Below are 60948 nucleotides of genomic sequence, written 5' to 3'. Positions count from 1 at the left end.
AGTGAGAGGCCCGGGTAACGCAAAAAAACAAACAAACAAGAAAACAAAAAACTAAGACTCAAGCGGTTCAAACTGTTTCCAAGTCACTTAATAGGATCCCAGAACAAAGCTTAAGAATAAGTTCAGGAATAGAAACACATCCAGCACCCAAGGGAAATCTTATAATGCCTAGCATCCAATCTAAACTTACCGGGCATGCAAAGAAGCAGGAACATCCAAACCGTTATGACAGAAATCAGTTAAAATGCATCGATTGGGAAGGAAGAAGTAAATGTGCCTTTATTTACAGACAAAATGACTGTATATGTAGAAAGGCCCATGGCATTTATAAAAAGAGCTTTTACTATCAACTAGTGAGTTTAGCAAGGTTGCAGAATACAAGCTGTTTTAGAGGGAGCTTATCACCTCACCCCAAACACTTAACCAACTGCCCCAGCACTTTTCTTTGCAGACCTGAAACAAGGTCGGTAAGCCACAAACTCTTACTTAGTATTCTGGCATTATACGTTAATATAAAAATGTAACTATAGAACTAAGAAAATATTCCAAAATTAACACTGAATGGCAGGACACAATTTTCTTTTTGTTCCACTTCTGACATTGTCTTCAATTAGGTGCGCTACTTGAATAGCTGAATCCCAGACCTCCCCTCCAACCTGAGCACAAATGCAAGAATATTAGGAGGTGCAGAAGCTAAAACTAAACTCAGACACAGAACAGCAGGTCAGTTGTATTTTCTGCAGTTAACATTTAATCACCAAACAAAATACGTGGACCCTGAGCGCCCAAGGGCCAGTACAGGCAAAACAGGAGGTCGCAACAAGTGGTGACCACTGAAGAAAGCAATGCTCTAGGGAAGGACGCCAAGGACACGACACATAAGTTAGGGTTAGCGCCCTGGGGCCTGCTGACGCTAAACGAAAAACTGGGTAACAATGTCCTGCAAAACGTGAACCACCGAGGAAAGCTGGTCCACACAGAACATGATGTAACTTCGGAGTTGGCCAAAGTCTTCAGCAGTCAATCGGCTAAAAGGGAGGGAAAAATAAAATTCAAGTTCGGGGGAGAAGCACGTCCCTCCCTGTCCACCCACACCGACAATCCCAGAGCAGCACACTTCTTCTTTAGGCTTAACCCTCCCTTACAGCTCCACCTGGCCTGAGCCTGGCTCTGGCCACCTGCCACCAGCCCCTCCCTAGACCCCTCTAAAACCCACATGACCAGGACGTTGCCCTCCACAATGAGCTCCTTCTGAATGGGCTCTGGGACTACAAAGTATACACTCAGCCACTGGTGGGCGATCTCCGCGTCCATGGGCGATGGGAAATGCACAGTAAGGGTGCTGGAGGAGATATGGTTAAGGCACCACCCACACTACTGATTTCGCCCGTGCCTCAGGCTTCCTCCTCACTGAGACCCGCCTTCACCCCCACACATCCCGGCTTCCCCGCCAGACCACCCCTGAGGCCGCCCACAACCTCCCAACCTATACACTGAGGCCACCCTGGACATCACCACCCCTACCCTCTGGTTTCCCTCAGGTTGGTTTGCCCCACCACCATCCCGTCAGCCCAGACCACCCTTGGCCCATACCCTCCAGCCGCTCAGAGTTCCCTCCTTCTACACTTCAGGCCCCACCGCCTGCAGCCCCTCCCCACAAACCACCTCCAGCCCAGCCCCTGGCCGCCCGGCCCACAGGTGCTCCTGCAAAAGGATACCACTGTAGCGCCTGTGGACCCGGACCTCCGGCCCCGGGTCCTGCGTCTCCACGTGGCCCTGCTGCGTGGGCTGCCCACTGGATCTGCACAAGGCCACCGGATGCGCCACCTGCCTCTCCAACGACGCCAGGGTTGCCAGTGTCTCCAGGGTTGACAGGATCAACCGGGTTACCGCGGTCCCCCTGGCCACCACGTGCTGCTCCCTCTGCAACGGCCGCGGCACCTGCGCCTTCCTCTGCTGCCCTCATGGCTCCTTCACCATCTGCCTCAGACTCCATCTAGAACCGCTTCCACCCTCCCGACGAGCGGGGGAAGAAAAAAACGATCCCTCACAAAACCAACCTTCTAACGGCCACTCAGGTGGGGATTCCTAGAGCGCCTGCGCAAACAGACCCTTGGTAACGCCTCCTGACTCGTGATTGGTTCCCACCGACAGAGCCTGCAGGCTTTCCAGCCAATGGTCGCCCCCTTACGAAGCTCCACACCCCAGAGAGCTGTGTAACCCCAATGAGCCTGCGCAGACAGAAACCCACATCTTCCGGTCCCTCTAACCGGCCTACCTCGGGCCCAGGCTCCCCGTAAGCGGCTTAGCCATGAGGCCTCCGGGTGACGCTCCTCGCCGTGGTGTGGCTGGAGCTTCCCAGGGTGCATGTGCAAACAGATCCCCGCCCCATCTCCTAAGGCCTCTGTGAACGGCGAGCCCCGTGCACTTCGAAGTCTGTGTCAGTGCCAGCCTGGCCAACTTCACGTGTGACCAGCGTGCTGAGCGCAGGTCCCTGTCATCGAGTTCTGGAAGGGAGTCGGGCACCTCTGGGCCAGGCCCAGCCAGCCCTCTGGCCTCCCACACGTAGCTCGTGTCTGCATGTCTGTTCGTGTGCACGCGTGCGTGAGTCGGGGCCCAGCCCTGCGGGGATGAGGCCAGGGATGCAGAGTGGGCGGTGCCTGCCCGCCTGGGGAGGGAAGCGGGGGGCTGCTGCTGGGCCCGCTGGGGACGGCGTGGGGCCGGGCCGCCAGGGGCTCCAAGGCTCCGGGGCCAAAGACTGCAGCGACTTCAGGCTGCAAGCTTGGCCCGGGCTGGCCAGGTGCATGGGGGAGACCGGGTGGCCGGAAGGGCTGCGGCGGTGGGGGGGCGGAGGTGGGAGGGGAGGGGAGGAGGGGCTGGGGGCGCCACCCCAGGACCACCGGCAGTCTCCTGGCCCTTTGCTGGCACAGCCCTCATTGGCATTCCCTCCCCCAGGAACAAAGTCTTGAGGGTCTCCGGGGGCCTAGAGGTTCCGGGGACCCTCAGCTGGGAGGAGACCCTGTGTCTGCTGGCCTGCTGAGTGCTGGTCTACGTCTTTGTCTTGAGAGGAGTCAAGTCATCAGAAAAGGTACAGCCGGGGTGACGGCAAGCCCGGGGACAGCACTGCCTGTGGAGTGTCGGTGTCTGCCAGCGACCACTGCTGCCACGGGAGGAGACGGCACCAGGGCCAGAGCCCGAGGAGGGGCAGGGACTTCAGTCCGGACCACTTGATCCCCACCCCCTGACTGGAGAGTCCTCTCCACCCTGCGCCTCCAGGCCCGGCAGCCTTCCCTCCCGAGTGGAGGTGGAGTGGCCCCGGCAGCGGCTGCCCCTTCCCTGGGGTGGGGGGCATCCGTGGCTCGCCTTCCCTGGCTCGCCTTCCCTCCCTTCCAGTTTCTCTCGGTTCTGGCTCTGCGTCAGCTTTTGACCTTCTCGGTCTGTCTCTCTCACCTGCCTGTCTGCCCTCGGGGACCCAGCGGGGAGCGTGGACCCATCCCTCCCTCAGGGGCTCCCTGTCAGGTTGTGGGGACAACTGTGTCAACAGACACACAATAAGACAGCCTGCCGGTGGTTGCGGGACACGCGGGACACGGCCAGGTCTCTGGAGGGCGGGAGCGTTCCGGCAGGGTCCGCAGAGCAGCCGCTTGGCGCTGCTTGCGTGGGAGGCAGAGGCCTTTGCTGTCGTCTTGATCTTGCCTGTGTCTCTGGCTAGCTGAGTTCTAATCCCCGGCACCAAGGACCCCCGCCTCTCTGCAGACCAGGACCTGGAGTCGGCACGGGAGGCGTGGGACCTGCCTGCGGGCTGCGGCCTTGCTCCCCGCCAGGGGAGGGCCCTGCCTCTCCCTCCCTCTGCAGCTGACCTGTGCTCGCCGTGGCTCCTCACACCTGCTCTCCCCTCGCTCATCTCCAGGTATGGATAGATGCCGGGACCCAGATTTTCTTTTCTTACGCCATTGGCCTGGGGGCCCTCACGGCCCTGGGCGGCTACAATCGCTTCAACAACAACTGCTACAAGTAGGCACTACAGCCCTGCCACCCCTGCCCTGCCTGCCCGTGGCCAGCAGGCAGTCTCACCAGCCCACACGGTCCCCTCTGCCCCCAGGGATGCCATCATCCTCGCACTCATAAACAGCGGGACCAGCTTCTTTGCTGGCTTCGTGGTCTTCTCCATCCTGGGCTTCATGGCCACAGAGCAGGGCGTGCACATCTCCAAGGTGGCGGAATCAGGTAAAGACGCCCCAAGCCCCAGCCCGGCCTCCGGAGCAGCGGTAGCTGCTGTCGTAACGGACCGTGTACGCGAACGCACACAGAATGACGTTCTGAGAAATGAGAACAATTCAAACTCAATTTGTCCCATCACTCTGGGCCAGGAGGCCTGGCTGAGCAGCTGCGAGGCACAGCTGTCCAGCCACCTCAGGCCAGGCCACGTGGAGCCCCGAGCCCCCATCCGTCTGTATCCAGAGGCCTCGGGGTATGTCCTCACACTTGCCTGAGTGTTGTAGAGGGAAAGGTCGGCCTTTTCTGGGTCAGTGGTGATCTGCGACCACAGTAGCTGCCGGAACCCAGGCACAGAAGGCTGAGCCAGACACGCCACTCTTATTGGTACAGGTCTACCAAGGGCTTGCGGGAACCTTCCAGCCCCTGGTATGGCGCGCACACCCACACACACACACACACACGAGGGCTCGAGTGGCCCGGCAGTGTCTTGACAGAAGTCGAAAGGCCCTTGGCCACAGGGTGCCCTGGCATCGTCCACTCCTCTGGTACCGTGGTGCAGGGTGGAGGGGGACAGGATGTGGGTGGGGTGCTCCAGGTGTCCACACCCTGCCCCTTCCCCCTCAGGGCCTGGCCTGGCTTTCATCGCCTATCCCCGGGCCGTCACGCTGATGCCTGTGGCCCCGCTCTGGGCTGCTCTGTTCTTCTTCATGCTGCTGCTGCTTGGCCTTGACAGCCAGGTTTGAGAGGGGGGACGCAAGAGAGGGGGATGGGAGGTGGGGCGGAGGGGGGCTGGCGAGCAGAGGGCACACTGGGCGACGGGAGATGGCAGGTGGGTGGGGAGGGGCACGGCCTGAGTTGCCCGGCCACAGTTTGTAGGTGTGGAAGGCTTCATCACCGGCCTGCTGGACCTCCTCCCGGCCTCCTACTACTTCCGTTTCCAAAGAGAGATCTCCGTGGCCCTCTGCTGCGCCCTCTGCTTTGTCATTGATCTCTCCATGGTGACCGATGTGAGTGGCGGCAGGGTGAGGGATGCCCCTGGCCTCAGGCTGCCGGCTGCCACCTTCCCTGACCTGGCTCCATCCCCAGGGCGGGATGTATGTCTTCCAGCTGTTTGACTACTACTCAGCCAGCGGCACCACCCTGCTCTGGCAGGCCTTCTGGGAGTGCGCGGTGATCGCCTGGGTGTACGGTAGGTCCGGGCCGACAGGCAAGCCGGGGGTGCGGTGCGGTCAGCGGTGGTGCGTCCCTAGCCCTGGCCCTCCGGCCTCACGTGACCCCAGGAGCCGACCGCTTCATGCACGACGTGGCCTGCATGATCGGGTACCGACCTTGCCCCTGGATGAAATGGTGCCGGTCTTTCTTCACCCCGCTGGTGTGCATGTTAAGGGCCGGGAGAGGCTGGGCAGGGCGAGGGACACTGAGGGCTCGCAGTGGTGGCTGCCGGCTGAGCGCGAGGCTTCTCGCCCGCAGGGCGTCTTCATCTTCCACACGGTGTACTACAAGCCGCTGGTCTACAACAACACCTACGTGTACCCGTGGTGGGGCGAGGCCATGGGCTGGGGCTTCGCGCTCTCCTCCATGCTGTGTGTGCCCCTCCACCTCCTGGGCTGCCTCCTCAGGGCCAAGGGGACCGTGGCTGAGGTCAGTTCCCCGCGCCCCGTCTCCCGCACACCATCCCTCCCTCCCGTTGGGTGGAGACGTGATGTCCAGAGCGCCCTGCCCCTTCTCCCACCCGCCGGGAGGGACAGACCGTTGTGCCGGAGCCTCTGGGCCAGCTCGGAGGGGGGTGTACGGGAGGAGAGTTGGCCCTCCAGGGCCTCGCTCAGGTGGTGGCGGCGGAGGAGAGGCCTGTCCCTAGCCTCTGTTCTAGCAGCCACTCGGCCCTCCACTGAACCCCTATTTCCCTAGCGTAGGGAGCGGGGCCTGGTCAGGAGGGGCGCGGCCCCGGGCCCCAAGTTGGTGGCAGGTGGCGGGAAGCGGAGAGAGGCCAGGGACAAGCAGGTGCCCCTCCCCAGGGACCCAACGTGTCCCTCTCTCCCGCAGCGCCGGCAGCACCTGACGCAGCCCGTCTGGGGCCTCCACCACTTGGAGTACAGAGCTCAGGACTCGGATGTCAGGGGCCTGACCACCCTGACCCCGGTGTCTGAGAGCAGCAAGGTGGTGGTGGTGGAGAGCGTCATGTGACAGGTGCCCCGGCTCACATCACCAGCTCACCCTCTCGTAGCCATAGCAGCCCCTGCTCTAGCCCCCCACACGCCCAGGGGGCTTGCCTTTCCCTGACACCTATGGGGGTCTGCCTGGGGGGGGAGGGGAGGAAGCAGCAGAGTGCTTATAACTAAAATAACTTTTTCCATTTTTAATAAAATGCCAAAAATATCACAACCCACCAAAACTAGATGCCTCCCCCACCCCCCTTAACCAAGCTGGTGCCCACGCTGCTTCCCAAGCCCTGCCGCCCGCCCTCCAGTGCCCGCTACCGTCACGTCTCACCTGACCCCACCAGGCCCTGCCTGCCTCTCTCCAGGCTCTGCCCAGCACACCCTTGGGTGGCCCCTCACCCCAGGGGCAGCAGTGGCAGCTCGGGGAACAGGGGGACTGGAGAGCAGAGGGGGCAGGCGAGGGGGGGGCAGCAGAACCAAGGCGAATATTTCAGCTGGGCTAGACCCCTCTCCCCGTCCCTACTCTAGAGGCTTAGAGAGCCAGCCAGCAAGGGAACCTTCAGTTCCTGAGTCAATTGCCACCAATAGCAGTTGTGTGAGCTTGAGTGCATGTGTGCGTGAGTACATAGGGTATAGACATAGATCTCTATTTCTTAGCCAAGGGGGCGTCATCTCTTACCTGACAGACTGCTGTGTGCCTTCTCTCTGGGAACCCCTCCTCCCTGGGCTGGTCAGTGGGTTATCGTCATGTCACCCAGGATCACGCCCCAACCACACAGACCCACGTCCTGTCCCACGGCACCCAGGAGAGGGTCTCCCTCCTCCCTGGGGCCCCCTGTGCCGCCAGACTCCCACCCCACCTCCTGGGAGTGATGGACCCCCCTGTCTCTGCACCCCTGCCCACCCAGGGCCTTGTGTGTGTGCACGTTTGTGTGGGTGCACACGTGCACAGGAACACGTGGGTCGGTGCTGTGCACACACGGCAAGGCCGTGGTGGATGGGAACCCGAGGCTGCTCTCCTGTCAGCAGCATTCCCTTGCCTTAAGTGCGAACTCGACCGAGGCGGTCATTAAAAAGGGGTCGGGGGCTCAGAGGCATCTGAGCTGTGCCTTAAAGGAAGAGCGAAGTTTAGATAAATGGCGAGGGTGGGAGACCGGTCAGTACCTTGACTTTTCTAGCGTCTTTATTGCGGACATTTCACATGTACGCACAAGGAGAGAGGATAATGTTTTTAAAAATCCGCCTACCTTTCACCCGGCTTCAACACTTGTCAACGTTTCACTAGTTTATTTTGAAAATAAGGAAGGGTTTAGGGGTGAGAGTAGTGAAAATAATATCTCTTGAAGAGATAAAAGAAGAGGCACCCCTCGAAGCTTGTCCAAATACAGGGGTGCCCGTGCACCCCTCTCGTAAGGGTATCACATGGCCCTGAAGCACAGGGCCCGCGTAGGGTTGCAACGGGATGTGGTCGGCAACAAGCGGCTACTGGTGTTTCGGCCGCTGTCTCTCTGACTTTCACGTCAGTTCTCTCTCCACATACGCTGAAGCTAGCGATCACCCCACCTTCACTTTGATCAACCTGGAGTCGCCATCTGGGTTCCCTGCAAGGACCTCATGATGGCACCGCCTCCTGCCCCTCCAGGCTCTGCCCCTTCCTAGGTCTGAGGGCGCAGGCCAGAGAGCAAGTAGGGCTGGACACGAGGGAAAATTACCCACATGGTTCCTGCCCTCCAAGATCTGCCACTCCCATTGAGGAGTGCCCCTCTGGTGGCTCTGAGGGCCCCTCTGTGGCAGGAGGTGGGGTCATCGTCTAGGAATGATGAGGGAGGTGGTAGGAGACATGAATTGAGGAGAGTAGGCAAGGTTGGGGTTTGGTGAGGAAGGTTTCGGGGGTTTAAACTATGAGGAAGTGTACTGTTGACCGAACACGAAGGCTAGAGGGAGGTGATGATGGTTGTGGTTGAGTTTTCCAATGAAGGGTCATCAAGGACCCAGACCCTTTCCTTCCTGACCCTTTTAAACAGCATGTGGGTGTTCTAGGCTTGGTGCTGGGTGAATGACTCCTGCCTAGGAAAGAAGAGCTCGTAACCATTGTATATTTTCTAAATAATTCGTTTTATTTTAGTCTTTTAAATAAGGTGCTCAACTCGCCAGCCTCATTTGTGAGCTCTTTTGTGCCTTATGCTTTGTCGTATCCCCAGTGCCATGGGCAGTGCCTGGTACCCACAAGGTGCTCATTCACTCATTCAAGAATTATTTGCTGCTAAGTGCTAGGATGCAGGGATCCAGGGCACCTCGCCCAGCCTGTGGGGTGGACGTGGGGTCAGCAAACACTTCCTTGGGATCATAATGCCGGACCTGAGTCCCTGAATCTCGGAGGCTCAGCAGGATATTGAAGGCTTCCCTTCCATTAGCAGCCAGAGTCTGAAGCTGTTCCTATGCCAGAGCTCACGGGGGGGGGGGGGGGGGAGGCGGGGGGGGGGTCAGCGTCCAATTAGTGCTGATTGAACACCTGTTATGTGCGCGGTGCCGGGGCGGCAGGTTAATCACAGTTCTTGCCTTCAAGGAGCCTCTCGGCCAGTCAGGGAGAGAGCAAAGCACTTCAGCCCTAGGTAATGAGTGAGCGCACGGGCACTCCCCAAGGCCGCCAGGAGTGAGCGGCCCTTGAACCCATGGCACCATGAGGAGGGGCCAGCTGGCCCAGAGGCTGGAAGCGGGGTAGGTCGGGAAACGCGGCGGAGAGGAGGGCGCGCAGGAGGAGGGTGGAGTGGGGTACAGCCCCTGGGCTGGCTCTGCCTTTGCCCCCTTGCCTTTACCTCATTTGGACTTGGGAGCTCGCTCCTTGTACTTCTAGCTCTTTGGCCGGAGAAGTGTCTGACGGTGCTCCAGGGTCTGGGTGTCATCGTCCGTGAAGGGGCCGTGAAACGTTCACTGACCCCCCCAGAGCTGCTCCATCTCGGAAAGCGTCAGGGTTTGTTCCACGTGTGACGGCGGGAAAGGGGGTTACCGGTAAGGTCCAGGCGCCCGCAGAACCACAGCACAGCCCTCAGGAGGAGGCGTGGGGCTGCGAGGGCTGCACGGACATGACCGACTGGGCTCTGGCACGTGGAGCCCCTCTTCCCCCTCCCCTTGCATTGGACCGCCGGCCTCGTCTGCTCGTGGCTCTCCAGGAGTCTCTTGAGGGCCCCCTCGACTTCCTTGCTCCTCAGACTATAGATCATAGGGTGGAGCACGGGAGTGACACTGGTGTAGATTAAGGACACAGTTTTGTCCTGTTCTGGGGCGTAGCATGACTTGGGGCGAATGTAGATGAATATCGTGCAGCCGTAGTGCAGAAGGGAGACCAGCAGGTGCCCAGCACAGGCGGAGAAGGCCTTGCTCCTGCCCTCAGCCACGTGGATTCTGAGGACGGCAGCGATAATGAACCCACAGGAGAGCAGGGTCAGCAGGAAGGGAACCAACAGGATGAGCAGGCAGACGCGGAAGACCGCGACCTCACTGGCCCGCGTGCGTCCGCGCAGGCCAGGAGTAGCACAGCGGGGATGTCACAGAAGAAGTGACTGATCTCATGAGACTGACCAAAGGGGAAGAGGGATATCAGTGTGGGGAGGGTGAAGGAGAGCGCAAGTCCGCTGACTCACGCCAGAGCCAGCATCTGCAGACACAGGGTCCTGGCTATGATGACTGTGTAATGCAGGGGCTTGCAGATGGCCACAAAGCGGTCGTAGGCCATCGCAGCCACGAGGAAACACTCTGCCCTGCCCAGGGCGCTGAAGAGATGCATTTGCAGGGCTCAGCCCAGGAAGGGCATCCGCTGGCTCCCGGACAGGAAACTGGCCAGCATGCTGGGGACGATGGCCCATATATAGCCGATTTCAATGGTGGACAGGTTGCGAAGGAGGAAATACGCGGAGTCAAAGAGGGTGATGAGCGCAAGAGTCGTGTGCCCTGCTAGGGTGACAAGATGCATGATTAGAAACAGTCCAAACATGGAGATTTGTAATTCAGCCAGGTCCCCAAAGCCCAAGACAATGAATTCAGAGCTCAAGGTGTGCTGCTTCTGCAGTGGGGCCATCCTGCGTTCTCCTCTGTCGAGCTCCTGGGCCGGAAAAGGCAGCTTTCTAGCAATTCTCTAAGTCATGGGAGACCCTGGAGCCCTCTCCACAGATGGCCATTGTCCCCATTCTGTGAGCCTTTTGAATTCTGCCTTCTGTTCAGTGAGAGCGGCGGAGTGCTCGCTCTGATGGTGACGTCACTTTAGTTCACCTGTTGAGTTATTACAGAAACGAGCCGAGATGAGTGAAGTTGTCTTTAACAGACCCTAACGAAAGTCCTCCTTCTGACTACGTTTTGAAGAGCGGCCTCAGGGTAGGGGTTGGGTGCTGAGCGTGATGTTACTTAGGTTGGAACAGAGGCCGGGCCGGCGGGGTCATTGACGCCGTGGGGAATTCCCGTGGGATGGAAGGTCCGGCGAGTTGGTCTTAAAGACACTTTGACTCTGTGCGTTGGCTATGTTGTCCCTCCCTCGCCACCGCCCCTCCCCACCAAACTCCCAGGGTTCCTGCAGCCTCCCCTGTTTCAGCTCCGCTGAGTCGCAGGGAGACCCCGGCTTACGTGTCACCCTGCTCTAGACACCTCTTCTGAGCCCTGGGCTGAGTCAGGCGGATTCTCTCTCTGGCTACCCCAAAAGCCTGTGGGCTCCCTGATGGCAAGAATGATTTCTTATTTAGGCTCTCAAACAGTGGCTGGTACATATTAGTATTATTGGTGAAGATCTGTTGACTAAAAGTCTGTTGCTCGTTTCTGCATCCTCTGCAGTTAGGGCAGAGTCAGACGTTGAGTAGGCGCCCAACACGTATGCTTGAGTTAATGGTTAAGTGAAAGCAGGGAACCTTTGACGTATTGGGGATGCTGAGGTCATGATCGTCCAGGGTGGGAGGAAGCAGGACAGAACTAGGACATAGTCGGCACCTTCCCAGACTTTGGGGGACACGTTTGCTTCTCTCTTCCCCGGTAGGACCAAAGATACAAGTAGGAGGCCTTATGCCTAGGCTTCGATTCCTTCCTGTGCATCCCTTTCTCACAGCAGAGGAGAGGAGAAGATTGCTAAAGAGTCTAGAGATCTAACACATCGAGACTCAACAGGAGTGACCTGTTGAGGTCACTGAGATGGGTTCTCTTCATTTTCAGCGCCTCGTGGAAATGGAGTTGTCACCTCAAGGACAGGAGCTCACTTAGGTACCATTTGGACCGGGGCCAAAGTGTGAGACTCGAAGTGTGTTCACTGAAACCTGAAAACCCATTCTGCTGATGGTTTTGCTTGGCCCAGACGGAGTTTGTGCTTCCAGTTTTCCAGCCCCTTGCATGTCACACTGACTATTCTTTGGGTGTTCACTGACCTAATGGGCGCCTAGAGTCTCTGAGCAGCACGGGTCCCTGGAGGGCCGTTTGCCCACTCGTTACCGCAGAGCCGATGGTCACGACGTCTTCCCCGGATGACGCCTTCCCTGCTCCCAGCCCTGCCACCAGCTCCGCCTGGAAATCACACTAAGTGCCCTGCTCTGCCAGCGGTCTGAGTGAGGCCATCCTTTCCGGGTTCTTGTTTCTCTTCCTTGGACTCGGACCCTCGGCTCTGGCTTGGCCACAGCTGATCACTTCCTCTCTTTTTTCCCATGACGGGGCTGCGGACATGTGGGGATTGCTTTGTTTCATTTGGGCCCTAAACCTTGAAAATACTGAAAACACAAAGATGAAAGTCAAAGACTTTCAAAGACACATGATCCAAACGGTTGAAAAGCGAGAAGTGAAAGTCAGTGTGACTTTCTCCCCCTGCTCTCCCAGAGAGCATCGCTCTCAGCCGGGGGGGCTCACTTCCTTCCCTGCTTTGTCCGGTGCGTACAAACGCAAACACTTCACGCACACACTCACACGCATGGGCATACGCACACACACACTCCCACACGTGTACACAGGAACAGGCATGCACACACCTTACACACGCAAGCATAAACACGATCACATGTACGCACACATCTGCACACGTGTATGGACACACACAGTGCACACGTGTATGGACACACACAGTACCCACCTGCGCGCATACATTCACACACACCTGCACGCATATATGCACATATTCCCACACTCACACGTGTATGTATATAAACATTCACCACAGTCACACATTAAAAAAGCTGAAATGGGATCATATTACACATATAAACTGACTGCCCTTAGTGTTTTCACCGCATAATGTGTCCGGGAGAGGTTTTCAGTCAGCACGTAGCTGGTTTACGTCAATCTTTTTTTCTTTTTCTTTTTTTTAACATCTTTATTGGAGTACAGTTGCTTTACAATGGTGTGTTAGTTTCTGCTTTATGACAAAGGGAATCATACTTCAGTCTTTCAACTGCCGCATTCTACAGTATGGATGCACTGTAATGTCATTAAGTATAATGAAATAATACAACAAACACACGATAACAGATAAAACCTATACACAAAAGTAAATAAAACATAATTAAAATAACTGAGACTTGAATCAGTCTTTCATTACTTCGGTGTTGCAGTGGTTTCTATTTGTTTCTTACCACACGCCACGGTCCAAAGCATAGCCCCGAGTGGAGCGCGGAGCAGCGGCCCCGCGTGAGTACGGCTCGTGCATCCTTCCTGCTCTTTTCTCGCGTGCCTGGAACGGCCCCGGAGAAGAGATGTGGTTTTGTTACCTGGGAGGCACAGGTCAGCGCGTGAAGCGGAAAACCGGGGAGAAGCCCGAGGAGGAGGAAAGCCCATCTTCAGGGAAGCAGCGGCAGCGCCGAGTGGCCTGGACCCGGTGGCACAGCTTCCCGCAGCCTGGCCGGTGGCTTTCCCGCCTGTCCGGACCACGGGGACCGAGCCCTCGGAAGCACTGTCTGATGGCTGGAAGGAAGGGAGTGTCCTTAGAGGAGCTGCTACGTTGGCCCTAGAGGAGAGGTGGGGAAGGAGGCCGTCCCTGTGGTCCACCCCACCGAGGGGAGGCCCTTCCCTAGGTCACACAGCTGAACCCAAGCCCAAACTCAATTACTCAGGTTTTCCTTGCCAAAAAAAAAGAAAAAAACAGTCTAGATCTTGACAATGTCGTTTAACTCAGATCTGCTGAAATTGCGGGCCCACTGTGCCGTCACCAGTATGCGAATGGGCCTCAGGCTGATTTTAGAGGCAGGAAATGCACAGGTTTGCTTGGGTTTGAATCAAGCCATCAGGCCTTGCTAGAGAGGAGTGCAGAGTGGGCAGTGGAGCCCGAGATCGGTGAGCTTCTAAGCCCCCCAGCCCCCAAAGCTGAGAGTCTACAAGGGGACTTAATCAGGGCCATCGGGGATTCCATTTTTAATCTGCAAACTCTGAGTCATCAAAGTAGCTTCATTGAACGAAGTGGGGACTGAGGGTTATGGAAGCTTGAGAAAGCTACTACTCAGCTGACCCAGGCTTCTGTCTAATACTTTCATCTCCCCGGTTCTGGTCTAGGTGCAGCCCGATGTCCAACCTGCACCGTGCCCCGCATCCTCGTAAGGCAGGACCCCAACGACGTCTCGCCTACATTCATAAAGCCAGTCTTCCCCCTGCAGCCACTCTGGGCCTTCCTTTGGTTTCACTTCCACGGCCCACAGGCTTGCTCAGAGTAAACCCCCTTTCCACCGCCGTCCTTTGGAGGATAGCCCTGCCCGGGCCAAAGCCTCGGAGGGCTAGCTCGGTGCTGGCCTGCAGGCGGCAGTGGGACAAGGCCTGCCCCGCAGCATTCTGCCACACTCTGCAACCGGAAACAGGACCCCCAAGAGCCCTCTGGGTACTCAGAATTACACACAATTCCCCTTGAATCATTCCAGTCGTCTCTGCCTCTAATCATGACCCCAGAGGGGCTGCCAACAGTCCAAGGTGGGCCTACGGCACTTTTCCACCTTCTTCTCCCTCCTCCCTGGCCTGTTTCTCCTCTTGGCCCCAGTTTCTAATACAAAAGCTCTTCTGCCATCTAATGGAGAGAAGCACCGTGCAACTCTCCAGCGTCGATGAGTGACCTGATGTGGCGGCAGCGCGGGGCTGAGGATATGCTGTCTTCCTCCAGCTAATGCGCATGCCCACCTTAGTGCCAGCATTACCGGCACGTGGGGTCCGAAGGGAGGGACGGCAAGTAAGAGGTTTTAAACATAAATTCAGCACTTTGGAAGAAAGGCACGTCAAAAGGGCCCTAAGTAACTGGGGCTGCCGCCTCTGCAAATTCCTAGATGTTCTAAGGCAGTGTCAGCGCAGCTGCCACACCACTCACAATCACAGACTCTGTGTGTCTCCCCTGGTTTCCTCGAGGAAAGAGATGCCACATGGAGATGCAGTGAAATACACTGTTGGTGAGCAGCGTCCAGAGGTCCACGTTTCCTCACCAGGGGGAGTTTGTCAGAGGTTCTCAGTGTGGAGTATTTGGTCTCTTTCTCCTTCCCTTTCCACTCCCTCCAATGGGTTGTTCTGAGTCTAACTGTGTGGGGTATAGGGAATTAGCTGTATTCACAAACCAGCCCTTACCAGTGTAGAGGCTTTGCTTCCCCATCTGCTGGGACTTTTCTTGTATTTCTCAAGTGGTTCAGAACTCCGGCAGGGAAGAGGTATGCTATTTATTGGCCCTTCTTCACTCCCCCAAATTCTCAACTTAAGTGCTCATATTTGTATTTAAGTTTCTTAGAAATTGTGCTGCCAAGGAGGCAGGCATGCAGTCCTGAGTGGGGAGCCTCAGAATTCCCTTCATTTCTCAGGGAGGGAACTCCGCTCCCGCTTCCTCACCTTACGGGCAGTGGGTCGGGACACTAGGCCTCTTCGTGGAACCACGTGCTTGTATTCGGTTAGGACGTGATGATGAAGCAATCTGGTTGATTGTTTTTCCCTTAACAGTCTCTTCATGGTTGTTTTGATTTACTGAGGTATAGTTGACGTACAGTATTATATAAGTTTCAAGGTGCACAGCATAGTGATTCACAGTTTTTAAAGGTTATAATCCACCTATCGTTATTATAAAATATTGGCTCCATTGCCTGTACTGTACAGTATATCCTTGCAGCTTATTTATTTTGTACATAGTAGTTTGTACCTCTTAATCTTCTTAGTGACAGATTGATGGGTTCTCTTTATTTTCCTGCCTTGTATTTTGGCAACCACAAAGAGTTCCACAGTTGAAATTACCTGTAGGTAGGTAAGCATCGGATTTCTAGGACCACCAGGCACCCCGTGCCCCTGATTTCCCCCCATCTGCTTCCTTCCCTCGGGGGATAAGCGTCCACAGACCTTGGAGCCGGGATGGGTTGGTCTCAGCCAACCCAGATTTTGGAGTTTGTGGGAATACCTTGTCACCTAGTTTTGTTGTGGACGTTACCCTGGGTTTTTGGGTTTGCTATCGTTTCCTGTATCTCTTTCTCTTTCTCTTTCGGGGCTGGGAGAGTAGATGAGGATTTTGTGAAGATTCAAAAATGATGTTACCACCTCTGCTGCCACCTTCCCAGAATCGAGAAACTGTATGGCTTCTGGGTCAGAACGATTAATAAAGATATCTTAACATCGATACAACAAAACACAGAAAAATTAGACGTTCTGGGCAAATCGTGACTTGACATGGATCTAAGTCCTCTGTCCATATTTCTCCTGGAACGACAAATGATGGGGGGCCGAGGGGCGCAGGAGAGCAGAGCTCCTTGGGGAATTGCACCCACTGACTGAGAAGGGTCAGGGCTGGAGGTTCGGCAGCCGGAGGAGGGGGACGCAGCCTTCTGGGGAGAAGTCCACCTGATACTGGTCGCATCTGATGATGTCAGGGCAAGAGCTGGGCACTGCCACGGAGTGGCTTTCTGAGGGGACTGTGCCCAACCGACCGACTGGCTACTGCCCTAGGATAGAAAAAGAACGTCTGTGCTGCAGTCGTCTTGGGCTCCGGCCTCACCACCCTCACTATCACTTGCTCCATGTTGAAGAGGACAAATCTAAAGCTGAGGGAGATGAAGCATCTTAGCTTCCCCGCAGCCACCCAGCCGGGAAGGGGTGGAGTTGAGTTGGGCCTCGGGTGGTCTGCCTGGCCCCAGCTCAGGTCCACCTCACAGTCAGGTCTGGCCTCAGTTTCCACTGTAAGCAGACTAATGCTTGACTCTTGTCTGCTTCACGTGTCTGTGTTTGGTCCCCTATTAGTTTCTAAATTCGTCCATACACCCTGGCACAGAGGAGGTATACAGCAAATGATGGCTCTCAGTCTATTAATGCTGGTGTGTGGTCAAGGATCACAGAGGCTGCTCACGTCAGTAATGTGGTTGGCATACACCTCTAATTGTTTCCCCTGAGGTTCTCTTGCCAAGATCCTTTTGTGTTTCCTAAATCTCTCTCTGCTTAACAAGGGCCAGCACAGGTGGCCCCCAACCCGGACTGCAGATCGGAAAGTTGGGATTCCTTTCCTGAGCCGTACTGTGAGCCATGTGACTCGGGGACGTGCCGCTCTCTCCCTAGAGGGTGGGTCTAGCTGAAGATGTGCCAGGTATGCTTGTCCTTTGTGTGTCCCAAGCAAGAGGACGGGACTTTCTTATGACCTATGCTGACTTCACTGCAGCCCTGAGCCGCTGGGCAATGGGAGGCCGGCCACAGGCTACAAGGGAACTCAGAGGCAGAGGACTCCAGAGTCCCTGGCAAGTTTGTGCCCAGAGGGACGTCCTTTGCCCCTGTCCCAGGTGGACCTCAGAATCTGGGGACCAACTAGTCAGGAAATGTTGACAGCTATGGAAAGAGTGAAAATTTAGACTACACCCCTGGGAAAGAAGGACTCACCTCTGCCCACATGTTCATTCTCTGCTGCGGTCGGTGCCTGCTCTGCAGAAGTGCAAGGGCGTTCCTGATCAAGCGTCCTGTCCCGGAAGGACCTACCATTGACTCCTGATATCTACAGCTCTTAGGTCCTCAAGGCTGTTTTAACGCCTTACTATCAAGCTCCTCAAGGCACAGATGATTGAGCCTACCGGCTTTCGTCTAAAGGAAAGCACGCACAGAACAGAGACTACAGTTCTTTCCATTTCCCAGCTGAACTAGAAATCCAAACTTCAGGTAAGTGAAGACATCGTGGTTGGCCAGAGCACTGTTGAAATCAGGCAAACAGGTTACGATTTGATAAGAGAGGGCTGGTGAAAATCTCACTGTGTTCATCCCAAAGCAGGTTTAATCTCAGGAAAACAAAGTTTGGCTCAAAGGCAGAGCAGGAAGGGGCTCTCCTCCTGATGTTCTCTACTCCCATCACTGAGCTGCTCAGCCCATCTCACAAAGGCAGTTCATGGCAATTCCATCTCATGCCCTGGGGGCTGCAATGCCGTTTTTGGAAATAGATGCCATCTATGGAGTTCTCAGTGAAGAGCATGTTGGGGCCTTTTCCCCGGGGACGATGTTGCCAGTATCTCAATGGTACAGGATACTTTTGCGTGCGTAGAGGCTGCTCTCCTTAGTCCTCCAGACGGCTCAATCTGCTCACACAGCGCCACTCCATGAGGCCAGAGTCAGCCCCGATGGCAGCGAGAAGCCACCACCTTCTGTAAGGACTAGCCCGTTCCACGCCCCAGCACACGGCGCCAGCTTCCTGTGGAACCAGGCCCATCAGTGGCTTCTGAAAAGCTGCGTGGTCTTCATGACTGCCGTTCAAACCCTGGTAGGCAGGCACCCTGCTAGGGGTAAATGAAGGCTTCCCAAGGCACAGGCAGGGAGGGGTAGCTTTAAATTGTGAATATTCACAGTAAGCCAGAAATCACATCTTTGCCACTATTTAAACTTATGAACAATTTCCGATGCTAGCTTAAAAATGTGTGTGCGTGTGTGTGTGTGTGTGTGTGTGTGTGTGTCTGTCATAGTTTCACAAAATTCTTTTGCAGGGAAGTGAGCAAAATTGTCTGGAGTCCACTGATTGGAGTCGATAGGACCTTGGCTGCGGCTTTCAAAGCCCTCGGTGGAGGTGGCCTCAGGCCTCTCGTGTGTCTGCTCTGTGACCGGAGCACAGCAAGCGTATGTCCTCACAGGAGCAGAGGTGGGCGCTGCTTCCAGGACCCCGCACTGTTTTTAGAATCGAACGGCATGAAGGCACGAAAACCCTCATGTGGGAAGTGAAAGTGCGAGTCACACGACAGAGATGTGACTTCAGCCTTGGGGACCAGCAAGGAGGGGGAGGGGAAGGCCTCTTTCCCTAGGACTGGAGTGAATCGCTTTCTCTCTCATTCTCATGTTGGGACCCTACAGTCACGAAGCGTCTGAAAAGCTGTCTGTGTCTGTGTCTGCTGCTTCTCTCATTCCTGCTCTGGGGCAAGAGTTGAAAGCCACTAGGAAATGAAGAGGTCGTACTTGAAGCCAGTGGTTCTCTCAAACAGAGACACCAGAAGGCAGGGGCGGGACTGGTTAAAACATTGCTGGGGGGACTTCCCTGGTGGCGCAGTGGTTAAGAATCCGCCTGCCAGTGCAGGGGACGCGGGTTCGAGCCCTGGTCCGGGAAGATCCCACAGGCCGTGGAGCAGCTGGGCCCACGCGCCACAACTACTGAGCCTGGGCTCTAGAGCCTGCGTGCCACAACTACTGAGCCCACGCGCCACAACTACTGAAGCCTGTGTGCCTAGAGCCCGTGCTCCGCAACAAGAGAAGCCACCACAATGAGAAGCCCGCACACCACAACGAACAGTGGACCCCGACAGGTGCAACTAGAGAAAGCCCACGCACGGCAATGGAGACCCAATGCAGCAAAAAAAAAAAAAAAAAAAAAAAAAAGTCTACAAATAATAAATGCTGGAGAGGGTGTGGAGAAAAAGGAAGCCTCCTACACTGTTGGTGGGCATGTAAATTGGTGCAGCCACTATGGAGAACAGTATGGAGGTTTCTTAAAAAACTAAAAATCAAACTACTATATGATCCAGCAATCCCACTCCTGGGCATATGTCCAGGCAAAAGTATACTTCAATAAGATAAACGCACCCCTATGTTCAGAGCAGCGCTGTTCACAGTAGCCAAGACATGGAAACAACCTAAATGCCCATTGACAGATAAACAGATAAAGAAGATGTGGGAATATATACAATGGAATATTGCTCAGCCATAAAAAATGAAACAGTGCCATTTGCAGCAACATGAAAGGACCTACAGATTAGCATACTAAGTGAAGTAACACAGAGAAAGACAAATATCATATGATATCACTTATATGTGGAGTCTTTAAAAATATGATATAAATGAACTTATTTAGAAAACGGAAATGGACTCACAGCCATAAAAAACAAACTTACGGTTACCAAAGAGGATAGCAGAGGGAGAGGGGGAGAGATAAATTAGGAGTTTGGGATTAACATATACACACTACTATATATAAAACAGATAAACAACAAGGACCTACTCTATAGCACAGGGAACTATATTCAATATCTTGTAATAACCTATAGTGGAAAAGAATCTGAAAAAGACTATATATATATATATATATATATAACACAATATGTGTGTGTGTGTAATGGAATCACTTTGCTATACACCTGAAACTAACACTGTAAACGAACTATACTTCAATTTTTTAAATGGTTAAAAAAAATTTAATAAAATAAATAAAATCATTTATGCTTTACAGAAAGGTGCACTCTTAGAAAGTTAAAATTTCTCATAGGGGGCTTCCCTGGTGACACAGTGGTTGAGAGTCCGCCTGCCAATGCAGGGGACCCCGGTTCGAGTCCTGGTATGGGAAGATCCCACAAGCCGCGGAACAACTAAGCCCGTGTGCCACAACTGCTGAGCCTGCACGCTAGAGCTCATGAGCCACAAGTACTGAGCCCACGCACCTAGAGCCCGTGCTCTGCAACAAGAGAAGCCACCGCAATAAGCCCGTGCACCGCGACGAAGAGTGGTCCCTGCTTGCGCAAAGTGCAGCAACAAAGACCAAAGGCAGCCAAAAATAAATAAATAAATAAATGAATAAATACATTTTTTTCTCATAATGTGTCTGCACTAACCACTATGAGCAGTTTTATGTGTATTCGTCCAGATTTTTTCCTAGGATATGCTAACCTGCATTTACAATATTTTTTTACATTAATAAGATCATATCAAGTACCAATTTGGCTGTTTATAATTCTTATTCCATGAATGCCATGTTCTCGTCATTTGTACAATTCCCTATTGGATTGTTTGTCTTTTATGTACTGATTTCTAAGAGTGTTTTGGTGTTTCTTTTCACATTTTAAAGATATTTTCTTTAGTTTACTATTTGTATCACTGATTTTTTCCTAACTCGTTTGTCTTTTCATCTTATTTATGGTGTTTTGTTCATAACAGAGTTTAACATTTTTGTATAATTAGACATCGATTTTATTTTATTTTTTTGCCTTCTGCACTTTGTATCCTGCATTTAAAAAAAAATTTTTTTAAGATGTTGGGTGTAGGAGTTTATTAATTAATTTTATTTTTTTGCTGTGTTGCGTCTTCGTTTCTGTGCGAGGGCTTTCTCTAGTTGTGGCAAGCCGGGCCCACTCTTCATCGCAGTGCGCGGGCCTCTCGCTATCACGGCCTCTCTTGTTGCGGAGCACAAGCTCCAGACGCACAGGCGCAGTAGTTCTGGCTCACGGGCCTAGTTGCTAGCGGCATGGGGGATCTTCCCGGACCAGGGCTCGAACCTGTGTCCCCTGCATCAGCAGGTGGACTCTCAACCGCTGCACCACCAGGGAAGCCCTCCTGCATTTTTTATTATCTCGTTTATAAAGAATTATCCCAATTGATTCCCAATTTGATGCTTTCACGGTGTTTTCTGCCATAAATACGTTTCACATTTCTTTGTGTTCAGACATTGATTCATATTTACTCATGCATGGCTTCTGGGTTTTGTATCATGCATTAATGACTTCATCAATGTTTTCTCCTTTCATTTTTATGGTTTCATATTTTCTATTTAATTGTATGCTTTCATTTATTCCCATTTCAAGTTTAATTCTTTTGGAAATTAATTTTTCTGTAAAAAGTAAAATCTAGACCAGCTTTCTTCTGACTTGTGTAATCCAAGTAATTTCACCATTGCTCTTAATGTACTCTTTCAATTTCGGTTTCACTCTGACTTCTGACTTAATTTTACATTTTCTCTCCAGTCACATCTCTGGCTTGGTCCCTTAGACACAACTGCTGGCATCCTGGCTGATAAACCCTACCTTCCCGTGAGAATATGGAACTTGTTTTTTATTTTGGACGTCAATTTTGCAGACACATATCTTGGCCTTTCTCCACCTATCCTTCACCCTACTACATGGTAGAGTAATGTTCCTTCATTCCCTAACCAGGCAATATGCTATAATTACAGAGACATGGATAAATATGTCATGTGGGAATGCATAGTTCTTGCAAAATTATGAACTCCACCTGAAAACTCTCTCATCACTAAACCTCGGACTGTGTATATTTGCACATGTGTGTATGCAACCCTTTTAAACAAAATATTCACAACAACATTATTTATAATAGTAAAAAATAGAAAAACTCAAATGTTCAAGTATCCCCAACTCAACAGTCCTCTAATCCATTGATGCTTTAATCTCCTCTCTCTCATCCCCTTCTTGTCCTCACGTTATTCCCTGCATTCTTGGGAAGGCAACTTAAGCTGAACCAATCAAATGTCTGTCTGTCTTTCTCTGTCTCTTCCTTCTCCCTCCCCAATCCCAACTTTCTGTACTGAATCACTCAGGTCACTTCCTCAGAGAGGCCATCCCAGATCACTCAACCCAAATTAGCTAGAAGAACAAATTGCAAGAATAAACAAAGGTGGGGGTTAAACTTTGGTGATGATGACATTTCAACTCAGTCGAGAAATACGGATTATAAACGTTATAAATAGAAAACGTTCCAGGGCTTCCCCGGTGGCGCAGTGGTTGAGAGTCCGCCTGCCGATGCAGGGGATACGGGTTCGTGCCCCGGTCCGGGAAGATCCCACATGCCGCGGAGAGGCTGGGCCCGTGAGCCATGGCCGCTGAGCCTGGGCGACCGGAGCCTGTGCTCCGCAACGGAGGAGGCCACAGCAGTGAGAGGCCCGCGTACTGCAAAAAGTAAAGATAAATAAATAAATAAATAAATAACGTTCCAACACCTGACTAACCTTTGGGGGCAAAACAAAATCAGATCAATGTCACTTTTTGCACCCATATAAATTCCTAGTGGATTAAAATTTTAAAGTACTAGAAGACGTTATGAGTGACAAATTTTACAGTTTTACAGTGGGTAAGGCTTTCTATTGGACATAAACTACAGAAATCATAATGAAAAGATCGATGACTTAAATACATTATAAAAGTTTTTTAAAACCTTCTATATAGAAAAGAACTATGACCAAAGTTAAAATGAAGCAATGAGGAAGGAAAGCGTTTTCAAATGACAGCAAAGATTTGATACTTTTAACATATAAAGAGCACTCTCAAATCAATAAGGGAAATATGACTATTACAATTAAAAATAGAAAAAAAGGATATGAATAGACAGTTCTCAGAAGAGGAGTTACCAGTGGCCAGGTGTCATATGAATATTGTTAAACCAGTTTAGAAATCAAAGAAAGTGAAACACTATTGAGATATGATTTTGGTTACTCTATGGGCAAAGATTTAAAAGATTGAAAATGTCCTGCTTGGTGTGCATTATGGGCTGAATTGTATCCCCCCTTAATTCGTATGTTGAAATCCTATTGTCTAATGTGACAGTATTTGGCGATAGGGACTTTAAAGAGCTAATTAAGGTTATATTTATCAGGTCATAAGTGTGGGTACCTAATCCAATAGGTCTGGTGTCCTGATAAGAAGAGGAACAAGACACCAAAGAGCTCTCTCTTTCTCTCCCTACACACACACACACAAAGGACATGTGAGGACACAGCGAGAAGGTGTCTGTCTATAACTCAAGGAGGAGGCCTCACCAGAAACCAACCTGCTGGCACCTTTATCTTGGACTTCAAGTCTCCAGAACTATGAGAAAATAAATTTCTGCTGTTTAAGACACCTAGTCTGTGGTATTTTATTATTATTTTATTATGGCGGGCTAAGCTGACAAATAGAGGGTAGGAAGTAAGAAAATGGACACTTTCATACACAGTTGGTTGGAGTTAAATTGATGCAAACGTTTTGGAGGGCAACTTGGTAATACATATCAAGCACTTTAAAAAGAGATTACTCTTTGACCCAACAAGCCTCCTTCTAAAATCCTATTGTACATAATGTGTTACACAAAAACAAATGTACCAGGGTATTAATTTCAGCATGGTTCATAATACTGAAAAATTATAAGTAGCCTAAAGGCCTATGTACAAGAGATTGGTTAAAATAACTATGGTATACACATTCTGTGGAATATTATACAGCTATTGAAAATAATGGGGAAGGCACAGGCTTCTCCATATCCACTATGTGGCCCACTTCTGGGCCAATTTTGGGTGCCCTGTCTGGAAAGGGAAGGTCCTTCTCCTTGTCCCTTTCCTCCAGCTGCCCCTTGCAGTCCCTCCCCTCCTTTGACTCATCTGTCTCCTTTTCTACCACAATATGAGTTGATCAGCAAGGAGCTAATCCCTTAACAAGAAAAGAGGCCTATTTCTCCCTTGAAGTAATAAAGGAGGGCCAAGTCCTCAGACCACAGTAGTTAAATAAATAAAATTATGATTCCCTCAATTCATTAATAGTCAAGATTTTGCTATTGCAAGTGAAAAAAAGTAGAACAGAAACAACCAAAAATATCCTCTCAATTATAAATAAATATAATTATGAAAATAAATAAATTTATGATTTATGATTAAATAAAATTCTGATTCCCTCAATTCATTAATAGTCAAGACTTTGCTATTGCAAGTGAAAAAAAGTAGAACAGAAACAATCAAAAATATTCCCTCAATTATAAATAAATATAATTATGAAAATAAATAAATTTATGATTTATGATTAAATAAAATTATGATTCCCTCAATTCATTAATAGTCAAGACTTTGCTATTGCAAGTGAAAAAAAGTAGAACAGAAAGAATCTAAAATATTCCCATTGGCTTAAGCGAAAGGGAGAATTTCTGGGTCTGTATAACCGAAAGGTACAGAGGTAGTTCCTATCTTCAGGCATGGCTGGATCCAGGATTTGGTTCTCTGAGATGTGTCTTCTTGCTCTAGCTTCCTCTCTGTCCATTACGAGTCTGCCCTCCTGCAGCCCCAAAAGTGTCACTGGTTGGATGGGATCACCACGGCCGGAGGAAAGCAGTCCTCCGATTGGCCAGGCCTGATCCACATGCCCAGCCCTGGAATCAGAGGTGACGTCAACTCTATCAGAACCATAATGGCCGAGAGAAAAGGAAAGGGGAGAATTTCTAGCGTGACATGACGATACCAGTACCAAGAGAAAGGACACGGATGCTGGGTGACAAAACCCACAGCTGTCCTCTACAGTGGTGCAGACTTTTCATCAAATTCAAAATCTATTTCTAATGGTTGTTTTAAAAAACCAAGACTATGAAAGATTCTTCTCCTAATAGAGCATGTGCCCCGTTACAGGCCCTCCCATCAGCTCCCATCCCCTGACTCTGGGCTTCCACATCCACTTCAGGGGGTGTCCTCTGCCTAATCCTCCCACACAGAATTTTGCTGAATTAAAGTATGTAAAGTAAGTGCTTTTAAAAGGAAAAGAATGGAGCAGACTATGGTTTTCCAAAAGAAAAACATTTCAAAACTAATAATTCCTTATGAAAATATTTAAAAAACATGGAAATCTAAAATCTAAATAGTGAAAGGTTTCCTCCCTAATGCCCAGTGATGACACTGAAAGCAGGGTGGCTCATTCCAGCTGGTGACTCTGCCTTTCCCCACATGGTCATATGGTCAGAATGTATTCAAAAACAGGAATATGCCATACCCAGAATTCTGCAATTTGCTTTCATCTCTTTCCATATTAGTTCCCAGCTATCTACTTTGCTCTCACTGCCATATGGTACTCCACCAGGACGGACTTGCTGTGATTTACTGAACGTTTCCCCTGTTGATGTACATTCTACCGATTTTTCACAATGACACACAATGCTGTAATTAACACTGTGGTCAATGCTGCCTTGTTCACATACACAAGAGTTTTTCTGTGATAGATTCCCAAAGGTGGGTCAAAGGATACGCATATCTCAATATTTAAGAGGAAATGCCAATCAAGTGTCCAGATAGATTCTACCACCACTCTGATAGTGTATGAGTCTTTGTTTCGAACTATAGCCTTCTCAAACACAGAAGATTTCAGTTAATTAAATTAATCCAAAGAAGATGTGGCACATATATACAATGGAATATTACTCAGCCATAACAAGAAAGGAAACTGAGTTATTTGTAGTGAGGTGGATGGATCTAGAGTCTGTCATATAGAGTGAAGTAAGTCAGAAAGAGAAAAACAAATACAGTATGCTAACACATAAATATGGAATCTAAGAAACAAAAAATGGTCATGAAGAACCTAGGGGTAACACGGGAATAAGGACTCAGACCTACTAGAGAATGGACTTGAGGATATGGGAAGGGGGAAGGGTAAGCTGTGACAAAGTGAGAGAGTGGCATGCACATATATACACTACCAAACGTAAAACAGATACCTAGTGGGAAGCAGCCGCATAGCACAGGGAGATCAGCTCAGTGCTTTGTGACCACCTAGAGGGGTGGGATAGGGAGGGTGGGAGGGAGGGGGACGCAAGAGGGAAGAGATATGGGAACATATGTATATGTATAAGTGATTCACTTTGTTATAAAGCAGAAACTAACACAGCATTGTAAAGCAATTATCCTCCAAAAAAGATGTTAAAAAAAATTAATCCTGCAGTGAGAACTGCTCTGGTCCCAAAAAGCAAATCTTAAAAAACTAAGACACAGGGGCTTCCCTGGTGGCGCAGTGGTTGAGAGTCCGCCTGCCGATGCAGGGAACACGGGTTCGTGCCCCGGTCCGGGAGGATCCCACATGCCGCAGAGTGGCTAGGCCCGTGAGCCATGGCCGCTGAGCCTGCGCGTCCGGAGCGTGTGCTCCGCAACGGGAGAGGCCACAACAGTGAGAGGCCCGGGTAACGCAAAAAAACAAACAAACAAGAAAACAAAAAACTAAGACTCAAGCGGTTCAAACTGTTTCCAAGTCACTTAATAGGATCCCAGAACAAAGCTTAAGAATAAGTTCAGGAATAGAAACACATCCAGCACCCAAGGGAAATCTTATAATGCCTAGCATCCAATCTAAACTTACCAGGCATGCAAAGAAGCAGGAACATCCAAACCGTTATGACAGAAATCAGTTAAAATGCATCGATTGGGAAGGAAGAAGTAAATGTGCCTTTATTTACAGACAAAATGACTGTATATGTAGAAAGGCCCATGGCATTTATAAAAAGAGCTTTTACTATCAACTAGTGAGTTTAGCAAGGTTGCAGAATACAAGCTGTTTTAGAGGGAGCTTATCACCTCACCCCAAACACTTAACCAACTGCCCCAGCACTTTTCTTTGCAGACCTGAAACAAGGTCGGTAAGCCACAAACTCTTACTTAGTATTCTGGCATTATACGTTAATATAAAAATGTAACTATAGAACTAAGAAAATATTCCAAAATTAACACTGAATGGCAGGACACAATTTTCTTTTTGTTCCACTTCTGACATTGTCTTCAATTAGGTGCGCTACTTGAATAGCTGAATCCCAGACCTCCCCTCCAACCTGAGCACAAATGCAAGAATATTAGGAGGTGCAGAAGCTAAAACTAAACTCAGACACAGAACAGCAGGTCAGTTGTATTTTCTGCAGTTAACATTTAATCACCAAACAAAATACGTGGACCCTGAGCGCCCAAGGGCCAGTACAGGCAAAACACGAGGCCGCAACAAGTGGTGACCACTGAAGAAAGCAATGCTCTAGGGAAGGACGCCAAGGACACGACACATAAGTTAGGGTTAGCGCCCTGGGGCCTGCTGACGCTAAACGAAAAACTGGGTAACAATGTCCTGCAAAACGTGAACCACCGAGGAAAGCTGGTCCACACAGAACATGATGTAACTTCGGAGTTGGCCAAAGTCTTCAGCAGTCAATCGGCTAAAAGGGAGGGAAAAATAAAATTCAAGTTCGGGGGAGAAGCACGTCCCTCCCTGTCCACCCACACCGACAATCCCAGAGCAGCACACTTCTTCTTTAGGCTTAACCCTCCCTTACAGCTCCACCTGGCCTGAGCCTGGCTCTGGCCACCTGCCACCAGCCCCTCCCTAGACCCCTCTAAAACCCACATGACCAGGACGTTGCCCTCCACAATGAGCTCCTTCTGAATGGGCTCTGGGACTACAAAGTATACACTCAGCCACTGGTGGGCGATCTCCGCGTCCATGGGCGATGGGAAATGCACAGTAAGGGTGCTGGAGGAGATATGGTTAAGGCACCACCCACACTACTGATTTCGCCCGTGCCTCAGGCTTCCTCCTCACTGAGACCCGCCTTCACCCCCACACATCCCGGCTTCCCCGCCAGACCACCCCTGAGGCCGCCCACAACCTCCCAACCTATACACTGAGGCCACCCTGGACATCACCACCCCTACCCTCTGGTTTCCCTCAGGTTTGTTTGCCCCACCACCATCCCGTCAGCCCAGACCACCCTTGGCCCATACCCTCCAGCCGCTCAGAGTTCCCTCCTTCTACACTTCAGGCCCCACCGCCTGCAGCCCCTCCCCACAAACCACCTCCAGCCCAGCCCCTGGCCGCCCGGCCCACGGGTGCTCCTGCAAAAGGATACCACTGTAGCGCCTGTGGACCCGGACCTCCGGCCCCGGGTCCTGCGTCTCCACGTGGCCCTGCTGTGTGGGCTGCCCACTGGATCTGCACAAGGCCACCGGATGCGCCACCTGCCTCTCCAGCGACGCCAGGGTTGCCAGTGTCTCCAGGGGTGCCAGGATCAACCGGGTTACCGCGGTCCCCCTGGCCACCACGTGCTGCTCCCACTGCAACGGCCGCGGCACCTGCGCCTTCCTCTGCTGCCCTCATGGCTCCTTCACCATCTGCCTCAGACTCCATCTAGAACCGCTTCCACCCTCCCGACGAGCGGGGGAAGAAAAAAACGTCCCTCACAAAACCAACCTTCTAACGGCCACTCAGGTGGGGATTCCTAGAGCGCCTGCGCAAACAGACCCCTGGTAACGCCTCCTGACTCGTGATTGGTTCCCACCGACAGAGCCTGCAGGCTCTCCAGCCAATGGTCGCCCCCTTACGAAGCTCCACACCCCAGAGAGCTGTGTAACCCCAATGAGCCTGCGCAGACAGAAACCCACATCTTCCGGTCCCTCTAACCGGCCTACCTCGGGCCCAGGCTCCCCGTAAGCGGCTTAGCCATGAGGCCTCCGGGTGACGCTCCTCGCCGTGGTGTGGCTGGAGCTTCCCAGGGCGCATGTGCAAACAGATCCCCGCCCCATCTCCTAAGGCCTCTGTGAACGGCGAGCCCCGTGCACTTCGAAGTCTGTGTCAGTGCCAGCCTGGCCAACTTCACGTGTGACCAGCGTGCTGAGCGCAGGTCCCTGTCATCGAGTTCTGGAAGGGAGTCGGGCACCTCTGGGCCAGGCCCAGCCAGCCCTCTGGCCTCCCACACGTAGCTCGTGTCTGCATGTCTGTTCGTGTGCACGCGTGCGTGAGTCGGGGCCCAGCCCTGCGGGGATGAGGCCAGGGATGCAGAGTGGGCGGTGCCTGCCCGCCTGGGGAGGGAAGCGGGGGGCTGCTGCTGGGCCCGCTGGGGACGGCGTGGGGCCGGGCCGCCAGGGGCTCCAAGGCTCCGGGGCTAAAGACTGCAGCGACTTCAGGCTGCAAGCTTGGCCCGGGCTGGCCAGGTGCATGGGGGAGAGCGGGTGGCCGGAAGGGCTGTGGCGGTGGGGGGGCGGAGGTGGGAGGGGAGGGGAGGAGGGGCTGGGGGCGCCACCCCAGGACCACCGGCAGTCTCCTGGCCCTTTGCTGGCACAGCCCTCATTGGCATTCCCTCCCCCAGGAACAAAGTCTTGAGGGTCTCCGGGGGCCTAGAGGTTCCGGGGACCCTCAGCTGGGAGGAGACCCTGTGTCTGCTGGCCTGCTGAGTGCTGGTCTACGTCTTTGTCTTGAGAGGAGTCAAGTCATCAGAAAAGGTACAGCCGGGGTGACGGCAAGCCCGGGGACAGCACTGCCTGTGGAGTGTCGGTGTCTGCCAGCGACCACTGCTGCCACGGGAGGAGACGGCACCAGGGCCAGAGCCCGAGGAGGGGCAGGGACTTCAGTCCGGACCACTTGATCCCCACCCCCTGACTGGAGAGTCCTCTCCACCCTGTGCCTCCAGGCCCGGCAGCCTTCCCTCCCGAGTGGAGGTGGAGTGGCCCCGGCAGCGGCTGCCCCTTCCCTGGGGTGGGGGGCATCCGTGGCTCGCCTTCCCTGGCTCGCCTTCCCTCCCTTCCAGTTTCTCTCGGTTCTGGCTCTGCGTCAGCTTTTGACCTTCTCGGTCTGTCTCTCTCACCTGCCTGTCTGCCCTCGGGGACCCAGCGGGGAGCGTGGACCCATCCCTCCCTCAGGGGCTCCCTGTCAGGTGGTGGGGACAACTGTGTCAACAGACACACAATAAGACAGCCTGCCGGTGGTTGCGGGACACGCGGGACACGGCCAGGTCTCTGGAGGGCGGGAGCGTTCCGGCAGGGTCCGCAGAGCAGCCGCTTGGCGCTGCTTGCGTGGGAGGCAGAGGCCTTTGCTGTCGTCTTGATCTTGCCTGTGTCTCTGGCTAGCTGAGTTCTAATCCCCGGCACCAAGGACCCCCGCCTCTCTGCAGACCAGGACCTGGAGTCGGCACGGGAGGCGTGGGACCTGCCTGCGGGCTGCGGCCTTGCTCCCCGCCAGGGGAGGGCCCTGCCTCTCCCTCCCTCTGCAGCTGACCTGTGCTCGCCGTGGCTCCTCACACCTGCTCTCCCCTCGCTCATCTCCAGGTATGGATAGATGCCGGGACCCAGATTTTCTTTTCTTACGCCATTGGCCTGGGGGCCCTCACGGCCCTGGGCGGCTACAATCGCTTCAACAACAACTGCTACAAGTAGGCACTACAGCCCTGCCAGCCCTGCCCTGCCTGCCCGTGGCCAGCAGGCAGTCTCACCAGCCCACACGGTCCCCTCTGCCCCCAGGGATGCCATCATCCTCGCACTCATAAACAGCGGGACCAGCTTCTTTGCTGGCTTCGTGGTCTTCACCATCCTGGGCTTCATGGCCACAGAGCAGGGCGTGCACATCTCCAAGGTGGCGGAATCAGGTAAAGACGCCCCAAGCCCCAGCCCGGCCTCCGGAGCAGCGTTAACTGCTGTCGTAACGGACCGTGTACGCGAACGCACACAGAATGACGTTCTGAGAAATGAGAACAATTCAAACTCAATTTGTCCCATCACTCTGGGCCAGGAGGCCTGGCTGAGCAGCTGCGAGGCACAGCTGTCCAGCCACCTCATGCCAGGCCACGTGGAGCCCCGAGCCCCCATCCGTCTGTATCCAGGGGCCTCGGGGTATGTCCTCACACTTGCCTGAGTGTTGTAGAGGGAAAGGTCGGCCTTTTCTGGGTCAGTGGTGATCTGCGACCACAGTAGCTGCCGGAACCCAGGCACAGAAGGCTGAGCCAGACACGCCACTCTTATGGGTACAGGTCTACCAAGGGCTTGCGGGAACCTTCCAGCCCCTGGTATGGCGCGCACACCCCCACACACACACACGAGGGCTCGAGTGGCCCGGCAGTGTCTTGACAGAAGTCGAAAGGCCCTTGGCCACAGGGTGCCCTGGCATCGTCCACTCCTCTGGTACCGTGGTGCAGTGTGGAGGGGGACAGGATGTGGGTGGGGTGCTCCAGGTGTCCACACCCTGCCCCTTCCCCCTCAGGGCCTGGCCTGGCTTTCATCGCCTATCCCCGGGCCGTCACGCTGATGCCTGTGGCCCCGCTCTGGGCTGCTCTGTTCTTCTTCATGCTGCTGCTGCTTGGCCTTGACAGCCAGGTTTGAGAGGGGGGACGCAAGAGAGGGGGCTGGGAGGTAGGGGGGAGGGGGGCTGGCGAGCAGAGGGCACACTGGGCGACGGGAGATGGCAGGTGGGTGGGGAGGGGCACGGCCTGAGTTGCCCGGCCACAGTTTGTAGGTGTGGAAGGCTTCATCACCGGCCTGCTGGACCTCCTCCCGGCCTCCTACTACTTCCGTTTCCAAAGAGAGATCTCCGTGGCCCTCTGCTGCGCCCTCTGCTTTGTCACTGATCTCTCCATGGTGACCAATGTGAGTGGTGGCAGGGTGAGCGATGCCCCTGGCCTCAGGCTGACGGCTGCCACCTTCCCTGACCTGGCTCCATCCCCAGGGCGGGATGTATGTCTTCCAGCTGTTTGACTACTACTCAGCCAGCGGCACCACCCTGCTCTGGCAGGCCTTCTGGGAGTGCGCGGTGATCGCCTGGGTGTACGGTAGGTCTGGGCCGACAGGCAAGCCGGGGGTGCGGTGCGGTCAGCGGTGGTGCGTCTCTAGCCCTGGCCCTCCGGCCTCACGTGACCCCAGGAGCCGACCGCTTCATGGACGACGTGGCCTGCATGATCGGGTACCGACCTTGCCCCTGGATGAAATGGTGCCGGTCTTTCTTCACCCCGTTGGTGTGCATGGTAAGGGCCGGGAGAGGCTGGGCAGGGCGAGGGACACTGTGGGCTCGCAGTGGTGGCTGCCGGCTGAGCGCGAGGCTTCTCGCCCGCAGGGCGTCTTCATCTTCCACACGGTGTACTACAAGCCGCTGGTCTACAACAACACCTACGTGTACCCGTGGTGGGGCGAGGCCATGGGCTGGGGCTTCGCGCTCTCCTCCATGCTGTGTGTGCCCCTCCACCTCCTGGGCTGCCTCCTCAGGGCCAAGGGGACCGTGGCTGAGGTCAGTTCCCCGCGCCCTGTCTCCCGCACACCATCCCTCCCTCCCGTTGGGTGGAGACGTGATGTCCAGAGCGCCCTGCCCCTTCTCCCACCCGCCGGGAGGGACAGACCGTTGTGCCGGAGCCTCTTGGCCAGCTCGGAGGGGGGTGTACGGGAGGAGAGTTGGCCCTCCAGGGCCTCGCTCAGGTGGTGGCGGCGGAGGAGAGGCCTGTCCCTAGCCTCTGTTCTAGCAGCCACTCGGCCCTCCACTGAACCCCTATTTCCCTAGCGTAGGGAGCGGGGCCTGGTCAGGAGGGGCACGGCCCCGGGCCCCAAGTTGGTGGCAGGTGGCGGGAAGCGGAGAGAGGCCAGGGACAAGCAGGTGCCCCTCCCCAGGGACCCAACGTGTCCCTCTCTCCCGCAGCGCCGGCAGCACCTGACGCAGCCCGTCTGGGGCCTCCACCACTTGGAGTACAGAGCTCAGGACTCGGATGTCAGGGGCCTGACCACCCTGACCCCGGTGTCTGAGAGCAGCAAGGTGGTGGTGGTGGAGAGCGTCATGTGACAGGTGCCCCGGCTCACATCACCAGCTCACCCTCTCGTAGCCATAGCAGCCCCTGCTCTAGCCCCCCACACGCCCAGGGGGCTTGCCTTTCCCTGACACCTATGGGGGTCTGCCTGGGGGGGGAGGGGAGGAAGCAGCAGAGTGCTTATAACTAAAATAACTTTTTCCATTTTTAATAAAATGCCAAAAATATCACAACCCACCAAAACTAGATGCCTCCCCCACCCCCCTTAACCAAGCTGGTGCCCACGCTGCTTCCCAAGCCCTGCCGCCCGCCCTCCAGTGCCCGCTACCGTCACGTCTCACCTGACCCCACCAGGCCCTGCCTGCCTCTCTCCAGGCTCTGCCCAGCACACCCTTGGGTGGCCCCTCACCCCAGGGGCAGCAGTGGCTGCTCGGGGAACAGGGGGACTGGAGAGCAGAGGGGGCAGGCGAGGGGGGGGCAGCAGAACCAAGGCGAATATTTCAGCTGGGCTAGACCCCTCTCCCCGTCCCTACTCTAGAAGCTTAGAGAGCCAGCCAGCAAGGGAACCTTCAGTTCCTGAGTCAATTGCCACCAATAGCAGTTGTGTGAGCTTGAGTGCATGTGTGCGTGAGTACATAGGGTATAGACATAGATCTCTATTTCTTAGCCAAGGGGGCGTCATCTCTTACCTGACAGACTGCTGTGTGCCTTCTCTCTGGGAACCCCTCCTCCCTGGGCTGGTCAGTGGGTTATCGTCATGTCACCCAGGATCACGCCCCAACCACACAGACCCACGTCCTGTCCCACGGCACCCAGGAGAGGGTCTCCCTCCTCCCTGGGGCCCCCTGTGCCGCCAGACTCCCACCCCACCTCCTGGGAGTGATGGACCCCCCTGTCTCTGCACCCCTGCCCACCCAGGGCCTTGTGTGTGTGCACGTTTGTGTGGGTGCACACGTGCACAGGAACACGTGGGTCGGTGCTGTGCACACACGGCAAGGCCGTGGTGGATGGGAACCCGAGGCTGCTCTCCTGTCAGCAGCATTCCCTTGCCTTAAGTGCGAACTCGACCGAGGCGGTCATTAAAAAGGGGTCGGGGGCTCAGAGGCATCTGAGCTGTGCCTTAAAGGAAGAGCGAAGTTTAGATAAATGGCGAGGGTGGGAGACCGGTCAGTACCTTGACTTTTCTAGCGTCTTTATTGCGGACATTTCACATGTACGCACAAGGAGAGAGGATAGTGTTTTTAAAAATCCGCCTACCTTTCACCCGGCTTCAACACTTGTCAACGTTTCACTAGTTTATTTTGAAAATAAGGAAGGGTTTAGGGGTGAGAGTAGTGAAAATAATATCTCTTGAAGAGATAAAAGAAGAGGCACCCCTCGAAGCTTGTCCAAATACAGGGGTGCCCGTGCACCCCTCTCGTAAGGGTATCACATGGCCCTGAAGCACAGGGCCCGCGTAGGGTTGCAACGGGATGTGGTCGGCAACAAGCGGCTACTGGTGTTTCGGCCGCTGTCTCTCTGACTTTCACGTCAGTTCTCTCTCCACATACGCTGAAGCTAGCGATCACCCCACCTTCACTTTGATCAACCTGGAGTCGCCATCTGGGTTCCCTGCAAGGACCTCATGATGGCACCGCCTCCTGCCCCTCCAGGCTCTGCCCCTTCCTAGGTCTGAGGGCGCAGGCCAGAGAGCAAGTAGGGCTGGACACGAGGGAAAATTACCCACATGGTTCCTGCCCTCCAAGATCTGCCACTCCCATTGAGGAGTGCCCCTCTGGTGGCTCTGAGGGCCCCTCTGTGGCAGGAGGTGGGGTCATCGTCTAGGAATGATGAGGGAGGTGGTAGGAGACATGAATTGAGGAGAGTAGGCAAGGTTGGGGTTTGGTGAGGAAGGTTTCGGGGGTTTAAACTATGAGGAAGTGTACTGTTGACCGAACACGAAGGCTAGAGGGAGGTGATGATGGTTGTGGTTGAGTTTTCCAATGAAGGGTCATCAAGGACCCAGACCCTTTCCTTCCTGACCCTTTTAAACAGCATGTGGGTGTTCTAGGCTTGGTGCTGGGTGAATGACTCCTGCCTAGGAAAGAAGAGCTCGTAACCATTGTATATTTTCTAAATAATTCGTTTTATTTTAGTCTTTTAAATAAGGTGCTCAACTCGCCAGCCTCATTTGTGAGCTCTTTTGTGCCTTATGCTTTGTCGTATCCCCAGTGCCATGGGCAGTGCCTGGTACCCACAAGGTGCTCATTCACTCATTCAAGAATTATTTGCTGCTAAGTGCTAGGATGCAGGGATCCAGGGCACCTCGCCCAGCCTGTGGGGTGGACGTGGGGTCAGCAAACACTTCCTTGGGATCATAATGCCGGACCTGAGTCCCTGAATCTCGGAGGCTCAGCAGGATATTGAAGGCTTCCCTTCCATTAGCAGCCAGAGTCTGAAGCTGTTCCTATGCCAGAGCTCACGGGGGGGGGGGGGGAGGCGGGGGGGGGTCAGCGTCCAATTAGTGCTGATTGAACACCTGTTATGTGCGCGGTGCCGGGGCGGCAGGTTAATCACAGTTCTTGCCTTCAAGGAGCCTCTCGGCCAGTCAGGGAGAGAGCAAAGCACTTCAGCCCTAGGTAATGAGTGAGCGCACGGGCACTCCCCAAGGCCGCCAGGAGTGAGCGGCCCTTGAACCCATGGCACCATGAGGAGGGGCCAGCTGGCCCAGAGGCTGGAAGCGGGGTAGGTCGGGAAACGCGGCGGAGAGGAGGGCGCGCAGGAGGAGGGTGGAGTGGGGTACAGCCCCTGGGCTGGCTCTGCCTTTGCCCCCTTGCCTTTACCTCATTTGGACTTGGGAGCTCGCTCCTTGTACTTCTAGCTCTTTGGCCGGAGAAGTGTCTGACGGTGCTCCAGGGTCTGGGTGTCATCGTCCGTGAAGGGGCCGTGAAACGTTCACTGACCCCCCCCAGAGCTGCTCCATCTCGGAAAGCGTCAGGGTTTGTTCCACGTGTGACGGCGGGAAAGGGGGTTACCGGTAAGGTCCAGGCGCCCACAGAACCACAGCACAGCCCTCGGGAGGAGGCGTGGGGCTGCGAGGGCTGCACGGACATGACCGACTGGGCTCTGGCACGTGGAGCCCCTCTTCCCCCTCCCCTTGCATTGGACCGCCGGCCTCGTCTGCTCGTGGCTCTCCAGGAGTCTCTTGAGGGCCCCCTCGACTTCCTTGCTCCTCAGACTATAGATCATAGGGTGGAGCACGGGAGTGACACTGGTGTAGATTAAGGACACAGTTTTGTCCTGTTCTGGGGCGTAGCATGACTTGGGGCGAATGTAGATGAATATCGTGCAGCCGTAGTGCAGAAGGGAGACCAGCAGGTGCCCAGCACAGGCGGAGAAGGCCTTGCTCCTGCCCTCAGCCACGTGGATTCTGAGGACGGCAGCGATAATGAACCCGCAGGAGAGCAGGGTCAGCAGGAAGGGAACCAACAGGATGAGCAGGCAGACGCGGAAGACCGCGACCTCACTGGCCCGCGTGCGTCCGCGCAGGCCAGGAGTAGCACAGCGGGGATGTCACAGAAGAAGTGACTGATCTCATGAGACTGACCAAAGGGGAAGAGGGATATCAGTGTGGGGAGGGTGAAGGAGAGCGCAAGTCCGCTGACTCACGCCAGAGCCAGCATCTGCAGACACAGGGTCCTGGCTATGATGACTGTGTAATGCAGGGGCTTGCAGACGGCCACAAAGCGGTCGTAGGCCATCGCAGCCACGAGGAAACACTCTGCCCTGCCCAGGGCGCTGAAGAGATGCATTTGCAGGGCTCAGCCCAGGAAGGGCATCCGCTGGCTCCCGGACAGGAAACTGGCCAGCATGCTGGGGACGATGGCCCATATATAGCCGATTTCAATGGTGGACAGGTTGCGAAGGAGGAAATACGCGGAGTCAAAGAGGGTGATGAGCGCAAGAGTCGTGTGCCCTGCTAGGGTGACAAGATGCATGATTAGAAACAGTCCAAACATGGAGATTTGTAATTCAGCCAGGTCCCCAAAGCCCAAGACAATGAATTCAGAGCTCAAGGTGTGCTGCTTCTGCAGTGGGGCCATCCTGCGTTCTCCTCTGTCGAGCTCCTGGGCCGGAAAAGGCAGCTTTCTAGCAATTCTCTAAGTCATGGGAGACCCTGGAGCCCTCTCCACAGATGGCCATTGTCCCCATTCTGTGAGCCTTTTGAATTCTGCCTTCTGTTCAGTGAGAGCGGCGGAGTGCTCGCTCTGATGGTGACGTCACTTTAGTTCACCTGTTGAGTTATTACAGAAACGAGCCGAGATGAGTGAAGTTGTCTTTAACAGACCCTAACGAAAGTCCTCCTTCTGACTACGTTTTGAAGAGCGGCCTCAGGGTAGGGGTTGGGTGCTGAGCGTGATGTTACTTAGGTTGGAACAGAGGCCGGGCCGGCGGGGTCATTGACGCCGTGGGGAATTCCCGTGGGATGGAAGGTCCGGCGAGTTGGTCTTAAAGACACTTTGACTCTGTGCGTTGGCTATGTTGTCCCTCCCTCGCCACCGCCCCTCCCCACCAAACTCCCAGGGTTCCTGCAGCCTCCCCTGTTTCAGCTCCGCTGAGTCGCAGGGAGACCCCGGCTTACGTGTCACCCTGCTCTAGACACCTCTTCTGAGCCCTGGGCTGAGTCAGGCGGATTCTCTCTCTGGCTACCCCAAAAGCCTGTGGGCTCCCTGATGGCAAGAATGATTTCTTATTTAGGCTCTCAAACAGTGGCTGGTACATATTAGTATTATTGGTGAAGATCTGTTGACTAAAAGTCTGTTGCTCGTTTCTGCATCCTCTGCAGTTAGGGCAGAGTCAGACGTTGAGTAGGCGCCCAACACGTATGCTTGAGTTAATGGTTAAGTGAAAGCAGGGAACCTTTGACGTATTGGGGATGCTGAGGTCATGATCGTCCAGGGTGGGAGGAAGCAGGACAGAACTAGGACATAGTCGGCACCTTCCCAGACTTTGGGGGACACGTTTGCTTCTCTCTTCCCCGGTAGGACCAAAGATACAAGTAGGAGGCCTTATGCCTAGGCTTCGATTCCTTCCTGTGCATCCCTTTCTCACAGCAGAGGAGAGGAGAAGATTGCTAAAGAGTCTAGAGATCTAACACATCGAGACTCAACAGGAGTGACCTGTTGAGGTCACTGAGATGGGTTCTCTTCATTTTCAGCGCCTCGTGGAAATGGAGTTGTCACCTCAAGGACAGGAGCTCACTTAGGTACCATTTGGACCGGGGCCAAAGTGTGAGACTCGAAGTGTGTTCACTGAAACCTGAAAACCCATTCTGCTGATGGTTTTGCTTGGCCCAGACGGAGTTTGTGCTTCCAGTTTTCCAGCCCCTTGCATGTCACACTGACTATTCTTTGGGTGTTCACTGACCAAATGGGCGCCTAGAGTCTCTGAGCAGCACGGGTCCCTGGAGGGCCGTTTGCCCACTCGTTACCGCAGAGCCGATGGTCACGACGTCTTCCCCGGATGACGCCTTCCCTGCTCCCAGCCCTGCCACCAGCTCCGCCTGGAAATCACACTAAGTGCCCTGCTCTGCCAGCGGTCTGAGTGAGGCCATCCTTTCCGGGTTCTTGTTTCTCTTCCTTGGACTCGGACCCTCGGCTCTGGCTTGGCCACAGCTGATCACTTCCTCTCTTTTTTCCCATGACGGGGCTGCGGACATGTGGGGATTGCTTTGTTTCATTTGGGCCCTAAACCTTGAAAATACTGAAAACACAAAGATGAAAGTCAAAGACTTTCAAAGACACATGATCCAAACGGTTGAAAAGCGAGAAGTGAAAGTCAGTGTGACTTTCTCCCCCTGCTCTCCCAGAGAGCATCGCTCTCAGCCGGGGGGGCTCACTTCCTTCCCTGCTTTGTCCGGTGCGTACAAACGCAAACACTTCACGCACACACTCACACGAATGGGCATACGCACACACACACGCTCCCACACGTGTACACAGGAACAGGCATGCACACACCTTACACACGCAAGCATAAACACGATCACATGTACGCACACATCTGCACACGTGTATGGACACACACAGTGCACACGTGTATGGACACACACAGTACCCACCTGCGCGCATACATTCACACACACCTGCACGCATATATGCACATATTCCCACACTCACACGTGTATGTATATAAACATTCACCACAGTCACACATTAAAAAAGCTGAAATGGGATCATATTACACATATAAACTGACTGCCCTTAGTGTTTTCACCGCATAATGTGTCCGGGAGAGGTTTTCAGTCAGCACATAGCTGGTTTACGTCAATCTTTTTTTCTTTTTCTTTTTTTTAACATCTTTATTGGAGTACAGTTGCTTTACAATGGTGTGTTAGTTTCTGCTTTATGACAAAGGGAATCATACTTCAGTCTTTCAACTGCCGCATTCTACAGTATGGATGCACTGTAATGTCATTAAGTATAATGAAATAATACAACAAACACACGATAACAGATAAAACCTATACACAAAAGTAAATAAAACATAATTAAAATAACTGAGACTTGAATCAGTCTTTCATTACTTCGGTGTTGCAGTGGTTTCTATTTGTTTCTTACCACACGCCACGGTCCAAAGCATAGCCCCGAGTGGAGCGCGGAGCAGCGGCCCCGCGTGAGTACGGCTCGTGCATCCTTCCTGCTCTTTTCTCGCGTGCCTGGAACGGCCCCGGAGAAGAGATGTGGTTTTGTTACCTGGGAGGCACAGGTCAGCGCGTGAAGCGGAAAACCGGGGAGAAGCCCGAGGAGGAGGAAAGCCCATCTTCAGGGAAGCAGCGGCAGCGCCGAGTGGCCTGGACCCGGTGGCACAGCTTCCCGCAGCCTGGCCGGTGGCTTTCCCGCCTGTCCGGACCACGGGGACCGAGCCCTCGGAAGCACTGTCTGATGGCTGGAAGGAAGGGAGTGTCCTTAGAGGAGCTGCTACGTTGGCCCTAGAGGAGAGGTGGGGAAGGAGGCCGTCCCTGTGGTCCACCCCACCGAGGGGAGGCCCTTCCCTAGGCCACACAGCTGAACCCAAGCCCAAACTCAATTACTCAGGTTTTCCTTGCCAAAAAAAAAGAAAAAAACAGTCTAGATCTTGACAATGTCGTTTAACTCAGATCTGCTGAAATTGCGGGCCCACTGTGCCGTCACCAGTATGCGAATGGGCCTCAGGCTGATTTTAGAGGCAGGAAATGCACAGGTTTGCTTGGGTTTGAATCAAGCCATCAGGCCTTGCTAGAGAGGAGTGCAGAGTGGGCAGTGGAGCCCGAGATCGGTGAGCTTCTAAGCCCCCCAGCCCCCAAAGCTGAGAGTCTACAAGGGGACTTAATCAGGGCCATCGGGGATTCCATTTTTAATCTGCAAACTCTGAGTCATCAAAGTAGCTTCATTGAACGAAGTGGGGACTGAGGGTTATGGAAGCTTGAGAAAGCTACTACTCAGCTGACCCAGGCTTCTGTCTAATACTTTCATCTCCCCGGTTCTGGTCTAGGTGCAGCCCGATGTCCAACCTGCACCGTGCCCCGCATCCTCGTAAGGCAGGACCCCAACGACGTCTCGCCTACATTCATAAAGCCAGTCTTCCCCCTGCAGCCACTCTGGGCCTTCCTTTGGTTTCACTTCCACGGCCCACAGGCTTGCTCAGAGTAAACCCCCTTTCCACCGCCGTCCTTTGGAGGATAGCCCTGCCCGGGCCAAAGCCTCGGAGGGCTAGCTCGGTGCTGGCCTGCAGGCGGCAGTGGGACAAGGCCTGCCCCGCAGCATTCTGCCACACTCTGCAACCGGAAACAGGACCCCCAAGAGCCCTCTGGGTACTCAGAATTACACACAATTCCCCTTGAATCATTCCAGTCGTCTCTGCCTCTAATCATGACCCCAGAGGGGCTGCCAACAGTCCAAGGTGGGCCTACGGCACTTTTCCACCTTCTTCTCCCTCCTCCCTGGCCTGTTTCTCCTCTTGGCCCCAGTTTCTAATACAAAAGCTCTTCTGCCATCTAATGGAGAGAAGCACCGTGCAACTCTCCAGCGTCGATGAGTGACCTGATGTGGCGGCAGCGCGGGGCTGAGGATATGCTGTCTTCCTCCAGCTAATGCGCATGCCCACCTTAGTGCCAGCATTACCGGCACGTGGGGTCCGAAGGGAGGGACGGCAAGTAAGAGGTTTTAAACATAAATTCAGCACTTTGGAAGAAAGGCACGTCAAAAGGGCCCTAAGTAACTGGGGCTGCCGCCTCTGCAAATTCCTAGATGTTCTAAGGCAGTGTCAGCGCAGCTGCCACACCACTCACAATCACAGACTCTGTGTGTCTCCCCTGGTTTCCTCGAGGAAAGAGATGCCACATGGAGATGCAGTGAAATACACTGTTGGTGAGCAGCGTCCAGAGGTCCACGTTTCCTCACCAGGGGGAGTTTGTCAGAGGTTCTCAGTGTGGAGTATTTGGTCTCTTTCTCCTTCCCTTTCCACTCCCTCCAATGGGTTGTTCTGAGTCTAACTGTGTGGGGTATAGGGAATTACCTGTATTCACAAACCAGCCTTTACCAGTGTAGAGGCTTTGCTTCCCCATCTGCTGGGACTTTTCTTGTATTTCTCAAGTGGTTCAGAACTCCGGCAGGGAAGAGGTATGCTATTTATTGGCCCTTCTTCACTCCCCCAGATTCTCAACTTAAGTGCTCATATTTGTATTTAAGTTTCTTAGAAATTGTGCTGCCAAGGAGGCAGGCATGCAGTCCTGAGTGGGGAGCCTCAGAATTCCCTTCATTTCTCAGGGAGGGAACTCCGCTCCCGCTTCCTCACCTTACGGGCAGTGGGTCGGGACACTAGGCCTCTTCGTGGAACCACGTGCTTGTATTCGGTTAGGACGTGATGATGAAGCAATCTGGTTGATTGTTTTTCCCTTAACAGTCTCTTCATGGTTGTTTTGATTTACTGAGGTATAGTTGACGTACAGTATTATATAAGTTTCAAGGTGCACAGCATAGTGATTCACAGTTTTTAAAGGTTATAATCCACCTATCGTTATTATAAAATATTGGCTCCATTGCCTGTACTGTACAGTATATCCTTGCAGCTTATTTATTTTGTACATAGTAGTTTGTACCTCTTAATCTTCTTAGTGACAGATTGATGGGTTCTCTTTATTTTCCTGCCTTGTATTTTGGCAACCACAAAGAGTTCCACAGTTGAAATTACCTGTAGGTAGGTAAGCATCGGATTTCTAGGACCACCAGGCACCCCGTGCCCCTGATTTCCCCCCATCTGCTTCCTTCCCTCGGGGGATAAGCGTCCACAGACCTTGGAGCCGGGATGGGTTGGTCTCAGCCAACCCAGATTTTGGAGTTTGTGGGAATACCTTGTCACCTAGTTTTGTTGTGGACGTTACCCTGGGTTTTTGGGTTTGCTATCGTTTCCTGTATCTCTTTCTCTTTCTCTTTCGGGGCTGGGAGAGTAGATGAGGATTTTGTGAAGATTCAAAAATGATGTTACCACCTCTGCTGCCACCTTCCCAGAATCGAGAAACTGTATGGCTTCTGGGTCAGAACGATTAATAAAGATATCTTAACATCGATACAACAAAACACAGAAAAATTAGACGTTCTGGGCAAATCGTGACTTGACATGGATCTAAGTCTTCTGTCCATATTTCTCCTGGAACGACAAATGATGGGGGGCCGAGGGGCGCAGGAGAGCAGAGCTCCTTGGGGAATTGCACCCACTGACTGAGAAGGGTCAGGGCTGGAGGTTCGGCAGCCGGAGGAGGGGGACGCAGCCTTCTGGGGAGAAGTCCACCTGATACTGGTCGCATCTGATGATGTCAGGGCAAGAGCTGGGCACTGCCACGGAGTGGCTTTCTGAGGGGACTGTGCCCAACCGACCGACTGGCTACTGCCCTAGGATAGAAAAAGAACGTCTGTGCTGCAGTCGTCTTGGGCTCCGGCCTCACCACCCTCACTATCACTTGCTCCATGTTGAAGAGGACAAATCTAAAGCTGAGGGAGATGAAGCATCTTAGCTTCCCCGCAGCCACCCAGCCGGGAAGGGGTGGAGTTGAGTTGGGCCTCGGGTGGTCTGCCTGGCCCCAGCTCAGGTCCACCTCACAGTCAGGTCTGGCCTCAGTTTCCACTGTAAGCAGACTAATGCTTGACTCTTGTCTGCTTCACGTGTCTGTGTTTGGTCCCCTATTAGTCTCTAAATTCGTCCATACACCCTGGCACAGAGGAGGTATACAGCAAATGATGGCTCTCAGTCTATTAATGCTGGTGTGTGGTCAAGGATCACAGAGGCTGCTCACGTCAGTAATGTGGTTGGCATACACCTCTAATTGTTTCCCCTGAGGTTCTCTTGCCAAGATCCTTTTGTGTTTCCTAAATCTCTCTCTGCTTAACAAGGGCCAGCACAGGTGGCCCCCAACCCGGACTGCAGATCGGAAAGTTGGGATTCCTTTCCTGAGCCGTACTGTGAGCCATGTGACTCGGGGACGTGCCGCTCTCTCCCTAGAGGGTGGGTCTAGCTGAAGATGTGCCAGGTATGCTTGTCCTTTGTGTGTCCCAAGCAAGAGGACGGGACTTTCTTATGACCTATGCTGACTTCACTGCAGCCCTGAGCCGCTGGGCAATGGGAGGCCGGCCACAGGCTACAAGGGAACTCAGAGGCAGAGGACTCCAGAGTCCCTGGCAAGTTTGTGCCCAGAGGGACGTCCTTTGCCCCTGTCCCAGGTGGACCTCAGAATCTGGGGACCAACTAGTCAGGAAATGTTGACAGCTATGGAAAGAGTGAAAATTTAGACTACACCCCTGGGAAAGAAGGACTCACCTCTGCCCACATGTTCATTCTCTGCTGCGGTCGGTGCCTGCTCTGCAGAAGTGCAAGGGCGTTCCTGATCAAGCGTCCTGTCCCGGAAGGACCTACCATTGACTCCTGATATCTACAGCTCTTAGGTCCTCAAGGCTGTTTTAACGCCTTACTATCAAGCTCCTCAAGGCACAGATGATTGAGCCTACCGGCTTTCGTCTAAAGGAAAGCACGCACAGAACAGAGACTACAGTTCTTTCCATTTCCCAGCTGAACTAGAAATCCAAACTTCAGGTAAGTGAAGACATCGTGGTTGGCCAGAGCACTGTTGAAATCAGGCAAACAGGTTACGATTTGACAAGAGAGGGCTGGTGAAAATCTCACTGTGTTCATCCCAAAGCAGGTTTAATCTCAGGAAAACAAAGTTTGGCTCAAAGGCAGAGCAGGAAGGGGCTCTCCTTCTGATGTTCTCTACTCCCATCACTGAGCTGCTCAGCCCATCTCACAAAGGCAGTTCATGGCAATTCCATCTCATGCCCTGGGGGCTGCAATGCCGTTTTTGGAAATAGATGCCATCTATGGAGTTCTCAGTGAAGAGCATGTTGGGGCCTTTTCCCCGGGGACGATGTTGCCAGTATCTCAATGGTACAGGATACTTTTGCGTGCGTAGAGGCTGCTCTCCTTAGTCCTCCAGACGGCTCAGTCTGCTCACACAGCGCCACTCCATGAGGCCAGAGTCAGCCCCGATGGCAACGAGAAGCCACCACCTTCTGTAAGGACTAGCCCGTTCCACGCCCCAGCACACGGCGCCAGCTTCCTGTGGAACCAGGCCCATCAGTGGCTTCTGAAAAGCTGCGTGGTCTTCATGACTGCCGTTCAAACCCTGGTAGGCAGGCACCCTGCTAGGGGTAAATGAAGGCTTACCAAGGCACAGGCAGGGAGGGGTAGCTTTAAATTGTGAATATTCACAGTAAGCCAGAAATCACATCTTTGCCACTATTTAAACTTATGAACAATTTCCGATGCTAGCTTAAAAATGTGTGTGCGTGTGTGTGTGTGTGTGTGTGTGTCTGTCATAGTTTCACAAAATTCTTTTGCAGGGAAGTGAGCAAAATTGTCTGGAGTCCACTGATTGGAGTCGATAGGACCTTGGCTGCGGCCTTCAAAGCCCTCGGTGGAGGTGGTCTCAGGCCTCTCGTGTGTCTGCTCTGTGACCGGAGCACGGCAAGCGTATGTCCTCACAGGAGCAGAGGTGGGCGCTGCTTCCAGGACCCCGCACTGTTTTTAGAATCGAACGGCATGAAGGCACGAAAACCCTCATGTGGGAAGTGAAAGTGCGAGTCACACGACAGAGATGTGACTTCAGCCTTGGGGACCAGCAAGGAGGGGGAGGGGAAGGCCTCTTTCCCTAGGACTGGAGTGAATCGCTTTCTCTCTCATTCTCATGTTGGGACCCTACAGTCACGAAGCGTCTGAAAAGCTGTCTGTGTCTGTGTCTGCTGCTTCTCTCATTCCTGCTCTGGGGCAAGAGTTGAAAGCCACTAGGAAATGAAGAGGTCGTACTTGAAGCCAGTGGTTCTCTCAAACAGAGACACCAGAAGGCAGGGGCGGGACTGGTTAAAACATTGCTGGGGGGACTTCCCTGGTGGCGCAGTGGTTAAGAATCTGCCTGCCAGTGCAGGGGACGCGGGTTCGAGCCCTGGTCCGGGAAGATCCCAAAGGCCGTGGAGCAGCTGGGCCCACGCGCCACAACTCCTGAAGCCTGTGCACCTAGAGCCTGTGCTCCGCAACAAGAGAAGCCACCGCAATGAGAAGCCTGCGCACCACAACGAACCGTAGCCCCCGACAGCCGCAACTAGAGAAAGCCCATGCACGGCAATGGAGACGCAATGCAGCAAAAAAAAAAAAAAAAAAAAAAAAGTCTACAAATAATAAATGCTGGAGAGGGTGTGGAGAAAAATGAAGCCTCCTACACTGTTGGTGGGCATGGAAATTGGTGCAGCCACTATGGAGAACAGTATGGAGGTTACTTAAAAAACTAAAAATCGAACTACCATATGATCCAGCAATCCCACTCCTGGGCATATGTCCAGGCAAAAGTATACTTCAATAAGATACATGCACCCCTATGTTCAGAGCAGCCCTGTTCACAGTAGCCAAGACATGGAAACAACCTAAATGCCCATTGACAGATAAACAGATAAAGAAGATGTGGGAATATATACAATGGAATATTGCTCAGCCATAAAAAATGAAACAGTGCCATTTGCAGCAACATCGAAGGACCTACAGATTAGCATACTAAGTGAAGTAACACAGAGAAAGACAAATATCATATGATATCACTTATATGTGGAGTCTTTAAAAATATGATATAAATGAACTTATTTAGAAAACGGAAATGGACTCACAGCCATAAAAAACAAACTTACGGTTACCAAAGAGGATAGCAGAGGGAGAGGGGGAGAGATAAATTAGGAGTTTGGGATTAACATATACACACTACTATATATAAAACAGATAAACAACAAGGACCTACTCTATAGCACAGGGAACTATATTCAATATCTTGTAATAACCTATAGTGGAAAAGAATCTGAAAAAGACTATATATATATAAAACAATATGTGTGTGTGTGTAATGGAATCACTTTGCTATACACCTGAAACTAACACTGTAAACGAACTATACTTCAATTTTTTAAATGGTTAAAAAAAATTTAATAAAATAAATAAAATCATTTATGCTTTACAGAAAGGTGCACTCTTAGAAAGTTAAAATTTCTCATAGGGGGCTTCCCTGGTGACACAGTGGTTGAGAGTCCCCCTGCCAATGCAGGGGACACCGGTTCGAGTCCTGGTATGGGAAGATCCCACAAGCCGCGGAACAACTAAGCCCGTGTGCCACAACTGCTGAGCCTGCGCTCTAGAGCTCATGAGCCACAAGTACTGAGCCCACGCACCTAGAGCCCATGCTCTGCAACAAGAGAAGCCACCGCAATAAGCCCGTGCACCGCGACGAAGAGTGGTCCCTGCTTGCGCAAAGTGCAGCAACAAAGACCAAAGGCAGCCAAAAATAAATAAATAAATGAATGAATAAATACATTTTTTTCTCATAATGTGTCTGCACTAACCACTATGAGCAGTTTTATGTGTATTCGTCCAGATTTTTTCCTAGGATATGCTAACCTGCATTTACAATATTTTTTTACATTAATAAGATCATATCAAGTACCAATTTGGCTGTTTATAATTCTTATTCCATGAATGCCATGTTCTCGTCATTTGTACAATTCCCTATTGGATTGTTTGTCTTTTATGTACTGATTTCTAAGAGTGTTTTGGTGTTTCTTTTCGCATTTTAAAGATATTTTCTTTAGTTTACTATTTGTATCACTGATTTTTTCCTAACTCGTTTGTCTTTTCATCTTATTTATGGTGTTTTGTTCATAACAGTGTTTAACATTTTTGTATAATTAGACATCGATTTTATTTTATTTTTTTGCCTTCTGCACTTTGTATCCTGCATTTAAAAAAAATTTTTTTTAAGATGTTGGGTGTAGGAGTTTATTAATTAATTAATTTTATTTTTTTGCTGTGTTGCGTCTTCGTTTCTGTGCGAGGGCTTTCTCTAGTTGTGGCAAGCAGGGCCCACTCTTCATCGCAGTGCGCGGGCCTCTCGCTATCACGGCCTCTCTTGTTGCGGAGCACAAGCTCCAGACGCACAGGCGCAGTAGTTCTGGCTCACGGGCCTAGTTGCTAGCGGCATGGGGGATCTTCCCGGACCAGGGCTCGAACCTGTGTCCCCTGCATCAGCAGGTGGACTCTCAACCGCTGCGCCACCAGGGAAGCCCTCCTGCATTTTTTATTATCTCGTTTATAAAGAATTATCCCAATTGATTCCCAATTTGATGCTTTCACGGTGTTTTCTGCCATAAATACGTTTCACATTTCTTTGTGTTCAGACATTGATTCATATTTACTCATGCATGGCTTCTGGGTTTTGTATCATGCATTAATGACTTCATCAAAGTTTTCTCCTTTCATTTTTATGGTTTCATATTTTCTATTTAATTGTATGCTTTCATTTATTCCCATTTCAAGTTTAATTCTTTTGGAAATTAATTTTTCTGTAAAAAGTAAAATCTAGATCAGCTTTCTTCTGACTTGTGTAATCCAAGTAATTTCACCATTGCTCTTAATGTACTCTTTCAATTTCGGTTTCACTCTGACTTCTGACTTAATTTTACATTTTCTCTCCAGTCACATCTCTGGCTTGGTCCCTTAGACACAACTGCTGGCATCCTGGCTGATAAACCCTACCTTCCCGTGAGAATATGGAACTTGTTTTTTATTTTGGACGTCAATTTTGCAGACACATATCTTGGCCTTTCTCCACCTATCTTTCACCCTACTACATGGTAGAGTAATGTTCCTTCATTCCCTAACCAGGTAATATGCTATAATTACAGAGACATGGATAAATATGTCATGTGGGAATGCATAGTTCTTGCAAAATTATGAACTCCACCTGAAAACTCTCTCATCACTAAACCTCGGACTGTGTATATTTGCACATGTGTGTATGCAACCCTTTTAAACAAAATATTCACAACAACATTATTTATAATAGTAAAAAATAGAAAAACTCAAATGTTCAAGTATCCCCAACTCAACAGTCCGCTTTAATCTCCTCTCTCTCATCCCCTTCTTGTCCTCACGTTATTCCCTGCATTCTTGGGACGGCAACTTAAGCTGAACCAATCAAATGTCTGTCTGTCTTTCTCTGTCTCTTTCTTCTCCCTCTCCAATCCCAACTTTCTGTACTGAATCCCTCAGGTCACTTCTTCAGAGAGGCCATCCCAGATCACTCAACCCAAACTAGCTAGAAGAACAAATTGCAAGAATATACAAAGGTGGGGGTTAAACTTTGGTGATGATGACATTTCAACTCAGTCGAGAAATACGGATTATAAAAGTTATAAATAGATAACGTTCCAGGGCTTCCCCGGTGGCGCAGTGGTTGAGAGTCCGCCCGCCGATGCAGGGGACACGGGTTCGTGCCCCGGTCCGGGAAGATCCCACATGCTGCGGAGAGGCTGGGTCCGTGAGCCATGGCCGCTGAGCCTGGGCGACCGGAGCCTGTGCTCTGCAACGGAGGAGGCCACAGCAGTGAGAGGCCCGCGTACTGCAAAAAGTAAAGATAAATAAATAAATAAATAAATAACGTTCCAACACCTGACTAACCTTTGGGGGCAAAACAAAATCAGATCAATGTCACTTTTTGCACCCAAATAAATTCCTAGTGGATTAAAATTTTAAAGTACTAGAAGACGTTATGAGTGACAAATTTTACAGTTTTACAGTGGGTAAGGCTTTCTGTTGGACATAAACTATAGAAATCATAATGAAAAGATCGATGACTTAAATACATTATAAAAGTTTTTAAAAACCTTCTATATAGAAAAGAACTATGACCAAAGTTAAAATGAAGCAATGAGGAAGGAAAGCGTTTTCAAATGACAGCAAAGATTTGATACTTTTAACATATAAAGAGCACTCTCAAATCAATAAGGGAAATATGACTATTACAATTAAAAATAGAAAAAAAGGATATGAATAGACAGTTCTCAGAAGAGGAGTTACCAGTGGCCAGGTGTCATATGAATATTGTTAAACCAGTTTAGAAATCAAAGAAAGTGAAACAATATTGAGATATGATTTTGGCTACACTATGGGCAAAGATATAAAAGATTGAAAATGTCCTGCTTGGTGTGCATTATGGGCTGAATTGTATCCCCCCTTAATTTGTATGTTGAAATCCTATTGTCTAATGCGACAGTATTTGGCGATAGGGACTTTAAAGAGGTAATTAAGGTTATATTTATCAGGTCATAAGTGTGGGTACCTAATCCAATAGGTCTGGTGTCCTTATAAGAAGAGGAACAAGACACCAAAGAGCTCTCTCTTTCTCTCCCTACACACACACACACACACACACAAAGGACATGGGAGGACACAGCGAGAAGGTGTCTGTCTATAACTCAAGGAGGAGGCCTCACCAGAAACCAATCTGCTGGCACCTTGATCTTGGACTTCAAGTCTCCAGAACTATGAGAAAATAAATTTCTGCTGTTTAAGACACCTAGTCTGTGGTATTTTATTATTATTTTATTATGGCGGGCTAAGCTGACAAATAGAGGGTAGGAAGTAAGAAAATGGACACTTTCATACACAGTTGGTTGGAGTTAAATTGATGCAAACGTTTTGGAGGGCAACTTGGTAATACATATCAAGCACTTTAAAAAGAGATTACTCTTTGACCCAACAAGCCTCTTTCTAAAATCCTATTGTACATAATGTGTTACACAAAAACAAATGTACCAGGGTATTAATTTCAGCATGGTTCATAATACTGAAAAATTATAAGTAGCCTAAAGGCCTATGTACAAGAGATTGGTTAAAATAACTATGGTATACGCACTCTGTGGAATATTATACAGCTATTGAAAATAATGGGGAAGGCACAGGCTTCTCCATATCCACTATGTGGCCCACTTCTGGGCCAATTTTGGGTGCCCTGTCTGGAAAGGGAAGGTCCTTCTCCTTGTCCCTTTCCTCCAGCTGCCCCTTGCAGTCCCTCCCCTCCTTTGACTCATCTGTCTCCTTTTCTACCACAATATGAGTTGATCAGCAAGGAGCTAATCCCTTAACAAGAAAAGAGGCCTATTTCTCCCTTGAAGTAATAAACGAGGGCCAAGTCCTCAGACCACAGTAGTTAAATAAATAAAATTATGATTCCCTCAATTCATTAATAGTCAAGACTTTGCTATTGCAAGTGAAAAAAAGTAGAACAGAAACAATCAAAAATATCCTCTCAATTATAAATAAATATAATTATGAAAATAAATAAATTTATGATTTATGATTAAATAAAATTATGATTCCCTCAATTCATTAATAGTCAAGACTTTGCTATTGCAAGTGAAAAAAAGTAGAACAGAAAGAATCTAAAATATTCCCATTGGCTTAAGCGAAAGGGAGAATTTCTGGGTCTGTATAACCGAAAGGTACAGAGGTAGTTCCTGTCTTCAGGCATGGCTGGATCCAGGATTTGGTTCTCTGAGATGTGTCTTCTTCTTGCTCTAGCTTCCCCTCTGTCCATTACGAGTCTGCCCTCCTGCAGCCCCCAAACTGTCACTGGTTGGATGGGATCACCACGGCCGGAGGAAAGCAGTCCTCCGATTGGCCAGGCCTGATCCACATGCCCAGCCCTGGAATCAGAGGTGACGTCAACTCTATCAGAACCATAATGGCCGAGAGAAAAGGAAAGGGGAGAATTTCTAGCGTGACATGACGATACCAGTACCAAGAGAACGGACACGGATGCTGGGTGACAAAACCCATAGATGTCCTCTACAGTGGTGCAGACTTTTCATCAAATTCAAAATCAATGTCCAATGTTTTAAAGGAACAAGACTAGGAAAGATTATTCCTTAATCTAACAGAACAGTATTTGTACTTTCCCAAAATAAAAATACTTATGTCAGAAGGAATACATACGTGATGAAAATATTTAAACAATACGTACGTGTGAAACTTACCAGGTGGAGTTTCTTTCCCTAATGCTAATGTCTGGAGATGAGCATTCCTGATGGTGGAGGTGGCTCACTCTAGGTAGTTACTATGCATATCCCCACACATTCACATGGTGGCAGCACAGTGTGACAACAGAACATACCGTACAGAGAACACAGCATATACCACGCAGAGATTCTCAACTTGTTTTAATCTTTCTTAGTACCCAGCTATCTACCTTGCTCTTTCTCTAACTGCCACACGGTTTTCCACTAGGATGGGCTTACTGTAATTTACTGAATCTTTACTCAGTTGAAGCTTTTTTACTCAATGCTGTAATTAACATTCTGGTTAATTCTGCCTTGTTTGCATATGCAAGAGTTTCTCTCTGAAAGATTCCCAAAGGTAGGCCAAAGGGTAAGAACAGCTTAAACTTCAATATAAAATGCCAAATAAACGTCCCGATAGCTTTACTAACACTCCAACTGATAAGGTATAAAAGTCTTTGTTTGTAACAAATATTGGAGGTTGTTAATTAGTTAAATTATTCCTACACTAAAACCTGCCCTGTTCTCACCCAAAGGAAGACTTGAAAGGCTCAAATTGTTCCCAAGTAACTTAAGAGAGTCCCAGAAAAAAGCTCAAGAATATGTTTGGGAACACCAATATCCAGCATCCAAGGTAAAATTTCACAATGTCTGGCATCCAATACAAAATCACCAGGCACGAAAAGCAGCAGGAAAATCCAGTCCCATTAGGAGAGAAATCAATCACAAAGAGGCATCCCAAGTGGAACGGAAAAAGTAAAACTACCTTATCTGCAGACCACCTGATCATGTACGTAGAAAATATGATGTAATTCACAGAAGAGCTACGAAAACTATAAGGGAATTTAGCGAGGTTGCAGGAAACACTATACATTAGAGGGGGCTAACTCCTTCCCCAAAGACTTAACTGATTGTCCCAAAACTTTTCTTCACTCGTCTGAAACAAGGTCAGTCGACCACAAAGTTCCAGTTCCAGTGTTTCTGGGTTGTTTGATCTTCTGCAAACTAAGCTTTTTATTTTGGCAGGAATCAGACCTACTGGTACGAGGTGGTGGGCAAACAAGAATTCTGGTGGGAGGGCACACTTTCTGAGCAGCAACCATGTACTGTACACCAACAGCCTTAAAAAATCAATAGAAAAGTGAATTTTTACCTCAGCAATTCTACCCTTTGGAATCTACCTTGAGGACATAACCAGTCAGGCAAATACTTACACAGAAGAATTCCACTGACTCGTTTCTTATAATAGGGAAAAATGGAAACGTATTAAATGTTAACGCTTATAGTACCTCTTTTATGCAACCAAGTACGCGTTTTTGAAGACATTTTAGGGGGAAAAGAAGCTCATACGTTAAATGAAAATAATTCAGGAAAAAAATTAACCATGAACTTGCAAAAATTACACTATCTTCTTGCTATATATAAATGAAAGTATAAAACTAAGAAAATATTCCAAAATACTGATAGTAGCTAACGCTGAATGACACGACATAATGCATTTTACTTTTCTTCCATCTCCTACACCGTCTTCAATTACCTTGTACTACTAGAATACCTGAAGCCCAGAACCTTCCCTTGAAACCAAGGACAAAGCAAGAAACCATGGAGGCGCAGTACCTGAAAATATACTCAGACACGGAGTAGTAGTTCAGTTTTATTTTCTGCCGTAACAAACGTTTTGGCACCTCCTCCTCCAGCAACAGGGAAACAACAGGGCCAAGCGGGCGCAAGACCAATGCAAGCAAACAATTAGGGCCCCAGAATAAAGTGGCAACTAGTGTAGGAATCAACGCACTGGGGAGGGACGCCCTGCCTAGGAAGAGACGCTAGGTTAGTCCTACGCCCCCTTTCCTGGCCCGGGCTTCGTGAAAACATGGAGCACAAAGCGCTGCATGGTCCGCAGCAACAGAGAAGGCTGGTCGAGACCGGAGGTGATGGAAATCTGGAGTCAGCCCGGGTCCTCAGCACTCACTGGGCTAAAAGGGAGAGCAAGAGAAAACCCAGTGAAATGTGGTAACCGTGAGCCTAATGCTCTGCCCCCTCAGCGCGCGGCAGGCTCGGCGCGCAGGTCTACGTCCTCAGACCCCGCCTCTGGGGGTCTCCAATTCACGCTTAGAACCAGCCCGGCCACCTGCCACCGCCCCCCACCGGGGCCCCTCGGAGAACTAACACGGCTAGGGTGCTGCCGCACACCGCGAGCTCCTTCCACACCGCCCCTCGGTGGCGCTGGGCATGTGGCGCCGGGGGCTGGCAGGCCCTCTCTGCCTCCACGGGCCATCGGAGGGGCACCGGGAAGGAGCCGGTGGCGGCACGGCCAAGGAACCGGCTCCCGACCTGGCCTGTGCTGCATGCCTGCGTGCCCTCAGGCCGCTCTCACTTGTCTCGGCCCCCTCCAGGTCTGCTCCGCCCCCTTCTGGTCCCTCAGGCCGTCTCCCCCCGCGGCCCCCCCCCACCCCGCCGCCTCTCCCCGGCCCCGCTGACCCCTCCCCCACGAGGCCAAGGCCTCCAACGGTCTTGCTCCCCCTTCCCCCACCCCTCCACATCCCCGGGCTGACCCCCTTCTCCCCCTTCCACTGGCTCCCGAAGGCGCATCCCTCGGCCTCTCCTCAAACAGAATATAACCGGAGCAGTTGGCTTCCGGATCCTCTGCCCACGGGCCCGACAAACCCACCCAGCCCTGAGGCGGCGTGTCCACCTGGTCCCGGCGCGGCGTGTCCACCTGGTCCCGGCGCGGCGTGTCCAGCTGGTCGCTGCTCAGCGTGTCCACCTGGTCCCGGCACGGCTTGTCCACCTGGGTGCAGTGCGGGTTGGCCACCAGGCCGTGGGACGGCGTGGGGACGGAGACGCCATATTCGGGGTCTGCCCGCCCCGGGCAAACCATCTCCTCTCGGCCCAGGAGCAGGCGGCAGCTGCAAGGCCTGTGGACCTCCGACCTCTTGTGCGACACCTCTGGCTCCATCTGGCTCGCCCTGGCCTTCACCACCTGTCGCCACGCCGCCGCCATCGCCTTGGTCTGCGGCCTCCATGCTGCCACAGGCTTCGCTTCTGCCCTCCACGCCCAGCACGAGCTTCTGAGGGAACGAGGCCCCCACAGGAAGCTCCGCCCCTCGGCGCCTGACGTCACTGGGGCTCCCAGGGCGCCTACGCAAACAGGCCCTGCCGCCATTCCCCGGATGTCACGCTCGCGAGGCCTCTGGGCACGTGACTGCTTGCCAGCGAACCGGCAAACCCCAGACGAGCCGCATGCAACTCAAAGTCTGGGCTGGGGCCAGCTGAGCCACCCTCACGTGTGACCAGCCTGCTGAAAGCAGGCCCCTGTCATCGAGTTCTGGAAGGGAGTCGGGCACCTCTGGGCCAGGCCCGGCCAGCCCTCTGGTCTCCCACACGTAGCTCGAGTCTGCATGTGTGTGCGTGGGCACGAGTGCGTGTGTCGGGGCCCGGCCCTGGGGGGAAGGTGCCAGGGATGCGTAGCAGGCGGTGTCTGCCCGCCTGGGGAGGGAAGCGGGGGGCTGCTGCTGGGTCCGCTGGGGACGGCATGGGGCCGGGCCGCCAGGGGCTCCAAGGCTCCGGGGACACAGACTGCAGCGGCTCCAGGCTGCAGGCTTGGCCCGGGCCAGCCAGGTGCATGGGGGAGACCGGGTGGCCGGAAGGGCTGTGGCGGTGGGGGGGGGGAGGTGGGAGGGGAGGGGAGGAGGGGCTGGGGGCGTCACCCTAGGACCACCAGCAGTCTCCTGGCCCTTTGCTGGCACAGCCCTCATTGGCATTCCCTCCCCCAGGAACAAAGTCTTGAGGGTCTCTGGGTGCCTGGAGATTCCGGGGACCCTCAGCTGGGAGGTGACCCTGTGTCTGCTGGCCTGCTGGGTGATTGTCTACTTCTGTGTCTGTAAGGGCGTCAAGAAAACAGGAAAGGTATAGCCGCGGTGACGGCAGGTCTGGGGGCAGCACCGCCTGGGGTGCTGTAGCTGTCTGCCAGCGGCCAGTGCTGCCAGGGGAGGAGACGGCACCAGGGCCAGAGCCCGAGGAGGGGCAGGGACTTCAGTCTGGGCCACTTGATCCCTAGCCCCTGGCTGGAGAGTCCTCCCCACCCTGCGCCTCCAGGCCCGGCAGCCTTCCCTCCCGAGTGGAGGTGGAGTGGCTCCGCCAGCTTCTGCCCCTTCCCAGGGGTGGGGGGCATCCCTGGCTCGCCTTCCCTCCCTTCCAGTTCCTCTCGGTTCTGACTCTGAGTCAGCTTTTGACCTTCTCGGTCTGTCTCTCTCACCTGCCTGTCTGCCCTCGGGGACCTAGCGGGGAGCCTGGACACATCCCTGGCTCAGGGGCTCCCTGTCAGGTTGTGGGGTCAACTGTGTGAACAGACACACAATAAGACAGCGTGCCGGCGGGAGGGAGGGAGACACAAGAGGGAAGAGATATGGGAACATATGTATATGTATAACTGATTCACTTTTTTATACAGCAGAAACTAACAGACAATTGTAAAGCAATTATACTCCAATAAGATGTAAAAAAAATACGCAAGGGGAAAGGGGAAGGGGAAGGGACGAAGCCAGAGAGGATAAAGGCTGGATCACGTAGGACTTTTCAGGCCACCGTAAGGCTTTGTTTTCAACTATGACAGGGAGCCCCTTGGAGGGTTTGGAACCGAGTTGAACAGAAACAATCAAAAATATCCACATTGGGTTAAGCCAAAGGGAGAATTTCTGGGTCTGTGTAACTGAAATGTACAGAGGTAGTTCCTGTCTGCGGGCATGGCTGGATCCAGGACTCGGTTCTCTGAGATCTGTCTTCTTGCTCTAGCTTCCCCTCTGTCCATTGCCAGCCGGCCTCCCCTGCAGCCCCCAAAGTGTCACTGGTTGGATGGGATCACCGCGGCCGGAGGAAAGCAGTGCTCCGATTGGCCAGGCCTGAGCCACATGCCCACCCTTGGAATCAGAGGTGACGTCAACTCTATCAGAACCATAATGGCCGAGAGAAAAAGAAAGGGGAGATTTTCTAGGGTGACATGAGGATACCAGTACCAAGAGAAGTGACACGGATGCTGGGTGACAAAACCCATAGATGTCCTCTACAGTGGTGCAGACTTTTCATCAAATTGAAAATCCATTTCTAATGGTTTTTTTAAAAAACCAAGACTAGGAAAGTTTCTTCTCGTAATAGAGCATGTGCCCTGTTACTGGCCCTCCCATCAGCTCCCATACCCTGACTCTGGGCTTCCACATCCACTTAAGCGGGGTGTCCTCTGCCTAATCCTCCCACACAGACCTTTGCTGAATTTAAGTTTGTTAAGTAAGTGCTTTTAAAGGGAAAAGAATGGAGCAGACTATTGTTTTCCAAAGGAAAATCATTTCAAAACTAATAATTCCTTAGGAAAATATTTAAACAACATGGAAATCTAAAATCTAAATAGTGAAAGCTTTCTTCCCTAATGCCCAGTGATGACATTGAAAGCAGGGTGGCTCATTCCAGGTGGTGACTCTGCCTTTCCCCACATGGTCATATGGTCAGAATGTATTCAAAAACAGGAATATGCCATACCCAGAATTCTGCAATTTGCTTTCATCTCTTTCCATATTAGTTCCCAGCAATCTACTTTGCTCTCACTGCCGTATGGTACTCCACCAGGACGGACTTGCTGTGATTTACTGAACGTTTCCCCTGTTGATGTACATTCTACCGATTTTTCACAATGACAAACAATGCTGTAATTAACACTGTGGTCAATGCTGCCTTGTTCACATACACAAGAGTTTTTCTGTGATAGATTCCCAAAGGTGGGTCAAAGGATATGCATATCTCAATATTTAAGAGGAAATGCCAATCAAGTGTCCAGATAGATTCTACCACCACTCTGATAGTGTATGAGTCTTTGTTTCGAACTATAGCCTTCTCAAACACAGATTTCAGTTAATTAAATTAATCCAAAGAAGATGTGGCACATATATACAATGGAATATTACTCAGCCATAACAAGAAACGAAACTGAGTTATTTGTAGTGAGGTGGATGGACCTAGACTCTGTCATACAGAGTGAAGTAAGTCAGAAAGCGAAAAACAAATATGGTATGCTAACACATATATATGGAATCTAAGAAAAAAAATACAGGTCGTGAGGAACCTAGGGGTAAGACGCGAATAAAGATACAGACCGACTAGAGGATAGACTTGAGAATATGGGGAGGGGGAAGGATAAGATGTGACAAAGTGAGATAGTGGCATGCACATATATACACTACCAAACGTAAAACAGATACCTAGTGGGAAGCAGCCGCATAGCAGAGGGAGATCAGCTCAGTGCATTGTGACCACCTAGAGGGGTGGGATAGGGAGGGTGGGAGGGAGGGGGACGCAAGAGGGAAGAGGTATGGGAACATATGTATATGTATAAGTGATTCACTTGGTTATAAAGCAGAAACTAACACAGCATTGTAAAGCAATTATCCTCCAAAAAAGATGTTAAAAAAAATTAATCCTGCAGTGAGAACTGCTCTGGTCCCAAAAAGCAAATCTTAAAAAACTGAGACACAGGGGCTTCCCTGGTGGCGCAGTGGTTGAGAGTCCGCCTGCCGATGCAGGGGACACAGGTTCGTGCCCCGGTCCGGGGGGATCCCACAGGCCACAGAGCGGCTAGGCCCGTGAGCCATGGCCGCTGAGCCTGCACGTCCGGAGCGTGTGCTCCGCAACGGGAGAGGCTACAACAGTGAGAGGCCCGGGTAACGCAAAAAAACAAACAAAAGAAAACAAAAAGCTAAGACTCAAGAGGTTCAAACTGTCTCCAACTCACTTAATAGGATCCCAGAACAAAGCTTAAGAATAAGTTCAGGAATAGAAACACATCCAGCACCCAAGGGAAATCTTATAATGCCTAGCATCCAATCTAAACTTACCGGGCATGCAATGAAGCAGGAACATCCAAACGGTTATGACAGAAATCAGTTAAAATGCATCGATTGGAAAGGAAGAAGTAAATGTGCCTTTATTTACAGACAAAACGACTGTATATGTAGAAAGGCCCATGGGATTTATAAAAAGAGCTTTTACTATCAACTAGTGAGTTTAGCAAGGTTGCAGAATACAAGCTGTTTTAGAGGGAGCTTATCACCTCACCCCAAACACTTAACCAACTGCCCCAGCACTTTTCTTTGCAGACCTGAAACAAGGTCGGTAAGCTACAAACTCTTACTTAGTATTCTGGCGTTATACGTTAATATAAAAATGTAACTATAGAACTAGGAAAATATTCCACAATTAACACTGAATGGCAGGACACAATTTTCTTCTTGTTCCACTTCTGACATTGTCTTTAATTAGGCCTGCTACTTGAATAGCTGAATCCCAGACCTCCCCTCCAACCTGAGCACAAATGCAAGAATATTAGGAGGTGCAGAAGCTAAAACTAAACTCAGACACAGAACAGCAGCTCAGTTGTATTTTCTGCAGTTAACATTTAATCACCAAATAAAATACGTGGACCCTGAGCGGCCAAGGGCCAGTACAGGCAAAAGACGAGGCCGCAACAAGTGGTGACCACTGAAGAAAGCAATGCCCTAGGGAAGGACGCCAAGGACACAGCACATAAGTTAGGGTTAGTGCCCTGGGGCCTGCTGACGCTAAACGAAAAAGAGGGTAAAAATGTACTGCAAGATGAGAACCACCCAGGAAAGCTGATTCACACAGAACATGATGGAACTTCGGAGTTGGCCAAAGTCTTCAGCAGTGAATTGGCTAAAAGGGAGGGAAAAATAAAATTCAAGTTTGGGGAGGCACACGTCCCTCCCTGTCCCCCCACACCGACAATCCCAGAGCAGCACACTTCTTCTTTAGGCTTAACCCTCCCTTACAGCTCCACCTGGCCTGAGCCTGGCTCTGGCCACCTTCCACCAGCCCCTCCCTAGACCCCTCTAGAACCCACATGACCAGGACGCGGCCCTCCACGTTGAGCTCCCTCTGAATGGGCTCTGGGACTAGAAAGTATACACTCAGCAACTGGTGGGCGATCTCCGCGTCCATGGGCGATGGGAAATGCACAGTAAGGGTGCTGGAGGAGATATGGTTAAGGCACCACCCACACTACTGATTTCGCCTGTGCCTCAGGCTTCCTCCTCACTGAGACCCGCCTTCACCCCTCCCCACCCACCGGCTTCCCCGCCAGACCACCCCTTAGGCCGTCCACAACCTCCCAACCTATACACTGAGGCCATCCTGGACATCACCACCCCTACCCTCTGGTTTCTCTCAGGTTTGTTTGCCCCACCACAATCCCGTCAGCCCAGACCACCATTGGCCCATACCCTCCAGCCGCCCACAGTTCCCTCCTTGTACACTTCAGGCCCCACCGCCTGCAGCCCCTCCCCACAAACCACCTCCAGCCCAGCCCCTGGTCGCCCGGCCCACTGGGGCTCCTGCAAAAGGATACCACTGTAGCGCCTATGGACCCGGACCTCCGGCAGCAGGTGCTGCGTCTCCACGTGGTCCTGCTGCGTGGGCTGCCCACTGGATCTGCACAAGGGCACCGGATGCGCCACCTGCCTCTCCTGCGATGCCAGGGTTGCCAGGGTCTCCAGGATCAACCGGGTCACCGGGGTCACCCCGGCCACCACGTGCTGCTCCCACTGCAACGGCCGCGGCACCTGCGCCTTCGTCTGCTGCCCTCATGGCTCCTTCACCATCTGCCTCAGACTCCATCTAGGACAACTTCCACCCTCCCTACGAGCGGGGGAAGAAGAAAACGGTCCCTCACAAATCCAACCTTCTAAAGGCCACTCAGGTGGGGATTCCTAGAGCGCCTGCGCAAACAGACCCTTGGTAACGCCTCCTGACTCGTGATTGGTTCCCACCGACAGACCCTGCAGGCTCTCCAGCGAATGGTCGCCCCCTTACGAAGCTCCACACCACAGAGCGCTGTGGAACCCCCATGAGCTTGCGCAAACAGACACCCGCATCTTCTGGTCCCTCTAAACGGTCTACCTCGGGCCCAGGCTCCCCGTAAGCGGCTTAGCCTTGAGGCCTCTAGGTGACGCTCCTCCCCTTAGTGTGGCTTTAGCTCCCCAGTGCGCATGTGCAAACTGAGCCCTGCCCCACTTCCTGAGGCCTCTGGGTACCTAAGTTTCCCTGCCAAGCCTGCAAACCCCAGGCAAACCCCGTGTACTTCGAAGTCTGTGTCAGTGCCAGCCTGGCCAACTTCACGTGTGACCAGCCTGCTGAGCGCAGGTCCCTGTCATCGAGTTCTGGAAGGGAGTCGGGCACCTGTGGGCCAGGCCCGGCCAGCCCTCTGGTCTCCCACACGTAGCTCGAGTCTGCATGTGTGTTCTTGTGCATGTGTGCGTGTGTCGGGGCCCGGCCCTGCGGGGATGAGGCCAGGATAGCAAGGGGGCGGTGCCTGCCCGCCTGGGGAGGGAAGCGGGGGGCTGTTGCTGGGCCTGCTGGGGACGGCATGGGGCCGGGCCGCCAGGGGCTCCAAGGCTCTGGGGACACAGATTTCAGCGACTTCAGGTTGCAGGCTTGGCGCGGGCTGGCCTGGTGCATGGGGGATACCGGCTGGACGCAAGGGCTGCGGCGGCGGCGGTGGGTTTGGGAGAGGGGCGGGGGGCCCCACCGCAGGACCACCCCCAGTCTCCTGGCCGTTTGGTGGCACAGATCTCATAGGCTTTCTCCCCCCCAGAAACAAAGTCATGCGGCTCTCCAGGGACCTGGAGGTTCCGGGGGCCCTC

At 52.2% G+C, this 60948-nt stretch overlaps 3 protein-coding genes and 2 pseudogenes across 3 annotated transcripts in view; 2 read left to right on the top strand and 3 right to left on the bottom strand.

Moving 5' to 3' along the window:
- Positions 1 to 1312: 1312 nt before the first annotated feature.
- On the top strand, positions 1313 to 6494 carry LOC149744111 (sodium- and chloride-dependent creatine transporter 1-like). The gene is made up of 7 exons (XM_089903907.1): positions 1313 to 1333; positions 3911 to 4014; positions 4103 to 4227; positions 4843 to 4955; positions 5088 to 5225; positions 5305 to 5407; positions 5499 to 6494. The coding sequence occupies exons 1-7, from the start codon at positions 1313 to 1315 to the stop codon at positions 6074 to 6076; spliced, it is 1182 nt and encodes a 393-aa protein (XP_089760033.1). The 3' UTR covers positions 6077 to 6494.
- A 2354-nt stretch (positions 6495 to 8848) lies between these two features.
- LOC149744110 (olfactory receptor 10V1-like) lies at positions 8849 to 17543 on the bottom strand (annotated as a pseudogene).
- A 12769-nt stretch (positions 17544 to 30312) lies between these two features.
- LOC149744109 (sodium- and chloride-dependent creatine transporter 1-like) lies at positions 30313 to 32845 on the top strand (the record flags this gene model as incomplete). The annotated part of the gene is given in 9 exon segments (XM_089903906.1): positions 30313 to 30461; positions 30550 to 30674; positions 31286 to 31398; positions 31531 to 31695; positions 31697 to 31850; positions 31942 to 32063; positions 32132 to 32302; positions 32570 to 32662; positions 32705 to 32845. Coding segments are annotated over 9 exon segments (1233 nt in total), but the record flags the coding sequence as incomplete, so codon positions are not given.
- Positions 32846 to 35297: 2452 nt separating this feature from the next.
- LOC149744108 (olfactory receptor 10V1-like) lies at positions 35298 to 44535 on the bottom strand (annotated as a pseudogene).
- A 14967-nt stretch (positions 44536 to 59502) lies between these two features.
- Positions 59503 to 60948, bottom strand: part of LOC149744107 (sodium- and chloride-dependent creatine transporter 1-like) — a 10453-nt gene continuing 9007 nt past the window's right edge. Inside the window, exons 10-11 of the mRNA XM_089903905.1 lie at positions 60084 to 60139; positions 59503 to 59850 (exon numbers count right to left, since the gene is read on the bottom strand). Coding sequence (XP_089760031.1) covers positions 59503 to 59850; positions 60084 to 60139 — 404 coding nt within the window. The remainder of the gene's footprint in view (positions 59851 to 60083; positions 60140 to 60948) is intronic.

Source organism: Delphinapterus leucas, chromosome X, assembly GCF_059928025.1.
Source record: "Delphinapterus leucas isolate spDelLeu-1000000601 "Yukka" chromosome X, BTC_Dleu_Yukka2, whole genome shotgun sequence".
Taxonomy (NCBI): Eukaryota; Metazoa; Chordata; class Mammalia; order Artiodactyla; family Monodontidae; genus Delphinapterus; species Delphinapterus leucas.
The sequence above is the reverse complement of the archived record's forward strand: the minus strand, read 5'-3'. Positions and strand labels throughout refer to the sequence as shown.

What these genes read in the sequence shown, in the direction of transcription:
- LOC149744111 (XM_089903907.1), top strand. Translation starts at nt 1,313, where the DNA reads ATGGGCGATGGGAAATGCACA. An exon ending in TGCTTGGCCTTGACAGCCAG is followed by an intron (nt 4,956 to 5,087) that starts GTTTGAGAGGGG and finishes GCCCGGCCACAG; the next exon opens with TTTGTAGGTGTGGAAGGCTT. An exon ending in ATCTCTCCATGGTGACCGAT is followed by an intron (nt 5,226 to 5,304) that starts GTGAGTGGCGGC and finishes CTCCATCCCCAG; the next exon opens with GGCGGGATGTATGTCTTCCA.